Source organism: Canis lupus, chromosome X (assembly GCF_003254725.2).
Source record: "Canis lupus dingo isolate Sandy chromosome X, ASM325472v2, whole genome shotgun sequence".
NCBI classification, from domain to species: domain Eukaryota; kingdom Metazoa; phylum Chordata; class Mammalia; order Carnivora; family Canidae; genus Canis; species Canis lupus.
In genome coordinates this window covers 38,472,892-38,544,980 of record NC_064281.1, presented here as the reverse complement: position 1 = coordinate 38,544,980, position 72,089 = coordinate 38,472,892, and the positions used below count along the sequence as shown (strand labels likewise).

Here is a 72,089-nt window from a genome sequence, read left to right as displayed (position 1 = left end):
AGAGAATAGATAAAGAGAGTTACCTAATCTATTTTGTGAGGTATAAGAAAAATTATAGATTAATCTCACATCTAATTGTGAATTTAAAAATTCTAAATAAAAGAATGCAATTTAACTGCAACTTTGCATAAAAAAATAATACCGGGATCCCTGGGTGGCGCAGAGGTTTGGCGCCTGTCTTTGGCCCAGGGCGCGATCCTGGAGACCCGGGATCGAATCCCACGTCGGGCTCCCGGTGCATGGAGCCTGCTTCTCCCTCTGCCTGTGTCTCTGCCTCTCTCTCTCTCTCTCTCTCTGTGACTATCATAAATAAATAAAAATTAAAAAAAATAATAATAATACCTTATGATTAGGTAAGGTTTATGTCAGGAATGCAAGGATTTTTTAAAATCAGAAAATTTTATCAACAGCCTTCATCACATTCATAACATAGTGAATTACAATAACTATATGTTCACATTAGTAGACAGAAAAGGCACCTGGTAAAATTTAACACTAATTCAGGATTAAAATTTGCAGCAAACTGAGAATAGAAGGGAATGATTCTAACTTGGAAAAAAACCTAGAGCAAACTTCCTGTTTAATGGTAAAATATAAGAAGCATTAACTTTTTAAACATGCCTACTATAACCATATCTATCCCAAAATGTATTAATGTTATTAAAAAAGAAAAAAACCAAAATTGGAGTCATTTGCCCCCCAGGACAGCAAACCAATACTTAATCAAGTATTCAGTAATCAAGTAATCAGTTTCAACTTTTTCCCAGGAATGTGACCTTGTAATAGTCAATCTGCAATTTCCTGGTCAGTGCAAGGGAGGTCATTTGCATGATGAAAACTCTGCTGTCCACCCACCCCTCTCCACCACCACCCCACCCCCACCCCGGCAAAAGAAGACATTCTAGCTTGAAACAGTCCTGCCTTTTCTTTTGCTAATAACTTCTTGCCCCAAACTCCTTCCAATAAAAACCTCTATTTTGTACAACTCCTGGGAGTGTCTCTATTCCTGATTCATTTCATAAAGCCAATCAGATCTTCAAATTTACTCAGGAGAATTTTAGTTTTTAACAGTACCCTAACCAATGAAATAAGAAAGGGAAAGTAATTACGAAGCATAGATTGCCAAAGGAAAGACATAGTGCTGTTGTTGTTAGTGATTTCTCTAGATATAAAATCTAAGGAAGTTGATAGAATTAGTAAGAAAGCTTAGCAACATTACTGAATGCAAGATTGATATATAAAACAATGGTAATATTCCTAAACCCAATAATCAATTATAAAGTGCAGTTGTGTAAAATATAGCATTTATAATAGAAAAAATTATAAGAAAAAAATACTAAACATTATTAAAAGACAAAAAAGGAAACTCATGTTAAATCTTCAAAAATTCTATAATTCCAGTTTTTTAAGATAACAATTCTACTACAAATACCATTGTTTGTCAATTATAAACAGATTTTTTAAAAGCATCTCTGAGATTGGGATATGTCTTACAACCAATGGTTTCTTCTATCTCTTCCCCCAGGATGGATTGTGATATAGTTGTCATTGCTTGAGCATGGGTAAAGTTTTGCTCATAGCTGTTCATATTCTTGTCACTTCAATTGAGTTATGTGCATTTTTGGACTACATGTGTTGAGTTTAATGGCTGTTTAAAATGACTTAAAATGGTAATGTTATGATTTAGCATTAAAATGAAAATTTATTGTGTGTGCAGAAAGGCACAGAAACAGAGCACAGGGAATAAATTTGATATCAAGAAAGCAAATCTCTTTTATTAGAAGAATGACTGAAATTGCATATTTTCTTGCAGAGAACAGTCAAGGACCTAAGAAAAGAAGATACTCACAAGTAGGTGAAGCTGAATTATGTTTTGGTACTGTGACTGGGAACAACATTTCAAAGACAGCAGCAGATGGACTATTCTTATAAGAAATGCTGCATTACCAATGTCCTTCATGGCACAGAGGCTATTATTATGTGGAAAAAACACAGATATTGAAATTTTAAAGTGATTCAGAGAAGTCAGACTCTGAATGTGAAGAAGTATTAGGGATATTTCAACCAATTCATTTATATTTTCATTTTAATGGACACACAAGAAAAAGTATGATAATATATATCTAAATAAGTCTAAAGGACCTTTTTCAATAAGTATAAAATAAAAAACCTAAGTGATAAGAAAAGATTATGTCATAGCTTAATGGGCAGCAATTTTTCTTTCCTACTGGCACATAAAATAATGATGTGTCTTACAATCTATGGCATTACAGAATAGATGAGGTCTAAAAATGCGATGCAAATCCAAACACAAACTAAACATGAATTTTCTTGGAACTTGACGATCTAATTCTAAAACTCATATAAACGAATAGAGGTACAAGATGGATGTTTCCAGGGACAGATCACAGAGGGCTTTGCAGCTTAGGATAAGAAACTTAGACATTTTCTTCTTTTTCTTTTTTAAGATTTTGTATATTTATTTGAGAGAGAGAGAATGAGAGCACAAGAAGCAGGGGAGGGGAGGAGAAGGGGGAGAAGAAGCAGACTCTCAGCTGAGCAGGAAGTCCAATGACATGGGGCTCAATCCCAGGACCCTAATACCATGACCTGAGCTCAAGGCAGCTGCTTAACCAACTGAGCCACCCAGGTGCTCCCTAGACATTTTGTCTAAGTGCGATGAGGACTGATTGTTGCTTTTTAAGCAAGTTAGTGCTCATTTACAGTTTTAAAAAATTACAATAAAAAGAATAAATCATCCCACCTGCAATATGAAGAAATTTTATTCAATACCCCCAAATCTCTTGAAGAATAAGGAAGTAAGATTTGCCTTACCAAATATTAAGGCTTAATTTAAAGCTACAGTAAAATAAACCAGTGTAGTGATAGTTCATAGATAGATTGATTGAACATAGTGAAAATTTTAGAAATAGACCCAAACAATTATGGAAATTTGATATATAGCAGAGGTAGCATTAAAAATCAACAGTAAGGGGCACCTGGGCGGCTCAGTTGGTTAAGCATCCGACTCTTGATCTCAGCTCAGGTCTTCATCCCAGGGTCGTGAGTTCAAGACCTGTGTTGGGCTCCACAGTGTGGAGCCTACTTTAAAAAAAAAAAAAAAAAAAAAGAAGAAGAAAAAGAAATCAACAGTGAATGGCTGGCCTAATCCTGGGGTGACTGGGACAAATGGAAACAAAAAAACTATTTGATATTTAAAGAAAGGAATTTCAGGTGAATTAAAAGGTTAAATGTGAGAAGAAAACCTTTAAACCTTCAAAAGAAAATGTACAGTTTCTTCAACAAGACATAAAGTAAATACAAACCACCAAAGAAAAGATCAATGAATTTGACCACATTAAATTTAAAAAAAAAAAGAAAACTATTAAGAAAGGACCCATGAACAAAATGAAAAAAAGAAGCTGGGACCCTGGGTGGCTCAGCAGTTAAGCGCCTGCCTTTGGCCCAGGGTGCAATCCTGGAGTCCCGGGATCGAGTCCCACATCAGGCTTCCTCCAGGAGTCCTGCTTCTCCTTCTGCCTGTGTCTCTGCCTGTCTCTCTCTCTGTCTTAAATAAATAAATAAATAAATAAATAAATAAATAAATAAATAAATAAAATCTTTAAAAATATATATATATTACATTTAAAAAAAGCCAAAGACTAAGAAAATGTTATTTACAATCTATATAACTGACTGAAGATCAATATACAGGTACATAAATAATTCCTATAAACCCAAGGAATATAAAAGTTAAAGAGAACAATAGGCCTTTCATAGATGAGGAAACCTGAATGATCAATAAACACAGGAAAGGGTATAAAAAGATGCTTAATATGTAAAACAAAATAAAATATTATATTTATAACCATGAAGTTGAAGAAAGTTACACAATCTGACAACACCAAGAAAGGTCATGATAAAATAGGCATTCTCATCCGTATAAAACTGTGAGTACAACCACTTTGGCAATTTCTAGTGAAGTTAAATATGCACATGCTCTGACCTTACAAATTCCTTTCACTGATGGGAACCTAAGAAGTCTTCATTCACGTAGACAAGGGGAAATACACAAGGATTTACATTTCTCATATTAGCTAAAACTGGAAACCTCATTTAACTTATCACTGTCTCCCTTCATTACCTTTGATATACCACTTTGCATATATGCAAAGTGTATATAGAACCTTACATTACACCTTTTGTGTACATTACAGGCCTTTGTGTTATTGTTGTCATATATCTTACTTCTGCATGTTATAAACAACACTCTATTTCAACTTTTGCTTTAAACAGTCAGTTATCTTTTAAAGTTATTTAAATAATAAGAAAATAGCCTTTCATGTTTACCACCGTGATGGGCAGAATAATGGCCCCCGAAAGATATCCATGTCCTAATCCGCAGAACCTGTGAATATGCTACTTTACATTTCAAAAGGGACTTTGCAGGTATGATTAAGGATAAGGACTTTGAGATGAAGAAATTATCATGAATTTTTTTAAGATTTTATTTATTTATTCATGAGAGACAGAGAGAGAGAGAGAAGCAGAGACATAGGCAGAGGCAGAAGGAGGCTCCCTACCAGGAGCCCCATGTGGGACTCAATCCAGGACTCCAGGATCACACCCTGGGCCATAGGCGGGCGCCAAACCACTGAGCCACCCGGGCGTCCCTTATCATGGATTATTAAGGCTCAATCTAATCACATGAGTCTTACAAGTGGGAGAGGGAAGTGAAATAGTGAGTCAGAGACACAGCGTTATGAGAAGAATTCTTAAATATATGGGCTATGCACAAGTACCAGAGAACTCTAAAAGCTAAAAGTAGCCCTACACTTAAAATCAGCAAAGACACCGATTCTTCCCTAGAGCCTCGAGGAAGAACACAGTCCTGCCAATATCTTGGTTTTAGCTCAGTGAGACATGTCAGACTTCTGATATTCAGAAGCTATAAAATAATACATTTCTGTTGTCTTAAGCTGCGAAGTTTGTAATAATTTGTTACAGCAACAATGGAAAACTAATACACCTCAACCAATATATATATATCACTTATGGTGTTCTCCATTCTTTTATATAGATCCAAGTTTCCATCTATTATCATTTCCCATTGGCCCAGAGGACTTTCTTTAACATTTTTTGTAGTGCAGACCTGCTGGTGGTAAATTCTTTCAGGTTTTGTATGTTCAAAAAAGTCTTTATTTTTTCTTAGTTTTTAACAGATATTCTCACTGGATATAATATTCCAGTACTTTAAAGATGTTCCTCCACTGTCTTCTATCTAATATCTTTTTTCCCCGGAAGACAAATAGGAGAAAATATTTGTGATTTTGGATTACATAAAAATTTCTTACATACAGCACCAAAAGCACAAACCTAAAAATAAGAAAAAGTTGATATATTTCATCAAAATTAAGAATTTCTCTTCTTCAAAAGCCACTATTACAAGAATGAAAGGACAAGCCATAGACTGGGAGAAAGTATTTGGAAATCACATATTCAAAAAAGGACTTGTATTCTGAGTATATAACGTACTCTCAAGAATAAGGGGACAAACAACTCAATAAAAGAATAGGTAAAAGGTTTGAAGAGATACTTCATCAAAAAAATAAACAGATGGAAAAGAAACACAGGAGAAGATGTACAAAATCATTAGTCATGAGAGAAGTGCAAGTTAAACCATAATGAGATATCTCTGTACATGGGACATCTGGGCCGCTCAGTGGATGAGCATCTGCCCTCAGCTCAGGGTGTGATCCCGGGGTCGTGGGATCGAGTCCTGCATTGGGGTCCCTGCAGGGAGCCTGCTTCTTCCCCTGCCTATGTCTCTGCCTCTCTCTTTGTGTCTCTCATGAATAAATAAATAAAATCTTTTTCAAAAAGATATCTCTGTACACAGAGTATAATGTCTAAAATGCAAAAGAATGAAAGAAGAAAGGAAAGAAAATCTGACCATACTAAGTGTTGACAAGGGTGAGGAACATCTGCAATTCTCATACACTGCTGAGGGGAGTATTAAATTATACCTTGGAAATAGTTTGGCAATTACTTACAAAATTAAATCTACGTCTACCGTATGACTCAGTAGCACCATTTTAGGCATTCACCCAAGAGAAACAAAGCTATGTCCACATAAAGACTTGTACATAGGAGCTCTATTCTAAAAACCAAAAGCTAATAACAACCCAATTATCCATGAATATGTATGTATACAGATAAAGAAATCATAGTATATCCATACAATGGGATACTAGTTAGCAATAAAAATAAATGAGCTACAACCAACAACATGAATGAGACTTAAAATCATTGTGCTGAGTGAAAGAAGCTAGACAAAAAAAAGCACATACTGTATAATTCCAATTATATAAAATTCCAGAAAATGCAAAGTAATTAATAGTGATATCAAGCAGATCAATGATTGGCTGCAGCTTGGGACAAGGAGAGAGAGAGGCAGATAACAAAGGAGCATAGGGAAACTTTCAGGAATGATAGATTTGTTGATTATTGCTTGTCATGATACACTGATGGTTTCTTTCTTTCCTTTTTTTTTTAAGATTATATTTATTTATTTGACAAAGAGAGAGAACACAAGCAGGGAGAGCAGCAGGCAGAGGGAAAAGAGGAAGCAGGCTCCCTGCTGAGCAAGCAGCTTATGTGGAGCCCCATCCCAGGACCCCGATCATAACCTGAGCCAAAGGCAGACACTTAACCCACCGAGCCACCCACGCTCCCTTATACTGATGGTTTCATGGTGCATATTCATATTAAAACTCATCAGTTCTGTACACAAAATATATGCAATCTACTACATTTCAATTATATCCCAATAAGACTGTTAACAACAAACAAAAACCAAACAAAGATACCATTTTAAGCCCATCGGTTTGGCAAAAATAAATATCAAGTATTGGTGAGAATTTGGGAAAAAAGACCAACCAATATATTTCTCACAGTTCTGGAGTCTGTTAAGTCCAAGATTTGGTGACTACTGAAAACTCACTTTTGGGTTCATAGATGCTTTCTAGCTGCGTCTTCAAATAGTGGAAGGGGTAAGGGAGCTCTCCCAGGTCCCTTTTAATAAGAAAAGGGGCACTGATTCCATTAATGAGGGTTTTGCCCTCATGACCTCATCACCTACCAAAGGGCCCACCTCCTATTACCATCACTTTGGATTAGAACTTAGCATATGAATTTCGGTTGGGGTTGGGGGAGGAGACCAAAAAATTCAGTCTATAGCAAATAGCATAGGTTGTACATCAGTAAACATATATGAAGGAAAGTTATTTAATGATGGGAACAAGGACATATACCAAAATCAAGGTGGTGCTTCTACTCTGAGTGGGAGGAGGCAGGATTAGGTAGGTGGGTTATTTATTGCTACATAACAAACTTAATGGCTTCATTAAGTGTGTAATGATATGTAATGATACACATTTAGGGGCATCTGAGTGGCTCAGCCTCTTGAGATTCTGCCTTTGGCTCGGGTCATGATCTCAGGGTCCTGTGATTGAGCCCCACGTTGGACTCCCTGCTCCACGGCAGAGTCTGCTTCTCCCTCTCCCCTCTGCTCTTCCCTCTGCTTGTGCTCAGGCTCTCTTTCTCTCTCTGTTTCTCAAATAAATAAAATATTCTTTTAAAAATGCTATACACCTATTATCTCATGGTTTCTGTGGATCAGAAGTCTGGTCGTGCGGGCAGCCCAGGTGGCTCAGTGGTTTAGTGCTACATTCGGCCCAGGGCCTGATCCTGGAGACCCGGGATCGAGTCCCATGTCGGGCTCCCTGCATGGAGCCTGCTTGTGTCTCTGCCTCTCTCTGTCTCTCAGGAATAAATAAATAAAATCTTAAAAAAAAAAAAAGAAAAAGAAGTCTGGTCATGGCTTAGCGGGGCCCTCTGTTCAGGGTCTTACAAGCTACAGTCAAGGTGTTGACAAGGGTCTTAATTGAGGTTTGACTATGGAAGCATTCCCTTCTACACTCACATGGTGTTGGAATTCCTTGGGACTATAGGATTCATGGCAGCTTGCTTCTTCAAAGCGGCAGTGGGAGAAAAAGACTTGTGTAGAGAGTCGGCTAGCAAGATGGAGTTATATAACGTAAGGTAACCACAGGAGCGGCATCCCATCATGTTTGCCATATTCTATTAGTTCGGAAGCAGATCACAGGTCCCACCCACTCTTAAGGGCAGGGGCACCCACAGGATTTGGGGATCATGGAGGCCCATCCTAGAATCTATGTGTCATAACTGGCTGAGAAACAGAGGTCTTAATCCCTATTTGCAAAGATTTACTCCTCTTATTTAAAAAACACACACACGAAGGAAATTGAGCAGCAACGTATACTGTACAATGCGAAGCAACATAATCAAATCTCATAAAAATGAAAAAGTAGGAAGGTGTCTAATAGAAAATATAAACCTTTTATGTAGGTTAATAAAAAAACAGTCTTATATCATAAACTACTGCTATGTAGGAAGTGATCTTTTACAAAGGTAGATGGTTTCATTTAATTTTGTGATATAGTTTATTAATAACATGTGAGACATCTCTGCTTATGTTTTTCAGCCTCTAATCCCTTGAGGACAGGGGCCGTGTCTGTTTTGTTTTGTTTTTCATTGCTATATTGTTAAATTAAGCCATCTTTCAGTAGGTGAGCTTATAGAGCAACTTTTATTTTGGATGGGTTTCTAGAATTCTTTTCAGGCTCTTGACTCCCCAGTCTTGCAGCTGCTGTCCGGGTTGTGGTTATGGCTGTGTGTACATTTATACATACATTGGCATAAAGTGTAGAATCCATTTTATACGAATGTTGTCATTGTATTGGAGTTTTAATTTCATTTTTCCTTTGGGTAGGAATGAAATTCTTATCCTAATAAGCAAAGTGTTACTATTGCCTTCTCAGGAGCCAGATACAACATTCCTTTAATTTGTTTACAATCTTAAATTCACGGTGACAAAATGGATCTTTGTATTTTCTATGTTTATTACATCTGTTGTCACTATGCAGTCTGTGTTTTTTGAAAACACCAAACATCTTGTTGTGTTAAAAGCAAAGCAGCATGATATACAATGTCAGTTCTGATTTGAAATTCTATTGTTTTTCGACTTTTCTTCATTAGTATGTTAATATAGATTTTTTTGGAGAAGAGACAATTTTTCCCTGTGCATATTTAATTCCAAAGCATCTTTTTCTAAAGATTTTATTTTTAAGTAATCTCACCACCCCAACATGGGGCTCGAAATCACAACCCCAAGACCAAGAGTCACATGCTCTACCTACTGAGCCAGCCAGGCACCTCCATATTTGCAGTATTTCTTATATAAATTGGATCAGACAGAGAAATATACAAAGCATCAAACCACATTCTAAATAGAATATAGCTCCACTGCCAAAAAGGGAAACAATTACTTAATAAGTTTCTAAGTCTCTGACAAAGGAAGAAATTTGTGTGTTGGAACTGCTATTAGTACAGTGGCCTATACTGCATTAAAGGAGGGCCAGCACCTACTATATTCCCTCTTATTGGGAAGGCTGCTGTTAAAGATAATATTCGCTCCCAGTCTAATAGTCTGTCACCACAAAAACTGTTTCACAAACATGTAGTCACTTAACACATCACTATGGAGGGCCTACTTCCTGAAGAAGTTTATAACCTAGCAAGTAGAGGATGTATATAAATAATAGGCAACATAATAACAGCTGCAGGAGAGATAGAAATAAGAAGTGAGGTGTGGCACCTGGCTGGTTCAGTCCTTAGAGCACATGACTTTTGATCTCATGATTGTGAGTTCAAGCCCCACGTTGGGGCTACTTAAAAATAAGATTATTAAAAAAAAAAAAAAGAAAAGAAAGAAACAAGAAGGGTACCATTAAAGTTCAGAAGACAAGTAATGATAGTCATCATGTATTTATCGAGTATTATTCGTGTGCCATGTACCTTCCAATGGTGATTACCAATACAAATACTCTGATACTAAGACTCACAGATATGAGTCGGATAATTACTAGGTACCAGGCACTGTTCTAAGCATAGTACATGTATAGGGGACCACAATATGCCTCCCTGAAAATATGACACTTTGGCATAAGAATTATTTTGAGCAGAAGACAATTGAGAAAGAGCAGATGCCAAAAGCCAGCTCTCTGCCCTCTGCTCCATTTGCCTAAAAGCAGATCCCGACTCTTAATCACTTGCAAAGGAAACTCTTAGCTCAGAGACTGCTCTGAGAGGAATCTATGTAAGAAACCCACCAGGAACAACCATTATGTTTCATTAGTTTCTCCTATTTATTTACCTTCCCACAGTTTGCTGCCCTCAGAGACTTACAACTCTTTTCCTGTGTCTTGTCGCTTCTCTACAAATCACTGTTCTTTGTTAAGATGCTATGTAAGCCCATGTTCTAACTACCCCTTTGAGTTACTCATCTCTGAGGTGTTTTTTTCCTCCCCTACACATGGAAGCTGGCGAACTCTTGATGCTCAAGACAAAGCTGTGTAGTAGCTATAATCAATCACATTTTATGGAAGAAAACACTGAGGCTCAGAAAATTTCAGGACCTCACCCCTGGTCGTATAGCTAAGTAAGCTAAAAGAAATTACGGTTAAACCCAGGTTTGTCTGAATATAAAATCTATGTTCTCTGAAGTGGCTTCATGTCTTGTCTTTGCATTGCCAGAGACTCACTATATCAGTTACCTACTGCTGGGAAGCAAGTCACCCAAAGCTTAGTGAATTAAGACAACAATGATTTATTATTTCTCCTGATTCAGTGGGTTGGCTGACCAACTCTTCTGTTGGTGTGGCCTGAGTTACTTATGCTGCTGGAGGCTCTAGTGGAGCTGTGATATGCAAGATGGCCTCATTTCCATGTTGGGCCCTTGATGCAGGCTGTGGACCGGAGCCCCAGCACTCACCTCCGTGTGGCGTTTCATCCAGGCTTCTCCACAGCTTGATAATTTATGGGCTGCTCTGATAGGATGGGGGTAGGGGGCACCAAATGCGGAGCATCCAAACTGGGTGGGGGCTGGTGGTGCAGGCAGTGAAAGAATTCACCCAAGGTAGAACAAAAGAGATAGAAGTTTAGTGAATGCACTGCAAGGGAGCCGCACGCAGGACAGCAAAGGAGAGACTGTCTGCCATGAGGTGATGGTGAGGGGCCACGATTATGGAGCAGAGTGAGGGAGTATGGGGACCTACAGAATTTTCCCTTTTTTGGTAATCTTAGGAACTGTACCTGGTTGTAATTGGCCCCCTAAGGCTTATATTTCGCTTAATGAGCCTGTTTGCTTTCAGCTCGATGGCCATTGTTGGCCCTTTTGCCTTGTTTTTGCTGAAGCTCTTTTTTTTTTTTTTTAAGATTTTAATTATTTATTCATGAGAGACACAGAGAAAGAGGCAGAGACATAGGCAGAGGGATAAGCAGGCTCCCCGTGGGAAGCCCAATATGGGACTCGATCCCAGGACCCCGAGATCACAACCTGAGCCAAAGGCAGATGCTCAACCACTGAGCCACCCAGGCATCTCATATACTGCTGAAGCTCTTTGCCTAAAAACAGCCTCTACATGATTCAGCACAGGAGTTATCAGGGTTCCAAGAGAGTAAGCTTCAATGTACAAGGGCTTCTGCTTGTGTCACATTTGTTGATGTCCAGTTGGTCAATGCGAGTCACACAATCAAACCTAGAGTAAATGTGAGAGGAGATTATACTAGGTCCCCAATACCAGGAGGTGTGATTCACTGGGGGCCATTCATCTAACAACCTTACCACATTTATCATATGACTTTCAAAAATCCACTGAGGGCCACCTGGGTGGCTCAGTGGTTGAGCATCTGCCTTTGGCTCAGGGTGTGATCTTGGAGTCCTGGGATTGAGTCTCTCATAGGGTTCCCTGTAAGGAGCCTGCTTCTCCCTCTGCCTCTGTCTCTGCCTCTCTCTGTGTCTCTCACAAATAAATAAATAAAATCTTTTAAAAAATCTACTGAAACTTGGGTTTTTCATCTATAAAAGGAGGAGATACAACTGAGTTAACTCTGAGGTCCTGCTATTACTTGGGGCTGGGAAATGGAAGGCATAGCTACACACTACCAGCTTTCTTTCTGCAACTCAGCTCCATGATTTCTTTGATGCAGGCAGACCAGGTCTGAGGACCCACGGGGATTCCCACAGGACCAGCCAAGAGGATCCTTAGCTTCATGCAGGATGGAAATCAAACACAACTCAGCAGGAAGTGAGAGCAGAGTTCATTGAAGATGTAAAGAGAGCAGATACAGATGGAGTATCTGGGAGACTCAGCAAGGAAAAGGAGAACGAGTCTTGTCTTTGCTTGGGGGCCTGGAGTTTTTACTGAGGATGGTGGTCTGGTGGACGTGTCTTCTCAGGCATTGTGGTCTGATGGACGTGTCCTCTCATGCATCCAGAACTGGTTGAACAAGGACCAGTGCTCAGGTGTCCTCTGTAAATGACGCATTCCCTGGAGCCAAAGGTCTTGGCATCAAGGTGTTTGGGGTCAGTGGCACTGCCTGGTCACTCCTTAGATATTATCTATTGTGCTAGAAGGCTCCAGGCTAAATCATTAACTCCTCAACCTTTACAAAGAGGATGTACATTAAGACCTGTGTAAGGCAGGGGTTCATGAACAGAAGCAGGAAAAGGAGCAAAGGGGAAAAAACCAGCTTTTTTTCATGAGATCCCTTCAGTTTCCCTGTATCACCTTGACATGCTGGCCACTAATTTCCTCTTTTCCCTCAAAGAAGACCTTCCTAAGCCTTCTCAACAGTCTCCCTGAACATCTTTTTATGATGTATCATCTACTTTAACTACGGCAGAAAAAAAAAGAAGTAAAGGAAAATGAAAAAAATATAAATTGAAACACTATAGTACTGTGCTTCCAAAGTGTGCATTGTAGATCACCAAGGATCCCTGGAGAATAACAGGATGGTGGGACTGCAGGGTATCTGAGGATATAATGTTGGCTTCAGAAGAAAAAGCAATGAAGGGGTGCCTGGGTGGCTCAGTTCATTAAGCATCTGACTCTTGATTTTGGCTCAGGTCAGGATCTCAGAGACATGAGATCAGGCTCCAGGCTCATGGAGCCTACTTGAGATTCTCTCTCTCTCTCTCCCTCTCCTTCTACCCCTCCTCCCATCATGGGCTAGTGCACTCTCTCTCTCAACAGAAATAGAAGAAGAAGAAAGAAGAAGAAGAAGAGGAAGAAGAAGAAGAGGAAGAAGAAGAAGAAGAAGAAGAAGAAGAAGAAGAAGAAGAAAAGAAGAAGAAGAAGAAGAAGAAGAAGAAGAAGAAGAAGAAGAAGAGGAGAAGGAGAAGAAGAAGAAAAAGCAATGAAACAATGTCATTCATCCACCTTTGTCATACTTGAAATACAAGATTATCATTTTCACAGAGGCCTTTTTCATTTTTTTAAATGAGTATCACCTTTTTATTGTAGCTGAGGAGTGGAGGCATGGTGAGTGGGGAAGATCCTTGAGGAGATACTGCTACAAAAAGTTATCTTGGGGATCCCTGGGTGGCTTAGCGGTTTAGCGCCTGCCTTTGGCCCAGGGTGCGATCCTGGAGACCAGGGATCGAGTCCCACGTCGGGCTCCCGGCATGGAGCCTGCTTCTCCCTCTGCCTGTGTCTCTGCCTCTCTCTCTCTCTCTCTCTCTCTCTCTGTCTCTCATGAATAAATAAATAAAATCTTTTTTAAAAAAAAGTTATCTTGCCAGCAATGGTCGGGGTACCATGTTGACTTGACAATTGTTCACATTGCGAGGGGCTATTAGATGAAGCAATGGAAAACTGCAAACCTTAACACAAGGAGCAGGTAGCCAAAGGGTCTAAGTCCTTTTAATGTGCTCATAACGTGTTCATTCTCTCAGCAATCAGGGGTGTGTGCCCAGCCTGCCTTCTACCCCTCAGCCTTGGCTGCAGGCATGCTTCCTCTCAGTTTCTAAAGTTGTGTACCTTTGGTTAAACATATTCTGCAGGCACCATTCCATTTTAGTGGCTTCATCGATGCTAACATTAAGTTAACCATGTTCTTGGCCTTGGCTAATATTATCTCACATTGTTTCCAGGCTGTTGAGCACATTGGTTAAATTTGCATCTTTTCACGGTTACCGTCCTGTGGTTATATCAGATGCACAATTCACATAAATGGGTCAATGACTCACAAGTGGTTCATTGAAAAGCGGTGATGAAAATGCTCATAATCAACAGGCTCCAGTTTAATTTTTCCCGTGAATCTGGAAGTGCTCGGACAAGCGAATCTGCTAGCCATGATTTCTAACAAATAGTTGAAAAGGAACAGCTCGAATGAAATTATATGAAATATAATGAAAAATATCCAAGGATCAGATTTTATTGGACCTGTGATCTATTTAAAAGCCTCCAAGGCGTAGTCTATTATGTAATTTTGTTAACTAGTGGGACGAAGACATTGAAAATGCTGTCATTTTCAAATCAAACAGAGTGACCTCCCCAGTAAATGCTTCCCATTACGTGAATTATTAATTTTATATCTAAAGACAGAGAAGAGACAAACCTAAAGAGGCATGATTCAAAGTTGTCCTCATGGCCAACACACACGTAAATCACATCACTTCTGGAGGCTTGGAAAAGCAAACTCAAAATTAGTGCTATATATTCTACTCGAAGAAAAAGCAGATCTGCTACTGGCAAAAATAATATCACGCACTAGGTTGATATTTTGCTTTACAGTGAGGTGAAATCACTGAAGTGCCAAGTATGACTCAGCGCTTAGCAAATATGTCGCACATATATGAAAAGGAAGGGCTGGATGGCAGATTGTTTGGATTATAACTGAGATGTCATGCTACAGGGAGGAGAGCTGTTTTGTTCACTCATGGTTATTTGATGAACCACGATGTAGCCTGACAGAGTGAGATGTGTACCTGGAACAGGTTCAACTCGAGGCCAATTCACCCCCTCCCATATTGCCAGAAAATAATCCCTGGGAAACAAGAGAACAACCTGAGTCTGTGTGTTGCAAGAAAAGCGAAAACTCTGCATGTAATTAAATCATGTGTTGGGTTCTTTTGGTTTGGTTTTGGTTTTGTTTTTCAGCATCATGTGTGAAAAAATGAGCAGTAATAGAAAATTAGAAGCCTGCTTTTTTTATACTGAAGTATGCTCTCTGGTGAGGGGGAAAGGTGCCCACATGAGTTTTGGACTATAAATATAATTACCAAGAAAAGGTCTTTAACACTCTGATAGTGTCAGCAAAGACTGTTTCTGTGACTTCGAATGGCTTGTTCACATAGTGTACCTCTGTCAAATAATCAAGGTCTTGAACAGACCGAACTTGTCACTCGAGGGCCTGTGTTTAATCATTCTACAACTGCTTACTTAGTGCCAGCAATGTGCTAGATGGATGGCCAGCCAAAAAACCTCTCTTAAATTCCCAGCCTTTGAGTAACACAGCATACAGATGAGCTAACCTACATTTCTAAAGTGGTCAGTGTAAATTTTTTTCTTCAAATTGTAAACCCAAGAATATAATTTCTCTGTATACCAATAATAGATAAAACATGGCTCAGTGGTCGGCAGGATTTACAAAGCCATAATAGAGTAAACACATCATTGATGTAGGCAAAATGACAGTGTAACTGTATTGAGAAAATGGCCATCCTGGGAAGGGAGGTATGAAAGAGGTTAATCCTCTTCTAGACAGAGAAGTTGATAGGCCCTGAAACTATAAAATTAAGAATATTTGGAGATCTTAAGGTGAATATCCAAATAATCAGTTAAAAGAATGGGAAGTTGTTGCCATGAGAAGAAAAGGTACAGCACAGGGAATGTAGTCAATGGTACTGGAGTAGCATTGAGTGGTGACAGATGGCAGCTACCCTTGTGGGGAGCACAGCATGAGGTATGGAGATGTTGGATCACTATGTTGTACACCTGAAACTAATATAACTGTGATTCAATGAGACTCAAATTAAATACATTTTTAAAAAATCAACTTACATTTTAAAAGATTTTATTTATTTATTTATTCATTCATTCATTCATTCATTCATTCATTCATGAGAGACACACAGAGAGAGGCAGGCAGAGGCATAAGCAGGCTTCCTGCCAGGAGCCCCATGCAGGACATGATCCTGGGAACCCAGGATCACGCTCTGAGCTGAAGGCAGATGCTCAACCACTGAGCCACCCAAGCATCCCTAAATTATATTCGTTTTAAAAAGAAAGTTTTTGCCTCTGAAGATATGGGCTTGTGGGCTTGGGAGACTGCTGTTCTTTGCAACAATCACTATTAAATTATAGGCACATGTAACTTTGCTTAAAAAATTTTTTTAAAGTTATGTCATGGAAAATTTGGAAAACAGAAAATAATAAATAAGAAAAAATCCCATATAATCATTTCACCTAGTCATTTAAATGCCATACATTTGCTTCAGAATGGCTTTATAACAACCTTAAAATTGCATTAAAATGGCTCTTTAAAATCAGTGGATTAGTATGCTTAGCTTTTTCATTTTTCAATAAAAAGAATGCTACCTTACAGGGTTCTTTCTCAAAGCTATGATCAAGATACACATGCTCTACTGACTAAGCCAGCCAGGTGCCCCACCTTACATATATCTTTTTGCAAAAAGAATCATAAATCTGCCCCTCCAGCAAAGTAGAATACCTGTTAAAAACAAGCTCCATGGGGCACCTGGCTGGCACCCAACTCTTGATCTCGGGGTCATGAGTTCAAGCCCCACGTAGGGCATAGAGCTTATTAAAAAAAAAAAAAAAAAACACTGCTAACTACCCTCTCAAATCAAAGTACAGCATAATTGCACTAAGTCAGATTTTTTTAATGCTTGCAATGATTTTTAAAATTCATCCAATGCTAGAATAATTGAATACGAGAGGATGGAAATGAACTCTACTAATTGCACCTTGTAGTATTGAGGGATCAGCTTTTTCTCCAAGATGACTTTTTCAACTGTGATAATAAACCCACAAAGCTCACCTCCCTCCCCCCCTCCCACCTCCATTTGTGAAATGTTTGGATGCATTTATGTGACTAAAGACTCTGAGGTTATAGCAGTCTTTAGGCAAATGTCCTTCTTAATATTTGTTCTTCCAACTGCAGGTAACAATAGCTGAAACACACACACACACACACACACACACACACACGCATGCGCACACACGCACTCCAATTTGGAAAAGGGTTCAAATCCAGAGAAAGTGAATAGGCTACCTGCCTGAGGGGGGGCAACATCTCATTTAGCTCCTGGCCATGGAGACAACTCCAGGTGATTATGGCACAGCAGATTGCTGGAAAGACTGGTCTTTTTTATTTGTTCTGTCTTGTATGTTTGTTTTTAGTGGTCTGATGTTCTGGATGTTTCTCCAGTGAATGTAAGGTCTCAGAAGTTTTGCAAGAAATATACTCTCAAAGCCCCCTCAAAGAACAGATCCAATTTTGCCATTCCGTGAACTGTCAGAATGTGCTAGATATTCTGGAGTGAGAAATGTTATTTTGAAACCTGCTTATGGGTAGGAAGATACACATTGGGGAATGGGGCTGTTGGCAGCCTTCCTGTCTCCTGACATACTCAGGGCTGGCTGAGCTGACCACGTGTTTCCTTCTAGTCCCCTGAGGAAGTGTGTTGAGTTATAGAAAAACTAGCCAGAAAAGATAAAGCCACAGAAGGAATTTTCCTGGGAACCACTAACAAACTTTGGATTGCCTCTGATTAGCCAGATGCTGCAATGAATTTTGTATATGACTTTAAGCATTTGTATCTGATTGAGGGTTATTTCCTTTACCATCTCCGACCCACTTGAACAATTGTCTCATCTGAATACTTTTTAATTGTAGCATGTTTACTGATCTGAGTTCTACTTTTTCTCGTTTTTCAAATTATTGGATGTCATTACTAACTTTGTGTTATTGTCTTTCTTTGAAAAATGAATGATTTCTCTCTTGCTCTGGGATTTCTTTCTTTCTTTCTTTTTTTCTTTCTTTCTTTCTTTCTTTTTTTTTTTTGTACATTCTTTTATTGGAGTTCACTTTGCCAGCATATAGCATAACACCCAGTGCTCATCCCGTCCAGTGCCCCCCTCAGTGCCCATCACCCAGTCACCCCATCCCCCTGCCCATCTCCCCTTCCACTACCCCTTGTTCGTTTCCCAGAGTTAGGAGTCTCTCATGTTCTGTTACCCTCTCTGATATTTCCCACCCATTTTCTCTCCTTTCGCTCTGGGATTTCTGGTTATGATAAGAGACAATGGCTTCTGAATCTCCTTTTTCTGGTCATGGGCCATCAGAATCCTACTTTTTTGGAAGAGGGTATGAGGCAGTGAGAATTTAATTTCTCTAGCAATGCTATCTACTCCTGACAGAACCAGGGAAATTGAGCTTTGTTTTGTATTTCACTTGTTTCCCTGGGCAATTAACTTTCTTCAACCACCGTTCTCCTCCTATGAGATTATTTTATTTTCTATCCTAGAACATTGTAACTTGAAAAAGAGCACGATAATATTATTAGCAATGCTGTGTGCTGTTTACAAGCATCATTATTTTAATATATTCATTAGGGGTAAAAATAATCAGTATAATTTGACATCCTGTCCTTTGCATAAAAGAAAAACTTAATTCACATTTTTGAATGAATAAATTAAGTAGCTAAATTATTCTTTATTCAATTTGAACTTGTATAAATAGCTCATTGACTAGAGAGTGGGTAGCTTGCTATTCATGTCTACTTTGTCCCTTCGCCCTCCCCATATGTAGGTTTCTACCTTAGGTAATGGGTCCCTTGGTGTTAGTAATTTAAGAATGTCACAAGATTTGGATTTTTTTGCTTAGATAATACATTTACGATGGTCAAACTTAAAAACAATGTAAAAAGGTATGCCGAATAAGAAGTCTTAATCCACATAATCTACCTTCTCGGTTCCTTCCTCACCCTCATCCACTTTTGTTAGTGTTGAAGGCAGCAAAATATACCACCCCAAAATATGCCTCTTTGGCATAAGGATTATTTTGAGCTGATTATTTTTGAGAAGCTGCACACACAGGAGAATCTCTGAAAGCAGAGTAGAATTTATCCTTTCATAAGGGAAATTTAAATTTATAAAGGAAATCTCCATTTGTAAGAAAGTCTTTCCCCCTCTTCTGTTACCAGCAAGAGAAAGATGACTCTTAAATCACTAGAAACTCAATGAGGGGAAGCATCTAACTTAAATCTACATAACAAATTTACCCTTGTTTACTGTGTTTTTCCTGATAATCCTCCATAACTGGCCTCCCCAGCCCACACCATCTTTCTTTTGTCTTCAAAAGACATCCTGTATGATATAGATGTGTGATTTTTCTTCCTTTGGATGGTATTGCCAAAATTAATTGTAAAGAGCTCTATTGAATTGGCTTAAAGAAAAAGAACCACTTATATAAATTAAGTACTCCTAAAACTCTCAAAAATATGGAAACTAACTCAAATGTTTTTAAGTTCATGTGATAAAGGATAAGCTTCAGTGAGTAAAAGCTAGCTTAAGTTTGTTCGTTTTATTAAAATAGGCATGTCTTCAGAGTTATCAGCATTTAATATAATGCAGACATACAACTTTTTTCCTACCTGGATTTACTAATCAAAGAAGATACATTCAAGTTCCCCCTGTTAGAGAATTGGTTAACAAGAAAAAAAAATTTGAAGTAATGGTTAGCTCTTCAATGTCTCATGAAATTTTCATGAGTAATCTAAATATAATTGTTAAGAACAAGTAAATTAAATGGAAGTAGGATAAAAGTTTATAAATGAACTTTTCAATGATAATTATGTTTTACTGTATGTCTACTTAAAATAGATTCAAAAATCTTTTTGATAACTTGAAAACTTAAGAGTATACTAAGCTAAGTTAAATGATTAATATTCACTGGATATCTAGATCATTTTCAAGTAAGGTAAAAAAAATTTTTCTTTAAAGATTTTATTTATTTATTTACTTATTTATTTTAGGAAGAGAGAGCATGAGAAAGAGGGGGGAGGGGGAGAGGAGAGGAGAGGGGGAGGGAGAGGGACTAGTAGACTCTGTGCTGAGTGCAGAGCTCAACCCAGGGCTGGATCCCATGACCCTAAGATCATGACTTGAGCTGAAACCAAGAGTAGGATGCTTAACCAACTGAGCCACCCAGGTGCCCCTCAAATAAGATAAAATATTGAGGTGTTAACGATTGAACACAGGTTTATCTATTTTTGGCTTTTTATTACAGAGGAACTCATGATATTTGGGTTGATCAGTAAACATGTCTTGTGACACATTGAAAAATTTACTATGAGGAAGAAAATGCTTCTAGAAATTATGGAAACTATTTATAAATTTGCCAATCTAAAGAATGCTGGTGTAACAGATGGTTCACAAGCACTTATTTCTTAGTTTTTACTAAAAATCACAGTTTCGAAGGGTTAAGAATTCTTTTTTTTTTTTTAAGATTTTATTTATTTATTCACGAGAGATACAGAGAGAGAGAGAGGCAGAGACACAGGCCGAGGGAGAAGCAGGCTCCATGCAGGGAACCCAACGTGGGACTCAATCCTGGGTCTCCAGGATCAAGCCCAGGGCTGAAGGCGGCGCTAAACCGCTGAGCCACCGGGCTGCCCTCGAAGGGTTAAGAATTCTAATTAATAAAAAAAAAAAAAGAATTCTAATTAATATATGTAATTAGATCTACTAGAAATAAAAAGGGAAAACAACTGTATATGTAAGGAAAGTAAATGTGTTTTTGGTAAAATAAGGTATAAGGAGTAGAGATGCATTTTTGTTAAGAGAAAAGAAAGTAATTTTGTCCTAAAGTAAAATGACTGGCTGTTTCAGAATACAAAAGGGAAGAATAAAGGACAAACTAAGTGAATATAGAAATTTGAGAATTGGGGGATGCCTGGGTCGTTCAGCGGTTAAGCATCTGCCTTTTGCTCAGGGCGTGATCCTGGAGTCCCGGAATCAAGTCCCACATCCGGCTCCTCGTGGGGACCCTGCCTCTCTCTCTGCCTGTCTCTGCCTCTCTCTGTGTGTGTCTCATGAATAAATAAATAAAATCTTTAAAACAATTTTTTTGAGAATTGGGAGAGAGGGAATCTTGTGCAGTCAAGTTTTCTTGGACCATAGGTCTGTTCTTGATAAGACATTGTGAAAGGTTTCTCTTTACCTTTCAGGTAATCTGCCTAGAAAGCAAAGATTTTTCTGTCTTATCAAAATAATTTCTTGTACTTCATGTTGCCTTTATCTTTAGGCCTTTGATTACTTAAGGAAACTGAGTCTTCTTAGTATTAAAAGAACTAAATTTTGTTCAAAACTATGTAACCTTCTGTTTTTGCCTTTGACATTTTTTTATTGCCACTTTGGTAAAATAGATAATTAAGTATTGTTTCATAGTGATCCGTGATCCTATTCAGTCAAATGACCAAACTTGTTGATGTTCTTGACAAGCTTCTCCAAATCAAATTATTATTATTTTTTTAAAGATCGCGGGACTCCAGGATCGCGCCCTGAGCCAAAGGCAGGCGCCAAACCGCTGAGCCACCCAAGGATCCCTTCCAAATCAAATTCTAAGAGAAGTCTTTGACCTTAACTTTGTGATTTTCCATGGGATTCTTGGAATATGTCAAAAGGGTTTGTGCTTTCACCTTATAAAAAGAGATTTTAAACTAATTAGGCTGATTCGTTATGTTAAATTATATAAGAAGTATTGTCAAATAATGTAATATTATTAATGTAAGTTTTCCAGAAACTGTGTGAAATTCCTAAAAATTTAATGTGTCCTTGTATAACATCATGTTGCAATTCTAGTTATTATTTTAATATGTCAGAGGAATGGCCAGATTTCCTTTTCAATTGCATTATAATGGACTCTCATCAGCTCTTTTGCCATAGCCATTTTTAATGGCTTTTGTCATTTACAGATAGTTACTGTTTTACTCTGATGCTTTTGTAAAAGTGCTCATCTTCAAAGAGATTCCTTGGAAAGAACTCTGACGAGTATACGTTTCTTTTTTTTTTTTTTTAATTTTTATTTATTTATGATAGTCACAGAGAGAGAAAGAGAGAGAGGCAGAGACATAGGCAGAGGGAGAAGCAGGCTCCATGCACCGGGAGCCTGATGTGGGATTCGATCCCGGGTCTCCAGGATCGCGCCCTGGGCCAAAGGCAGGCGCCAAACCGCTGCGCCACCCGGGGATCCCGAGTATAGGTTTCTAATAAGTTTTAGTTCATACACTTGACCTGGGTGAGAATTCACAGAACTTTAATGGAGAAACTGATGTATTCATAAAATTGCTAAGAAAATGTGAAGATCAATAAGAATCATTACATGGAGCTGAATGAACTGATGAAGATTATAACTTTTATGACTTTTTGTTTGAAATATTGCTGATTATTTGAGGTTCTACTTTTTTCAGATTTGAGGAAACCTCTCTTAAACTATCTATAACTTACAGCAATTTGATAAGTTATAACTTTGCAAACAGAATTCAAATATTTATCATTTTCTCCCAACCTTATATTTACAGAATTATGAAGTTCTTATCGAGTATTCTTATTTTCATAAATTCAATAAGAACATGTTCTCCTTGTAACAGGACACAATTGGAAACATGGGTTATATTACCAAGGCTTTGTTGGAATGCTATTATTTGAGAATGATGTGCATAGATGCAGATATGACCAAATAGCTTTAAGGCACTAAGGTTTACTTTATTTTTTCACAGATTTTATTTATTTTTTTAATTTAAAAATTTTTTAAGATTTATTTATTTATTAGAAAGAGAGATAATATACAGGGGGTGGGGCAAAGGAAGAGGGAGAAGGAGAGAAACAGACTCTGAGCTCAGCAGGGAGCCCATGTGGAGGTAGATCCCATGACCCTGAGATCATGACCTGAGCTGAAATCAAGAGTCAGATGCTTAACTGACTTAGCCACCCAGGTGCCCCCTCACAGATTTTATTTTTAAGTAATTTCCACATACAACCTGGGACTCAAACTCACAACCCCGAGATCAAGAGTCACATGCTCTACTGACTGAACCAGCCAGGTCCCCCTAAGGTTGACTTTATAGAGCCAATAAAGTTTCTTTTTTTTTTTAAGATTTTATTTATTGATTCATGAAATACACACACAGAGAGAGGCAGAGACATAGGCAGAGGGAGAAACAGGCTCCCTATGGGGAGCCTGATGCAGGACTCGATTCCAGGACCCCAGAATCATAACTGAGTCAAAGGCAGACACTCAACCAGTGAGCTACCCAGGCATCCTGTCAATAAAGTTTCTTAAAAAAAACAGCCTGGTACCTTGCTTACAGGGTTGCCAATAGCTTTACCAGGTGAATAAGGAAAGATTACTTCCTGGAAGGCCCAGGAACCTCAGGATATTTGGGGGGCCTTAAGAACTAAGGATATAAATTTTAGAGAAAGCACCACAATAGTTCGTGTTTAAATAATCTTCATGCCTGTTACTCTGTAGGCCACTCAGAAAGTTCATCAGGACACATAATGACATCCCCAGAGACATTCAAACTGGAAATCAGGAAAAATTTGTCAGGCTGTCACTGCCTGCCCTTGCTCCATTTAAAGATGCTGTGAACCCAACATCTAGTAATCTTCTTGACTGCCCTCTGGATTCCAAAACTGAGTTTGTAGTTGGTCCTAGCCATTAACCTTTGTTTTGCTTTTGTTTTCACAGAAATGCTTCTTATTAGATACCCAATTCCTTGCACCATGTAGGCCTCACTCTGGTACCCCACAAGCATCATTGCTTCCCAAAATGAGACACAATTCTTTGACTTATTCTCAGGACCAGGAGTCTGGTTCACTGAGCTATGGAACCACGTGTCAACTCAGGTTCGGAATTATGAAACTTCACGGGGAACTTTTAGAAGTAAGAATGAAAGGGGCAGAATATGCTACCCTAAAATATCCCTCTTGACATAAGGATTATTTTGAGCTGAGTATTTTTGAGAGAACACAGGAGAATCTCTGAAAACAGAGTGGATTTTACCCTTTCGTCATCCTTTTCTTGGTACAGAGAGGGAGACACCCTTACAAATGGAGATTTGTACATTTGTACATCCTATATGTCCATTTGTAAGGGTGTCTCCCTCTCTGTACCAAGAAAAGGATGACTAAATCACAAGAAACTCAATGGAAAAGGCATCGACTTAAATCTGCCTAGCAGCCTCACCCTCCTTTACCTGACCTCCCCACTCCCCAACACCTTTATTTTGTCTTTAAGTGAAGATGTATTTAAGGTGATGGTTTGGGCTACTTTACAAAATATTACTATTTCCCTGGGTCTCTCCCTTGTATATATGGTATATATCTTATTAAACTTCTGTTTGTTTTTCTCCTGTTAATCTGTGTTTTATTACTGGGAGTCTTAGCCAGGAATCTAGAAGGATAAAGAGAAAATGATTGTTCCCCCCCTACAGTTTCATGTGTATTTTTCCAGGGTCTCTGTCTACAGATAACAAGGTTGTTAACACAAAAGGTGGCATTCTGAGCAGGGACTTGAACAGAACTCGTACACTTACATTCACAGCAGCATAGCTCACAGTAGCCAAATGGTGGAAACAACCCAAGTATCCATCAACTGATGAATGGATAAACAAATCATATATCCACACAATGAAATATTATTTAGCCACACAAAGAAATGGACTTCTGATACATGCTACAATGTGGATAAACCTTGAAAACATTATGCTGCACTTAGCAATGAGTGCAGTAAGCCAAATACAAAAGGTCAAATATTATCCAACTCCCCTTATGAAGTACCCAGGATAGACAAATTCATAGAGAGTTTACTAGGGACTGGGAAGAAGGAGAGGGAGAGGGAGAAGCAGACTCCCTGATGTGCAGAGAGCAAGATTTGGGGCTTGATCCCAGGACCCTGAGATCATAACCTGAGCTTAAGCCAGACACTTAATGGACTGAGCCACTCAGGTACCCCAGTTTGGCTATTTCTTATAAAGGCAAGCTTACATTTATACAATTATATGACCCACCAACTCCACTCCTAGGTATTTACCCAAAAGAAATGTAAACATATGGTCACACGGGGCTTGATCCCACGACCCTGAGATCATGACCTGAGCCAAAATCAAGAGTCAGTTGCTTAACCAACTCAGCCACCCAGGTGCCCCTTAACAACATATTCTAAGGAACTTTCCAAATCAGGACATAGAGCACTTCCTCCTTATTTTTATATTTACTTAGTCAGTACAACCGTGATTATATGGATATACTACAGTTTATTAAACAGTCTGCTAACACTGGACACTTGGTTTGTTTCCAATATTTTGCTATTCCAGACAGTGCCACAGTGAATAACCTTGTACATTCACATGAGGGTATCACGTGAACATATCCAGTGTTTTGTCACACTTAACTGATTGTAGTTGATCTTTTTAATTTTCTTTTGTAGTTAATCTATTAAGTAAGAATTGCTATGTTCAGTTATTAGGATCGAGGTTGAGGGTTTTTCATGTGTTTCAGGTCCATTTGTGTTTCTGTGAATCTCCTATATATCTACTGATGTTCTATCAAGGTGGTTTGTCTTCTTTAATCTATCTTCTTAAGGAACTTTTATATATTAGGGAGATTAGTCCTTCACCTTCAACAAGAATTGCAAATCTTACCCTCAGTTTATAATTTGTCTTTGCTTATTTTTTTATGTTAAAGTTTTCATTTTTATGTAGTCACATTTATCAATCTTTTGAATCATTCATAAAAGGCCATCACTGCTGGTAAGTTAAAAATGAATTTTCCCATGTTTTCTTCAGTTGTTTTTGTTATTTCAATTTCTCCATCTAGATATTGGAGCCATTTGGAGTTCATCCTGGTACATGTTGCAAGTGACACATCCAACTGTATCTTTTTCCAGATGTCAGATATCCGCCTTGGTTGTTCCAACAACAGTTTTTTAATAAAGTTCATATTTATCTGATTTGAGAATCCGCCTTTATCATATTCTCAATCTGGTATATATTGTTTTTATTTCTAGACTTTATACTCTGGTCCCTTTATCTGTCCATACACCAGTATCACGGTTTTAATGAGTACCTTTTTAAAAAATTGTATTTGCATATGCAGTCAGGCTGGTCCTCTCTCCCTGCTCTCCTGCTTTAGAGCTTTCCTATCTTTTTCCACCCAGTACTCTTCTACCACTGCCTTTTAAACTAGTTCAGCCTAACATGGGGAGAAATGCCAAAGGGCCAAAATCAATTCTGCAATGTAACTCATTCCAGTTTATCAAGTCTATGCATTTTTAGCAGAAATTGAATAAATCACTTGCCGTAAAATCATAAATACAATTTGGCATACAATTTTTTTCACTTAAGCACTTTCCTGTTATTATAGTCTTTTTAAACATAGCATTCCTTAATTTCCATAACTATTCATTTACTGTTGGACACTTTCCATTTTCCCCTATTGTTTCTACTCCTTTTCATTATGAAAACCAAACCAAACCAAAACAACAACCATGTAATGAATATCTTTAAGCATATGAGCTCTTTATGCAATCTTTGGCACTGATTTTGAAGTGGGATTATTGAGGCAAAAGACACGGGCATCTTTAAGACTGTGAACACACATTACTAAAATTTGTAACTGTTTACACACTGACAAGCTTATGTGTGCAATATCAACTTCACCACACTTTGCTCATCAGCAATTGATTATCTCAGGCCTCTGAAAGTTCATGTCAACATTTTAAGTCACGTAAATGTGGGGGGAGTGGGTTCCACTGTGTTGGGGTTAAGGTGAAATAATACCATTTACAAAATAAATTTTGCAAAAGGTTTCTCCCTCTTGAAATGCTTATATAACCTTCTGAGGGTTAGATTTATTCACATAATGGCCTAGGTGTCTTCTAGGTGTTAAGGACTATAAGTCCCCCACCCACCCTGCAAAAAACACTTCCGGAGCTTCAAATTATGCACATCTGTAAGGGTGGATGCAGGTGAGGGTGGCACTGATCAAGTCCTAGCGGCTTAAACCAACAGTAATAGTTTTGAAGTAAAATGATCAGGAAGGTTAAGTGACCCTTGAACAATGTGGGGGTTACAAGTACCAACCCTCAACACAGTCGAAAACCTCTGTATAACCTGACTCCCCCAAAACTAATAGCCTAGTGTTGACCAGAAGCCTTACCAATAACATAAGCAGTTAACACGTATTTTATATATTATATGTACCATATACTGTATTCTTAGTATAAAGTGAGCTAGAGAAAAGAAAATATTATTAAGAAAACCATAAGGGGGCACCTGGGTGACTCAGTGGTCAAGTGTCTGCCCTCGGCTGGGGTTGTGATCGCCAAGTCCTGGGATTGAGTCCTGCATCGGGCTCCCCATAGGGAGCCTGCTTCCCCCTCTGTCTATGTCTCTGCCTCTATCTCTCTGTATCTCTCATGAATAAATAAATAAAATCTTAAAAAAAAGAAAACTATAAGGAAGAGAAAATACATTTATACTACTGCCCCATATTTATCAGAACAAGTATCTGTGTATAAGTGAACCCATGTGACTCAAACCTGTGTTGTTCAAGGGTCAACTGTAATGGCTTAGCCTTGCCACTGAACAGGAAGAAGAGGTAAAGGTGCTCAATTCCAGATACTGAGAAAGCTTGAGCAGAGAGAGCAGCAAAGCTCTTCAACTGAATCCCACACCAAGAAGACTGCTTTATCTACAAATCCTGTTTAGCGTTCAAGGTTGAACTTTAAAAGCTAAGGGCTGAAGTTCTTGCTTCTGTGTTTATGACTCTCCATCCCCCAACTCCAGTCCCTTGGTGATAGCAAAGTTCTTTCCACCGGGGTCTAGATTTCAAAGCCAAGCTAGTCTAAATGGGACTTCTATCACTCAAACTTCTGGCAACTTCTTTGGGATCCCAAGACACACAGAGTGGGTAGTGGCTGAGGAACTGTATTAGTTTGCTCAGGCTGCCATAACAAAATACCACTGACTGGTTGGCTTAAACAACAGAAATTTATTTTCCCACAGTTTTAGAGGCTGAAAGTCCAAGATCAAGGTGGTGTCAGGCTTGGTTTCTGGTGAAAGCTCTTTTCCTGGCTTGTATATGGCTGCCTTGGTTGTGGTGGTGGTGGTGGTGATGGTGGTGGTGGGTACTCTATCTGGTGTTTCTTTTCCTTCTTATAAGGACACCAGTCCTATTGAATTAGGGTCCCACCCTTAGGGGCACATCCTTTAAAAGCCCTATCTCCAAATATAGTCACATTAGATATTAGGATTTCAACATATGAATTTGGCGACTCTTAATTCAGTCTCTTGCTGGAACCTTAGGAGGGCAGCTTGTAGATCTAAAATTCTCACTAATATTGATAGTTTGGATAGGAATGTGGAAAAAAACAGAATTGACTATGGGATATTACATATAGAATTGAGAGTTGGAAGAAAGTTTAGAAACCTAATACTTAGTTTGTAAAGAAGGCCCAAAAAGCTTAGAAGACACGTCTAAGTTAAATTTAAGATTTAATCCATTATACTCCCAGTAGATTATTGATTATACATGTCAGGCCTATGCCCTTTACATTTCTTTCCTTGCACTAATTACAATCTGTGTTTAGCTGTTTTACTTTCTTGCTGTAAATCCGTGAAGACCAAGATCTGATCCATCTTGTTGACTGATCTATCCCTGATAGTACCTAGCACATTGCCTAGCACTTTGTAAGAGCTTAATAAATATTTAGTGAATGAATAAATGACTGACAATAAAAGCTAACCTTTAATGAATATTCATGATGGACCATGCATCAAGCCCTCTACATGCTTGATTTCATTATCTTATTTTCATAATAATTTCACAATAAATAATCTTTCTAATTTTTTTTATAGGAGGAACCTGAAGCTTAGGAAGGCTGAAACCATTTTCCAAAGATGACACTAGGAAGGACAGAACTGGAATTTGAACCCAAATCCGGGTGACCCTGAAGTTCATCTAAATGTTTAATTGAAATGCTAAACTGCTACAAATTCATAAGGAGCATAAAGAAGGGAGGAAATGGAGTAAAAACTGTAAGTTACTTTTTAGATATATCTTTTTTTTAAGATTTTATTTATTCATGAAAGACATAGAGAGGGAAGCAGAGACATAGGCAGAGGGAGAAGCAGGCTCCCCATGGGGAACCTGATGTGGGACTCCAACTCAGGACCCCAAGATCACGCCCTGAGCCGAAGGCAGACATTCAATCTCTGAGCCACCCAGGCATCCCACTTTTTAGATGTATCTTAATATATGTCTGTATGTTGTTGGCATAAAAGGGAGACATTGCTTTCGGAGAGAGCAAGAGCATGGATCAAGTCAGGAAGGTTGGAAAAAGCAACATGTATTCAGAAAACAAGTTCAGTGGACTTAGAAGAGGAGGAAAGTTGGAGCAAGGAGTAGTTGGAGGCCAGATTGCTAACTTAGGTCCAAAATGTAAAGGGTCCTGGAGGCCAGCGGTCAGCAAACTACAACCTCAAGCCAAATTGACCCCAAGAGTCTGTGAGCTGAGAAAGATTTTTACATTTTAATTTAATTTAATTTTTTTTTTTAAAGGAAGCTCTAGGCCCAACATGGGGCTTGAACTCATGATCCTGAGATCAAGAGTCTCATGCTCTACCGACTAAACCAGACAGGTACCCTTGATTTTTACATTTTTAAAGGATTCTTTAAAAAGTAAAAAAAAAAAAAAAAAAAACATATGTGACAAAGATGATACATGACTAGCAAGGCCTAAAATATTTACCAACTGGCCCTTTGCAGAAAAAATTTGCCCACACCTGAAGTATGCCTTGAGAAGTTTAGACTTTATCTTTTTATGGGCAGTTGTTACAAGTATATAAGTAGAGAAGGCATATAGTCAGCTGCAGGTTTTAGAAGGGAAGATCTAAAGACAGATTGGATTGGTGTGGGATTGGGAGAGGAAGAAAACACAGGAAGAAGCCAGTTGAGAGGCCATTGCAATGCTCTAAAGAACATCAAGATGAGGATAGATGCCAAAGCGTGGGTGGTATAAGTACAGAACAAATAACTGCTTAACTGTGGGAGAAAAGTGAAGTGAAAAGGAGAGTGACTTTGAATTTGTTGTAGATACCCCTTTGGGTAGCTTCAAAGATAGTGTGATTTATTTATTTATTTATTTATTTATTTATTTATTTATTTATTTAAAGATTTTATTTATTTATTCATGAGAGACACAGGCAGAGACATAGGCAGAGGGAGAAACAGGTTCCCTGCAGGGGGCCCAATGCAGGATTCGATCCCAGGACCCCAGGATCATGACCTGAGCCGAAGGCAGACGCTCAACTACTGAGCCACCCAGGCGTCCCAAGATAGTGTGTTTTAGACTAGCCAAATATCTAGATCATTCCAAAATGTAGATATCTTCCAAGGGAGTGACAGTTGTAGCCAACGGGGGAGATTAGCTTGCCCAGGGTATGCGAAGTGTTCTGTTCATTGTTTTGCCTGCTTTTTGTTTTTCTCAGTATTGACTACATTGTTTTTAATAAATAAGGTTTCCAAAGACAATGAGGAAAGGTGATCAGGAAGGGTTTCTTTACAGCTTCATTATAGATTAAATAGAAAATGTTCTCGATTTCAAATCAATTACTAATGAACTTTTGGAACACTACCCATTGAAAAGCTGGGGACTCCTCCGATTATGTTTTGGTATAGCTGTAGATAGGATATCAAGTGTTCAAAATGAAAATGTTTATTATTGCCAGATTTTAAAAAAATACTCTTTAAAACAAGAATTTTTTTTTTTAAATCACCCTCTCGAACCCATCAGGAGAATCGTAGCACTTTTTAAAGTCTGTGTATATAACTCACACATTAGACCATTTGTCATTGTGCCAACAAAATGACAGCTTTTTTGCTAGTGGGAAGAAAAAACTCACACTAGAAAAATATATCCTACAAGCAACTTTCCTAAGGTAATGGCAAGAGTATATGTCACTACAAGAAGGAAGGAAGGAGCATTAAGAAGCTCCTTCTCAGCCCCCAGGACCTTTGGAGAAAAAAAGATTGCCTCTTAATTTACTTCTGGATATACTTTGGACACATTTTGGATACAAAAGCCTACTCTTTGGAATCTTAAGGGCAGTGTTTTGTTTCCATTTTCTCCCTAATTTCTCCATAACCATTTGCTTTTTTTTTTTTTTTAATCTTTTTAAGATTTATTTATTTTGAGGCGTGGAAAGGGGCAGAGGGAGAGGGAGAGAGAACCCCAAACAGATTCCATGCTCAGCTTGGAGCCTGATGCAGAACTCAATCTCATGACCTGGAGATCATGACCTGAGCCAAAACCAAGAGTCCGATGCTTAACCGACTGCACCCCCCAGGTGTACCCATAACTGTTTGATTCTAAACACATTGCTTTAACAGAAAAGTGGCTTCTTTCTGTAGTTGACAGATATTGCTAGAACTATGTCAAAGTGTCATTTGGACACCACTGGTCCAGTCAATGCTCCGTTTTGCTCTTCCCATTTGTGATTTTCCTTTGTTTTTTCCATCTTCTTTCAGTGGCTCATTTGCTATGTCTCTATTTGTTAGCACCTCATTAGGAGAGGGAGCACATGAACTCAGCAGATCTGTTAAGTCTCGGAAAAATCTTCCAGAGAGAACATCTGAAGAAAGGAAGAAAGCCTTAAAGTTGTTTTCTTTCTGAAAGGTGGAACCTTCTGCAAAGTAACTGTTTTTGAAGGCTAACATCTCCAGCTAACATCTCCAGCTTGCAATTGAATTTTGGGAGCCACGGGCTGAGGAGCTTTGGCAAATCAACCCTTGCATTTAAAGCATCAGGATTCGAAAAACTCAGTGCAATTATGCAAGTCAATATTTTAAGTGAGGCAACTGTACTGGAGGGAGAAATTTCCTTCTTTCCCTGTAGGCTGCTTCTAGCTGGTTTAGGAGTTGAATTCATAGGAGACAGGTGAACAGGAGGTTAAGAAAAAAAGTTTTATTACATGTGCATGGAAGTCCAATAATGAAATTGAGACCCTAAGAAATGACCAAGGCTGGCAGTTTTGATATATTTTAGACAGAGACAAGAAATTCCTGAGGAATTGACAGGACAAAGAAAATAGGGGTTTGGGAGCTTTAGTTAGTAAGGAATTCTGAACAGAATTTGGGCTGAGTGAGGTAGTAGATTAGGAAAAAAAAATAAATAACAAGGCTCATTTCTCCAGCTTTCTCCACTTTAAAGTTCCTATCTCTGGTGATAAGGACGTCTTTTTACTTAGTACAGGGAGGGCATTTTTCACACGGGAAATTTATTTCCTGCTTTCAGTGGGGGACAAAGGAGGATCTGAGTGTACTTGTACCAGGTTGTTTCCTGGGTTGATTCAATTCAAAATAATCAATATGCCAGCGCAGTACATTTGGGGGCAGCTTGCCCTGCGCTCCTACACAACCTGTACCTGAATTCCTTGTTTTTCCATTAAAACAAGTGCAGAGAGGGCTTTTTTTAATTGTACAGCAAATGCAGGTGGTCCTGCAAGTTCGAAACAGGTTTAGGGACCGGTTTATATGAACCTGAGTTAGCTGCTTGGTAATCAACACGGCTTTCGAATCTGGTGGGGCTTCTGGGTGAAGAGCCTGACCTCGTTCCTCTGTCAGACTTAAATAATAAAAATGATGCTAAAAAAAAAAAATTATGTCCTCTTGAACATCGTGTCAGGTCAGTCCCTAGGCCTTTCTCTACTTCCCTTGGGTTCCTGGCAGGAAACATGTGGAGAGGGAGCGGATAAACAGGTTCCCGTTCCCAGCAGCAGCACGTTACAAAAATTTTCCATCTGTTGTCGTGCCCTTGCCTCCGTACAAAAAGTGCGGTTTGAAACACGGTTTCTCTTATCTCCCTTTAAAAGCCTTTTTTCTCAGGCGCTTGCATTCTGGTACAGTGTTGAGCATGCCAAGCTGCTTTTCGCTTTATATCATCATGTGACGCCGCCTCTCCTCCAGCCTTGAGGCTCTTTAAAACAGAATCACAAAATATAGTTACTGAGATTCTAGGAGCGATGGGGGTGGGGTGAGAAGCGAGGACTGCGGAGGGCAACGGACTACACTTCCCACAAGCCCTCGCGCGGCAGCTCCCCTCCCTCCCCCACGCTTCCCACCCGGAGGCTTGCGCTTGCGCGGAAAATCCTGCGCTGAGAGGAGGGGCGGGGACGACACAACGCGCCTGAAAGGGGAGGAGGAAAGAAAGAGACCATAGACTTTCACCTGGGCCTAGAAGGTCTCTTAAAGTAGTGGGGAGAGGAGGGCGGGTGGGGACCACCTTCAGAGCAGGCCGCCGGCGGTATCATGGCGACCCGGAACCCCCCTCCCCAAGGTGAGCGGCCGGGGCCCGAAGTAGTATCTCGGACGTGGCTCACAGCTCTCGACCTTGCCCCCGGGGGCGCCTCTTCTTCCCCTGCCCCAGGGATCCAGGGGCTCTTTTTTGGACGCACCCCTTTAGAACTAGACGCCCTCCTCTTACGGCTGAACTCTGGCGGAGAGCGACCCCCGACCCCAACACAGCCCTGCTTCCTGCCTTACCTTCCCCTCTGGCCCTTCGTTTCCATCTTCAGACGTGCTTTTTGGCATTTCTGATGAATTACTGAAGTAATTTCATCTTGCCAGGCCCCTAACCGCTTCTGTCAGTGGAGGACCCCCTCTTTGTCCCACTGATGAAAATGGATCTCTAGCTCGGGCCCTGACCCGACTGAGATTTGGGGGCGACCGTTTATGCCGTGAAAGTCTGACCTGGCCTTACTGCCATTTGGGGAGGCGACCCCTCACTTCTGTGTAACTCTGACGTGGCTCTGGCTCCGGCCTCTAGGCCGGTCCCTGGGCCTTTGGAAGGGAGATGCTAGGCCCTTTTACTCTTGAGGCCCTAGTCTCAGGTGTGGGGTTTAACAACCTAAGGTTTCCATCTGGGCATTTTTAGCTGTAAGAAAGTAACAGTTAATGACAGATTTTTTAAAAAATGTAAGGACCTTTCTGACTTTTGGTTAACTCTAAATTTATTTTTTCCATTTTGTATTTTGAAGAGTATGAAAGCGATGACGAGTCTTATGAAGTGTTGGATTTAACTGAGTATGCAAGAAGACACCATTGGTGGAATCGAGTGTTTGGCCACAGTTCCGGACCTATGGTTGAAAAATACTCGGTAGCCACCCAGATTGTAATGGGTGGAGTGACTGGCTGGTGAGAACATCTTTTTCATTAGATTTCATTGGCAGCCTTACTGCTGCCCTTCCGTAAACAGGCCAGTTACTGAGCGCATTCAGTGGTTTTACACTGTTAATCCCAGAAGAGCTCTACCTTGAGGCTCTTCTCTGTGATATGATTGGTGTGATCTACAGTCTGGAGACAGTGGTTTTGGTGATTGGCTTCCCCACGCCCACCACTTGTTCCCCTGGTCCCTCTCCCTTCCTTTGATTCTTTACGTACTTTCCACCTTCTCACATTTAGCAAATGTAGTGTATCTGATTCAGTGAGAGTGGGTAAAAAGGAAGATCCATCTGAGGGCTAATTATATGTAAATAATTTTTACTTGTGCAATGCTAACAACTGGAAAGACCTTTGAGGACTCCCACAGTAGAATTGGTCTCTAGGATTGAGAGCTCTGTAGAAAGCCGTGTAAAATTCTCAATGAAAATTATTGTGAATCAAATGGTTCTGTTGATTTTTGTGGACTAATTTGGATTATTATAATACTTTGAAGAAGAGTTGGAATTGAAGGACCAATTGCTTACTCTGTAATAATATTGTGGAATGCATTAAGGAGAAGCAGTTAAGCATTAACCTAACTAACCAATTAATGTTTTGGGCTGCATGATGACATGATTGCTACTGTAGATCAAGTTGTTATTCTTGGAATAAAAGATTAGCCAAATAACAAGGGTCAAACAAGTATGGCCCTTTATCTTGAAAATGTTCATGATCGTGGAGAATTTTTGACGTTTGTGGGAGTGCTTAGCTTGTGAGTAATCATTTTTCTCCCTTAGTTCTAGGTTAAATTTATCTTACATTAAATATTTACATATTTAAACTTGATAAGCATTAAGCTTTTTGATTTGTGTTTTATATGTACCTTAGAACAAGGTTCATTCCTTTATGCCTTTTTGTAAATGCTATTTTATGGTAGAAACATGCATTGTGAAGATTCTGTGATGCAAAGGTACAGTATTTCTTCATGATGTGTGCTTATTAATGCTGCTTATGAAAAGACCTGCAAAAAAAAAAAAAAAAAAAAAAAAAAAAAAAAAAAAAAAAAAAAAAAAGAAAAGACCTGCAACTAGAAGAGAGATGCCTGGTCAGGGCCCTGGTTATTCAGTTGATCCTCCACAGATAGTTTGTACCTTGATCCTCCATAATGGAGTCTGGTGCTCTGCTCACATAAGCTCACACGTTGGTGCCATGGCTGATTGGTTAATGGGAGTCTGGGCCTAAAGCCCCATCTTAAAAGACACTAAAAGAATAATTAAGCGATAGAATTATCACATTGTGTGCATTCTCCTTGTAGGCCAGACTTGGTGAGAAGCCCCATAATTGGCAGAAGTTTGCTTGGAAAGCCTAGAGACAGAGCAGGGGAAGTTAGTAGTTTAATTTTGATGGCTCATGCTGTTAAGCAAAGGATAGACATGCTTGTGAGACATGGTCTCTGGGATGTACTTGTGACTTGGCTGCTGCTCCCCCCCCCCATCAGAGCCTTTGTTGCTGACTTCCCTACTGGCAGCTGTGGTCTTTATAGTAATACGTATGTTTGGGTTACAGCCAGGTGTCGTCGGCTCAGGAGCTGTGTAATAGGACTCCAATATTACACGGGTGGTTTGTTGCAATGACTTTAGACTCAGTGCAGTAAATTTCTGCAATTTTCTTAAGGTAGAAAACTGATGTACTATCGTGGCATGTGTTAAGGAGGAATGGTTAATAGGCATTAACCTAACCAGTTAACATTGCAGACTCTGAACTCTGTAATAATATTGTGGAATGCATTAAGGAGAAGCATATCAGGTTCAGGATATGCATGGGAGGCTAAAGAGATTATATGCAGCTGTAGGTAGTTACAGGTTTTTGATGATAAGACATATCAGGACAGATGATTGCTAGGAGAGATGGGAGGTGTGAAGACTAGCTAGAGGACCCTTAGTGTGGTCTGGAAGCAAATTAATGATGTCCTTGAGAATGGAAAGAAGAATCAAAGAATGTTTTGGAAATAGAATATATAGAATTGGCAATCAGTTGGACCCCAAAGGTGATGAAGAAGGCAGAGTCTGAGATGAACTTGAGGGGGCAAACCTAGAGAATGGTGCTGTCACTTACATTGGGGACCTTAGCAACAGTTGATTTGGTTGGAAAGATGATTTTTGCCTTTGGGGCATTTTGAATATGTCATCCTGTGTGCCTGAGAAGTCCATGGAAATGTAAATTTTCCATTTATGAAGGTGTATTAGTTTCCTAGGGCTATCATAATAAAGTGCCACAACTAGGTGGCTTAAGACAAAAGATTTATTCTCATGGGTCTGGAGGCCAGAAATCGGAAAGGTGTCAGCCCAGTTAGTTCCTTCTTGGAGGCTCAGAGGGAAAAATCTGCTCCTTGCTTCTCTTCCTAGCTTCTGGTGGTTGGCAGCAAACCCTGGCATTCCTTGGCTTGTAGACATATCACTCCAATCTCTGCCTGTGCCATCACATGGCTGTCTTCCTTCTGTGTGTCTCTGTGACGTATTAGATTAAGTCATACTGGATTTAAGGCCCACCCTATTGCAGTATGGCCTCATCCTAACTAATTACATCCTCAGGGACCCTTATTCCAAATAAAGGCACATGCTGAGATTCTGGGAAGGACATGAATTGGGGGTTGGCGTGCACTGTTCAATTCAGTACAGGAGGCTACAGTTAGAAATCTGGGATTCTTTTGCACAATATGAATCTGGAATAGTTAAGGGAATATGAGCTCACTGAAAGAATCACAAAAGAAGTATGGACTGACGTTCTTACAGGATAGATGAAACAAAATGGGTTTAATTAGAGATAGATATAGGTAAGGAAGCAATGAGAAATGTGGGCTTAAATGTCATGAAGGTGGAACTTCAGCTGGACCTCAAAGGGTATAAAAGCTTCAGATGGGCAGAATTAGGTAGAAACCCCTAGAAGCAGGAAGATTAATAGCTTGAGCAGTGTGATAACCTGTTTGGAAACTAATGGGATTGGAGCAGAAGGTTTAGTTACAGTAGGGATTGGCCAGGTGTATGGAGCATCTTGACTGCATTAAGAAAAAAAAAATCACTTTTATTATGGAGAATTTTAACTTAAACAAATGTAGAAGGAAGAGTATAATGAGGCCCTGAGTACTCAACATTATTTCAGTAGCCAATCTTTTTTCCTATAAATTCCCCTCCTCCAGGATCCCTGGGTGGCTCAGCAATTTAGTGCCTGCCTTCGGTCCAGGGAGTGATCCTGGAGTCCCGGGATCGAGTCCTGCATCAGGCTCCCTCCATGGAGCCTGCTTCTCCCTCTGCCTATGTCTCTGCCTCTCTCTCTCTCTCTCTCTCTCTCTCTCTCTCCCATGAATAAATAAATAAAATCTTTAAAAAAATTCCCCTCCTCTTCTCTCCATCCCTCATTTTGAAGCATCTCACAGTTTAGATTGTGCTTTTTTTTTTTTTTTTAAGTAAGCTCTAGGCCCAACATGGAGCTTGAATTTATGATGCTGCTAATAAGATCAAGTAAGATCAAGAGTTACATGTTCTACTGACAGCCAGTCAGGCATGCTAGATGATTGTGCATTTTTTTTAAAGATTTTATTTATGTATTTGGACAGAGTGAGAGTCAGAGAGCACAAGCAGGGGGAACTGCAGAGGGAGAGGGAGAAGCTGACTCCCAGCCCTGGGGTCATGACCTGAGCCGAAAGGCAGAGGCAGATGCTTCACGGACTAAGCTGCCCACTTTTTTTTTTTTTTAAAGATTTTATTTATTTATTCATGAGAGAGAGAGAGGCTGAGACGCAGGCAGAGGGAGAAGCAGGCTCCATGCAGGGAGCCTGACATGGGACTCAATTCCAGGTCTCCAGGATCACACCCTGTGCTGAAGGCGGCGCTAAACCGCTGAGCCACCTGGGCTGCCCTAAGCCGCCCACTTTTGATTTGCCTTTAAAACAAGAGAAACTCAGGGTTTCTGAGTGGATAAGAGATATGATCAAAAGAATTGGGAAGAAATTAAGATTTTATTTAGAAAGCAATGAAAAGAAGAGAGAGAGTTTAGTACATCATTGGTTGTTCTCATTTTTGTCATTTCTTTCATTAAAGGTGTGCAGGATTTTTGTTCCAGAAAGTTGGAAAGCTTGCAGCGACTGCAGTAGGTGGTGGTTTTCTTCTTCTTCAGGTATGTCGGAGCCTTAGGTCCTTGCCTCTGCTTACATGTGTATCCCCTGGGAACTGAGAAAGTCAGGTTTAGCCATGCATTCCTGTCTATTTTAATAGAAGATGAGATTTTTCTTTTCGATATCAGTTTATGGAAAAACTAAAGTGAATTTTGAAAGCTGACATCTGTCATGAAAGACAAGTTTCAATATGTCTACATTTTGTAAACCTAGTTTGATCCCAGTAAAAAAAGACAACTATTAAAGTTTGAAGTACCTCATTTTTTTATTACATATCCAAATTTCCCTTAAAACATCCCTTCAGCAAAATAAACATTTCATCCCTAATACAACCTTTTCATCCTAACCGTTTTAAACTTATATTTAAAATTCATACAATATATAAAATTCAAAAGGTCTCTTTCTTTTCCCCATTTCCTAGCCATGCAGTTTTCCTTCCCAGAGGAAATTGCTGTTAGCAATTTCTTTCTCTTTTTTTTTTTTTTGAAGATTTTATTTATTTATTCATGAAAGACACACACAGAGAGAGAGAGAGAGGCAGAGACATAGGCAGAGGGAGAAGCAGGCTCCATGCAGGAAGCCCGACATGGAACTCCATCCCAGATCTTCAGTATCACACCCTCGGCCGAAGACGCCACTAAACCACTGAGCCACCCGGGCTGCCCACTCTTAGCAATTTCTAACATGGTTTTTTTACAACTAGGGAACTATAATAATATAAAAAGTGGAAAATTGGGTTTAAAAAAAATCATCCATAATCCTATTTCTGAGGCAGGGGGATTTGAAACTTTAGTTTTGTTCATGTTCCTCTAAGTATAAGGTTTAAAAATGCTTCGTGGTTACAGGATGTTTATCAGGATATTGTCTGGCATTCATGTCTGTTTGGCATATATTTTTCCAAAAATATCATTCCCTGAAGATCAAACACAGTAAATCCCAAAATTGAAAATCTCTGGGAATGAATGTTAGCAGCAATATTGAAGTTACAGAGAACGGTCTGTCCTACCAGATTTTTTAAATGATTGATGTTCATAGCAACCAAAATTAGACTTCAGCACCAAAGCCATTGATCATGTAATAACCGGTGTCATTGCCTGAAGTACAAAGGGACTGGGTTCATATGTGTTAAGCACAGATTTTTGAGTTGTTTACCAAACAGCTTTTTAAAAAACATATTTTCTTTCTGTTGGTGGCATTATGAGGGGTCATTGCCTACTGCTTATGGTAAGAGGTAAAAAGGAAAGTGGTTAATATCAAATTTAGGCCTTTGGATGAACATGGCAGCCTTTGTACAAAAGACAATTATATTGAAGCTGCTTTTGATTTGTGTTTATATAGAATGAAGAACATATTTAATTCTGTAGCTATTTTGAAAACTCAAGTTTGTCATTTCTGTTTAGTGGGAAAGGGTACTGGATTGGAGCAGTTTCCAAAAATACTCATTGAATGAAGACAATTACTACATTTCAGTCCACTCCGTTAGTTTTGCAGAAGTCCATTTCGATCTGCTTAATACACACCATTCAGATTCACATTTTGCCATTGCCACCTTCTCCTTTGCTGTACCTGGTCTCCACATTCTTTGAAGTCACTAATCAGAAGAATATGGGACCTATCTGCCTTAAACCAGCCCCTCCCCCCACCACCGCCTCCCCAAATATGACTTACCTTGAAAATCTACTAGAGGGAAACTAACAGGAAATAAGTAACACATGGCTTTCAGGCTAATTGCCCATTGTTCTTTAGGCTCACTACCATATTTTTGTTACCCTTACTTTAAAGATAAAAATGTATTTACTTAGAACTTAAAGCTTTTCTAGTAACTCAGTGTTAAGTGTTTTCCAGTAGATATTTAGCACACTGCCATCTTAAAATAGACAGTGGAATATAAGTCTTTAAAATTTTGTTTTTATTTTTATTTTTTATTTTTTGGAGTTGTATATGCCCCTAATTCAAAGGGTCAAATACATGTACAGGGCTTATTATAGGTTAGAGTAATCCTCTGCCTCCCTCATTATCACCTTCCCCATTTTCTACCTCCCTTGAGGCAACTATGTGAACTCTTAGCTGATTCTCAAGATATTTATTTACTTTTTCCTAAACAAGTTAATTGGCTATTTCTTGATCTTTCCGTTTGGAGTAATAACTGTTGGCTTTGTGTTTTGGACTATGAGACCTTATCATTTATTGAACTTTTCTTGCCCACTGCCCATCCCTCACATTTGCATGCTTTATGTTCCTCTGTCCCCTCCCATTCCGTGTCACCGGAGTATTGTTACTTCATAATGGTGTTAGGTCATAACCTGGAGTTCACTGAGCTTGATTCTGTGAATTTATATGTCTAACCATGTTTGGGAAGGCTTTGACCATTATTTCTGTAAAGATTTGTTTCTTCCTATTCTTTTTCTCTTTTCTTGCTGAATATGACCCTGCTTATGTGTATGTTAGGCTTTTTGATAATGTCCTGAGGTTTTGTTCACTTATTTTTTCAATTTTTTTTCAAAGTGTATAATTTTAAGTGATCTAGTTTTGAGTTCACAGATTCTTTTTTCCGTCATCTACCTTTTGACATTAAGCCTTTTCCAAAAATTTTATTTCAACTACTGTATTTTCTAATGCCAGAATTTTCATTTGGTTCTTTTTATATTTTCTAGATCTCTGGTGAGATTACTTGTGTTTTCATCGATTACAAGTGGAATTTCCTTTTCCTTTTGAGCATAGTTGTAATAGCTGTTTTAAAGTCCCTATAATTCCAACAACTGGGTCATCTTAACGTTGGCATCTGTTGATTTTCTTTTTAGACTAGGCCACATTTTCCTGTTTTATCCTATATCAAGTAAGTTTGGATTTTATCCTGGGCATTGGGAATGTTATGTTGTGGAAACTCTGGATACTGTCTTTCTCCTCTAAAGAGTGTTGATATATTGATTTTCTCAGGCAATTAACTTGGTTAGACTCAAATTGTAAGCTCTGTTTCACCTTTGGTGGGTAGCAGCTTAAATATCAGTTTATTTCTTTTAGCCTCGGCCAGAATGCATGGCTCTGCCCCATGAATGTGTGGTTTAGGACTTGAATAGAGCTTACACATAGAATTTGGGGCTCCCCTTATGTGGCTTTCTCATTTCTGGCAGCTGTTACTGTCATAGACTATGTCATCTGGTTCTTTGGGCCAAAAGATGGCATGTTTTCTATTAAAGTTTTAGCCATCCTACAAGTGCATCCTGCCCTCAGGATAAAACCAGAAAAATGGGCAACTCACTTTACATTGCTCCTTTCTTAAAAGTTTTAACTCCCCTTGAAACCTGCTCACTTTCGTTAATTTTGGAGCCCCTGTGTTTTAGCCAGGGTTTATAGTTGCTACGTACAGGACGGTCCCTAAGGTTCATCATCACCTCCATGCCTGTGACCCAAATTGCTCTGTCAGGGACTGCCAGGAAGAGCTTTCCCTTGCCATTTGGGTCCCTAAGGTTCATCATCACCTCCATGCCTGTGACCCAAATTGCTCTGTCAGGGACTGCCAGGAAGAGCTTTCCCTTGCCATTTGATTTGATCACCATACTGTTTAGCTAAGGCTGGAGTTTGAAGTGATAATAGGTAAATAAACACAGGAAGGAATGCAGATAAATTCTTCTGTGGAGTCATTCATAGTGAGAATGGAACTTAAGATTCTTAGTCGACCTATTTCTATAAAATCAGATACTTTTATTATTTGAAGTATTTTATATGTGATTCAGAGTCAAGTGATGCCTTACAAAGTTAACAAAGAAAGCATAAGCATGATAGAAGAGATTTGTAATGATGTACATGGCTTAATTGTTTACTACTAATGTGATTCTTTACTTTTTGATTTTATTATTAAGAGAGACTAATTTATGGTACTGGCTCCCATACCATGCTTTATTCCTGTTCAGATTTTGTAGTGTCTCGGCTATACCATATGCTTATACCATAGTTAATAAGCATTTAGCTATAGTGTTTTATTAAAAGGACTTATGGCTTGAAACTTGTGTACAGCATATTTCTTTTGTATTCCACTTTTGGAAGCGATTACCAGAAAATATTCTTAATTTAAGTAAAGAGTCAGAGTTAGTAAAGAGCCTTTATCAAGCTACTTTAGATCTGTTTAGTGACCTAATAGCTGATTGGCATCTGATCCCTTGTAATTAAACATCTGTTTAATTAAGAGGTACTTTTTAATTAGCTGTATAATTTGGATTGTCTCTTTGTCTTTCTAGCTAATTCCCAAATTCCAAATGTTCTGATAGAATTATAGCACAGTTATAATACAGTTTTTGGAATCTTCCCATCATGTACTACTATACATTTCCTAACGTAGTGTTCATCACATCTAAGTAATTAATTATGCTTAATATCTTTTTTTCCCTTATGGATGCAGAGTTCTCTGTTGGCTGTAGTTTGGGGGGCCTAGAATAATGCCTGGCACAGAGTAGACACTCAGTATTTGTTAAATGAGTAAATTGTAATATCTTACCTATAAACTTCATAGATTTCTTGAAATCTAAATGTCCATATATTTGGTGATAGATTTGTCAACAACCTAGTTGGTTTAGAATTAACCATTTTTATTATATTTTTGCAGATTGCCAGTCACAGTGGCTATGTGCAGATTGACTGGAAGAGAGTTGAAAAAGATGTAAACAAAGCAAAAAGACAGATTAAGAAACGAGCAAATAAGGCAGCACCTGAAATCAACAATATAATTGAAGAAGTAAGACAGTGTACATTTTTTACTCCTTTTTTCTCTTTTTTCTTTTTCTTTTTTTTTTTTTAAGATTTTATTTATTTATTCATGAGAGACACAGAGAGCGAGAGAGGCTGAGACACAGAGAGAGAAGCAGGCTCCATGCAGGGAGCCCGACGTGGGACACGATCCTGGGTCTCCAGGATCGTGCCCTGAGCTGAAGGCGGCGCTAAACCGCTGAGCCACCTGGGCTGCCCTTCTTTTCTTTTTTAATGAGTAATCTCTATGCCCACTGTGGGGATCGAACTTATGACCCTGAGATCAAGAGTCTCATGCTCTACCAACTGAGCCAGCCAGGCATCCCTGGCTTCTTTTTTCCCTTATGGGTTTCACTTCCCTGAAAAGGTGACTAGTGATTATCTTCTCCTAAAAAGTGAGTGTTTTTGGTCATGTTTAGGGTATTCAATAAAGTTGGGGATCAAGCCACTATTTAAATCAATCAGTGGAGTGGAGTGGAAAAGCAAGCTTAATTAGAGCATGCAACTATTAATCTTGGGGTTGTAAGTTTGAGCCCCACATTGGATGTAAAGATTACTTTTTTAAAATTTTTTTAAAAATTTATTTATTTTATTATTATTATTTTTTTAGTAGTTTATAATATAGTTTCACCTGCCAGTCTCTCTGCCTACTTTCATCTCTATGTAAAAGGTGATAATATTATTTTTCTAGAAGGTTTCCTCCACTTTTACAAATGTATACATGTGTAGACAGCATGTGGTAAAACTAAAACTACATATTTTTTTCATGAGCTGGGATATTTTGAAAATGTATTTTATTAATATATTAGTTTTATTAATGTTTTATGTATATTTTTCTTATCCTCTGTTTAGAATTAAATTGAATACTCCTTGCCTTTGTTTTTGTTCTGTTCTTTTAATACCTCCAATTTGTAATTTTTTTTTCCAATTTGTAATTTTGAAAAATTTCAGACCACTTGAAAAGTTGAAGGACAAATACAGTGAATACCCAAATACCCTTCACCTATTTACCTAATCATTTTATAACATTTGCTTTATCTCTCTGTGTATGTACATGTGATTTACACATTTTCCCCCCAGCATTATCTTCTGAGCATATGTATATTCTCCTATACCACTACAGTTACTCTTATGAATCTACCTCAGATTCACAATCATGCAATAATATTTCCTAATATACAGTCTATATTAAAATTTTTCCCTAAAATACCTTTTATACCTTTTTTCACCCAATTAGGAATTATATATTGGGGCATCTGGCTGGCTTAGTCAGTGGAGCATGCAACTCTTGATTTGGGGATTGTGAGTTCAGGCCCTACATTGGGCATAGAGATTACTTAAAAATAACATTTTTAAGGGATGCCTGGGAGGCTCAGTGGTTGAGCATCTGTCCTTGGCTCAGGGTGTGATCCTGGAGTTCCAGGATCGAGTCCCACATCGGGCTCCTGCATGGAGCTTGCTTCTCTTCCCTCTGCATATGTCTCTGCCTCTCTATGTGTCTCTCATGAATAAATAAATAAAATCTTTAAATAAAATAAAAATTTAAAAAACAAATAAAAAGAATTACATATTGCAATTGGTTGTCATGTCTCTGAAGTCTTTAGTGTTTAGCAGTCCCGTCATCTGTGTTTCGTTTTTGTTTTTGTTTTCCCCCCATCTTTCATAATACTAACATTTTTGAAGCATGTAGGCAGAAGGCCCCACAGTCTGGCTTTGTCTGATTGCTTTTTCATGGTTTTATTTGGGGTAAGCATTTTACCAAGGTGATATTTATTTGATCTTGTACATTTTTTCTTGCCGGCCAAGTGGACTGTTAACAAATATCATTGTGTCTGCTGTGGGAATTTATTAAATCTGTGTTAATAACTTGCTAAGTGGACCATTTATGTCTGCCCTACAGCTTCTTGTTATCTGAGAGATTTTTGCGACTGATATACACATTATCTCAGTAGCTAAGAAGCTTATTGGATCTGGCAGGGGCCCTCTGCTTCTTCAGATCATAATGGACAGCCTTGGCATCTTGTGTGGTGGTTGGCACCTGCAGTAGTAGGTGTACAAGAATCTTTGCCAAATATTTATTGAATTGGGGAAAACAGCTGTGAGAATGTTACTTAGCACCAGATTTAATAAGTAGAGTGTTTTTCTTTAATTTGCATCATTTTTTTTCTTTTTCTTATTATGGCAAAATACACTTAATGGAAAATTGACCATTTTAATTATTTTAAAATGGCACAATTTAGTAGCATTAGGTACTGAATTAACACTTTTGTGCACCTATTACCACTATACTAGAACTTTTTCATCATCCCAAACAGAAACTCAAACCATTAAGCAAACATTCCCACAATTGACCCCTCTCCCCGGACCTTGCTGGCCTCTGTCCTACTTTCTGTCTCCATGAATTTCACTATTCATGTCAGTGAAATCATGCAGTGTTTTTTCTCTTTTCTGTCTTATTTCACTTAGTGTAGCATTTTCAAGGTTCATCCATGTTGTAGCACAATTAAGAGTATTGTTGTTTTAACTTGTGTTTCAGGCAACAGAATTTATCAAACAGAACATTGTGATATCCAGTGGATTTGTGGGAGGCTTTTTGCTAGGCCTTGCATCTTAAGAAGATGAATGTCTATCACAGTGGAGTCACCTATAAGAAGAGAAATGGTGACAACAAGGTGGTTTCTCAATATTACTCACCGCCAGATTATCCAGGGCAGCAAGAAACAACTAGGTGGATAATACCAAACTCAGCTTAATGTTTTGCCATTGAAGTTTGGCAAACTAGTATCTGCTGTAAAAACAAACCCATATGGTATGTGTACAATAGTATTCCTGAGCAAAACATGCCTTTCATGTATTTTTTAAAAATTTGCATTTGTTTTGAAATTAGCCTATAAAATACCACCATTGGATGTAGATCTATAGAGAAAGAAAATGTGTTGGATATATTTTCCAGTGAAATATTATCCTTGTTTTATTTAAATAAAATGTTCTTCATTTTGCTTTATAGTATATTGCCCGTAATTAAAAATTTGTATTATAGCTTCAATATTACGGTTGGCTTTTTTTTTTTTAAAGATATGTTTGCAATAAACTGAAGAACTGTAATGCCCTTTTGTGGAAGAATTTAGAAGTAATAGAATGATTAAAAATATTAAACAGATTTAATACCAGTTTTTAGGTGGTTGTTTTCTGCAATTCTTACTTTGCTTCTATAAGTTTAGTAAGCAGCTTCAAGGAAGGCCTTTCTAAGGAAATACTCATGTCTAAAGCACTCTCTCTCTCTCTCTCTTTTGATATCTATAGTTATAAAAATTTCTTGTGTATAAGCTTCTTTAATTAATTTATTTATCCTGGCAGCCTGGGCAGAACTAATTATTTTGAAGGTACATGTAGCTGGGTCACTGATTGATTTTATTAACCTTAAGTGAACCTCTTTTCTCATTTCTAAAAATCCTAATTATTATTTTGGCCCCTTTTTCATCACAAAGAGGTAAAAATCACTTTAAAATACTTAGTAGTATGGTATGAATTTACTATCTGAAAGACAGTGATTTTCTGTCACTATGAAATTGTAGCTTAAAGAGAATTGTCTGTCTCATCTAATCTGAGATGTAAGTGCTAAGGCTTTCAGGTTTTGGTGACATTATGTTGAACGCTAGGCCAGTTGATTGTTTTTCTAAGCCGCCTCACACTCTCTCAGAGGCTCCTGTGCTCAGAAAAGCTCTCAGTGTTATTTATTTTATTCATAGAATTCTATGTTAGAATTGGAAAAACAGCAAAACAACACATATTGGGGTCTTCATATTTTTAAGACTGCAGGGATCCAGACCATCTCCTTTCCATAGGAAGCCTCCATTATATATTTTGTGTATTGTAAACATGAGGCATTTCATACATTCCGGATTGGTTACAATCTGTGTGCTTTCATTATCACAAGTCTCCTTAGAATTGAACGTGGGGATTGATCTTCAGCTTCTTCCTTTACTCTCATTAGCGCCTCAGATACAGTGCTAAGTAAAACTCAGACTTTCTTAATACGAAGCAATTTTGCTTATAAATACTTGTTTTATCCTTGAGCTTTTCTCTGTTTCATCCTTGCCAAGCCTTCCATTTCTGTGGAATCAGAGGGAAAAATATGCCACGTTAGGTAGAAAACCTTGGCCACACTTCCATGTACCCTATCCTTGTGATGCTTCCATTGACTACAGTGGGGTAGGCAACTGTGGGGAGCTCTAGTAGCTGGCTCAGTCAGTTCATTTTGGAAATATTTACAATGTCTGCTCTGTGCTTGATACACTAGGAAAGTGGGGGCACAAAAATGTCTGCCCTCAAATAGGGGCTCGAATCATCCTCTATAAAAGTTCTATTATAGTATAGGAGAACCTGGCATATGATTAGTGGCAAATAAGTATTAGGGATAGCTACTTTTCAGAGTCCAAACGTGAATGAGAACTGAGAAAGATAGCACTTCATTTTTACCTATACGTTTCCAAGTATATGTTGATACGTTTGAAAATGTTTATATACAAATGCAAAATAATACCCGTGCTCTCCATACTGTCGTTTCTGCGTTAGTGCCCTTTATTCGGCCTCATGTCTGCACCATCTCCCCACAAGGTTATATGCTACTTGAGGCAGTCATTTGTGTTAATCAATCTCTAACTTGTGACACATGCTGTGTAATGCTTTGTGCAAGGTAGGTATTCGGTTAATGTTGTGAATGGGTGAATGAATATGTGGAAAGCGTATTACTGTGCTAGAGTTGGTGTCAACCTATGGGAAGCTTTTTCTGGGTAGCAGTCCAGTAAATCAGAGGCTCCATCAGAAATGACTTGGTGGGGCTTAGTTGGAGTGAAAAGCTGACAGCCTACCTTTGTCTCAGATGGGTATTTAAAATAAATAAATAAAACGGGAATTTTTATGTTTGAGGACATAAAAACAGAGATGTAGTTAAACTTGAGTGTATGGAATACAGGTATTTTGTGGCCTAGGCTTTGGAAAATATAATTCAAGGACATTTTGATTGATCTTTATTTTTTATTTATAATGCTCCCCAAACCTCCCGCCCCCACAAAAAAAAATTATTTTTAATGTGTTTTCTTATTCTCAATATAAATGAAATATGCTCATTATAGAAAAATATATCAGCATAAAGAATATATAGAATGTTCATAATAAAAAAAGAATGTTCATAATATGATGGACTTAGAGAAAATTGTTGTCTGTATTTTGCTACACAGCCTTTAGAGTCTTTTCTACCTATGTGTGAACACATTATATGTATTTTGTATAAAAATTGAGCATAGTTTATGTACTGTTTGATAAATAGCTATTTTCAGTTACATATTATGAATATCTTTTTTATAGTGGTAGGTACATTTATGATGACAAAGATATAAGTGCCCACCCTCATCCCTTTTTATGAGACAATGACTATTAAAAACTCTTTTTATATACATTTTAATGTATTTTTATATTTTAGTGTCTAAGTTTGGCTAGTATATATTGAATGTCCACTCTGAGAGTTAAGAAATCCTGTGCACATCCACTTTCTTTTTTTTTTTTGATAGCTAATATAGTGTTTCTAGTAAATGCCTTTATTACTTTAAATATCACACTTTTTTTCTGTCCTTATTTCCCACCTTCGATAATATTTGCTAACTCCCTGTAATTAAAGATGAGGAAATGGACTTATCTCTTCCCTGCCACCCTCAGGTCTCCTGAGTTTTGTTAAATTATTATTACTTTTAAAAATATTATTACTTTTAATGGAACATTCAAACGACAGAATTTTGTACAATTATTAAGAGAAAGATAGAGCTGTATAAATTGATCTGGACAGATCCACATGTTAGTGATGTAATCAGGTTGCAAACAGTGTGATCCCACTTTTTTGAAAAACTCTTAACCTGTGAGCATAAGTATGTATGCACACGGATCCTCATAGAGGCTGTCCCTGAGAGTTTGGTATATGTATAGGATTCTCATGTTGTATTTTCAACATTTTTATGTCATCTTAAGGCTTTACGATGAGTACATGTTAATTTGTATTTAGCAAAAGGTTTGTTTTAGAACTAGGAATAGGAATGTGATAGGTTTGCTTCATTCACTGAATTTATTTTTTAAGTTGTTTTTGTAAAAATAATGTACATATAGTTAAAGAAGTCAAATAGTATTTGACTACAAATCAGGCTTCTAAAAAAGGAAGCACTTCTCTGCTCTACCTTTTGCCAACTTCGTGGCTCTTTCCCCAGAGAAGTTTCAACTATAGTGGTTGTTTCTTTTGGTATTTACTACAACCACATTTCTTAGACTTTGTATTACGATAAATGACTTGACTCGGACTTCCTACTATGGTAGATGTGGATATAGTTCTAGAACACCTTCCTATTTGCATGCGTGTAGGAGCAACTCCTTACATGACTATAAAGTTTTATACATTGCTATGATGAATATTGTTTACTGGTGAATAAGGACACAACCTCCTATAGGTCCTTTTATAATGGGTTCAGCTGGAATCTACCTTAGCCTGAACCTGCAAAGAGCCCTGGAGCTTCAAGGGCACTGTGGCTGGCTGAATCATGGCCTCCCAAAGATCTTCATATCTGAATCCCCCTGAACCTGTGAGTACATTAGGTTATGTGGCAAAGGAGAATGAAGGTTGCAGTTGTAATCAAAGTTGCTAATCAGCCAATCTCCAAGAGGTTATTCTGTGGTATCCTGGGCCCAATGTTATCACAAGAGTCCTTAGGATAGGAAGAAGCAAAAGAAAGAGTATGAGAAAGAGATGTGCCTATGAAAGAATGATCAGACTGGTGCTATGTTGTGGCTTTGAAGATGGAGAAAAGGGGCCATGAGCCAAGGAATACTGGTGGCCTCTTGAAGCTAGGAAAGGCAAGAACACACATTCTCCCTTATTACCTCCAACAAGGAACATAGGCCTGCCTACACCTTGATTTTAGTTCTTTGGGAGCCATGTTGGACTTTTTATTTCCACAACTGTAAGATAATAAATTTGTGTTGTTTCAAGCCACTGTATGTGTGATCATTTGTTAACAGCAGCAATAGAAAACTAATAGTGGTCCACTGAATTGTCCTCCATTGTAGCAAGGGAGCTGGCTTTTTGTATCCCCATTATCAGCCAGGTACTGGTTGCAGTCTGCCCTTAGGGGTTGGGATGGGTAACCTCTTGGCCAGGGATATACTGCCGCCTAGGCAGTAGGTCTAATGGCCCAATAAAAGGGGTCTAAGCGAGACACCAACAGGCTTCACTACAGTGGGTAAATCTAAGCCAACATTGCATGTACAAAACAATACTTATGTCTACTTGGGGGTGGGAGGGCAGTAAAATGAACGTAGAACTAAAATATTTGGATTTGTGATATCAAGTTCTTGTATTGTTCCAAAACTTTTTTTTTCTTTTAAGATTTTATTTATTAATAAGAGACACAGGAAGAGAGGCAGAGACACAGAGAGAAGAAGCAGGCTCCTCGAGGGAAGCCTGATGTGGGACTCGATCCGGGGACTCTGGGACCCCACCCTGAGCCAAAGGCTGGCCTCAACCACTGAGTCACCCAGGTGTCCCTGTTCCAAAACCTATTGATGAAGCTCATACTTTGTGCATGCATATTAAAGTTGTAAGAGGAATCCCTAGGGGTGCCTGGGTGGCCCAGTTAAGTGTCTGCCTTTGGCTCGGTCAGGATCCCCCGGGTCCTGGGATTGAGCCTCATGACGCAGAGCCTGCTTCTTCCTCTCCCTTTGCCCTTTCTCCTTGTTCGTGCCTACTCTCTCGCACTCTCAAATAAATAAAATCTTTTTTTAAAGCATTTCTTAAATTAATTATTAATTGTGAACAAAGTACATTTCAAACTTACCAGTAAGCAATTCAGTCTAAAGGCAGGAAAAGAAGAAGCATAGAGAAAGTAAACAGGAAGCATAAAATGAGATGGTAAAAGTAAATCTATCAGTAATCATACTTCAAAAGGAAAAATGAACAGAATTTGCAATGTACTTTTAAATGAATATTCTATGTAAAGTCAAGCAGTGGGATTAGAGCCACAGAAAAGGAAATGTTTATAAAACGTCACTGTTCGGTGAAAAAGTCTCCAAGCCTCAAGATGTAATAAAGCCTCTTTTCATTTTCCTTCAAACCCTCCCACCCCCACCCCAATCTGGGACAGACTCAGCACCTACTGTTTCTTACATCTCATGTGTTCTTTCTTGGATTAGTTATATTTTTGGCTGAACTATTTTCTTGAGTAATTCTTACAGGTGTGGGAGGTAAACTTTCCGAGTTCTTGTATGCTTAAAATACCTTTTGATCTCATATACTTTAAGATTGACAATATTTTTCCCTTAGAATTCTGAAGACACTGCTCCATTGTATTCTACTATCTGATGTGTGATGTCAGTCGGCTTTGGAAACTTTCTGAGTAACCTTTTTTGTATTTTTTTCTTTGAAAGCTTTGTAGATTTTTTTCTTCTTCCTTGGAGTTTTGAAGTTTCATAAATTTGTCTCTAAATGTGAGTTTTAAAAAACTGAATTAGAGAGCTTTATTTTTTTAAGATTTTATTTATTCATGAGAGACACACAGAGGCAGAGACATAGGCAGAGAGAGAAGCAGGCTCCCTGTGAAAGTCCCCCCTGATGCAGGACTCCATCCCAGGACCCCAGGATCACACAACCTGCACCAAAAGCAGATGCTCAACTACTAAGCCACCCAGGTGCCTCTAGAGAGCCTTAAAAATCCATGGTAGTGTTCTTTTGCTGTGTGCTGTTGTTGCAGAAAAGATACACATTGCTAATATATAAAAAACAAGGCCAGTACGAGGAGTCTAAACTCACTGCCTAGATTAGGAGATTGAGAGCCCCAAAATAAGTGCTCAGTAAATATGAGAGGGAGGGATTCAGAATCATGGAAAATGAAAGACAATGTTTATCTCTCATTATATTCAGCATTCTTTAGTTTCTTTCATTCTGAAGATTCATGTCTTTTGCTTAAGCAAATTGTACTTTTCAAATAGGCTTTATTTTTTAGAATAATTTTAGATTTACAGAAAAATTGAGTCAATAGCACAGAGTTCCCATATATCTCCCCCAGGCCTCCACAGTTTTCCCTATTATTAACATCTTATGTTACTGTGGTATGTTCAGTACAATTACTGAACCAAGGGTGATACATTATTATTAGCTAAAGACTATATTCAAATCTAGTTTTTACCCAATATCCCACACACACACCGCCCCATCCCCATCCAGAATAGCACATGACATTTTTTGTCAAGATTTCCTTAAGCTTCTCTTGGTGTAACAGTTTTTCAGACTTGGGCTTTGAGGAAGAAGATCACAGAGGTAAAGTGCCATTTTCATCATGTCACCTCAAGGATTCATACTATCAACATGACTTACTGCTGATGGTGCCCCCATCACCTGGCTTGGCTGTTAGTCAGGTTTCTCCACTGTCAAGTTCTTTCCATTACTGCATTGTTGGAAAGGCAGTCACTGTGTTCAGCTCCACACTTAAAGACGGAGGAATTATGCTATGCCTCCTTTAAAGTGGCCTATCTACATGAATTCTTTGAAATTCTGCACAGGAAGGAGGTAAGTGTTTTCTCCTCTGCTTATTAATTTATTTAATCATTTATATCAGTAAAGACTCATGGAAGTTTATTTTATGCCTTGGGCCCTAATGCAATACTACTTCATTTTGTTCTACTTGTTTCAGTTGTGTCCATTGGGGGCTTTTTCTGGGGGCTTCTGTGTTCCTTTGGCATACCCCATCAGTGTGTTTTGCAAATCTTATTATAATAATACTTTTGATTATTTCTTCCCTGGCATCCTGTCTATCCTTTACTTCTGGAACACTGATTAGTTAGATGTTGGAGTTTCTAGATTTTTCCTTCATAACTTTTTAATATTTTCTGTTTGTTTTTTGCTTTATATTCTAGGATAGTTCCTTAATTTTACTTCCAGCCCACCAATTTGGTCTTTCAGGCATATTATTTAGCCTGTTCATTAAAATATGTAGGTTAGGGCAGCCGGGGTGGCGCAGCGGTTTAGCGCCGCCTGCAGCCCGGGGTGTGATCCTGGAGACCTGGGATCGAGTCCCGCGTTGGGCTCCCTGCATGGAGCCTGCTTCTCCCTCTGCCTGTGTCTCTGCCTCTCTCTCGCTCTCTCTGAATAAATAAATAAATCTTTAAAAAAATAAAAATAAAATATGTAGGTTAATAACTAATGTTCATTCATTTCCTAAGAATCCTTTTTTGTATCTCTGCTAGTTTCTTTTTCACTGCAATCTATCCACTTTTTGTATTTTACTTTTCTGTCGTGGGTTGGTTTTTTCTCAAGGATCTAGCAATTCTTAAGCTTAAGTTTGTATTTACAAACAAAAGTATTGCTTTGATTAATATAGATAGCTGGAGTGGATTTTCTTTGTGGCTCTGCAGGTCTGCTTTAGCAGATTCATCTCAAAAGGACAGGTTGGGGGTGCCTGTGTGGCACATTTAGTTAAGCAACCAACTCTTGATTTTGACTCAGGTCATGATCTTAGGGTCATGAAATTGAGCCCTGTGTCAGGCTCCATGCTCAGCTCAAAGTCTACTTGAGATTCTCTGTCTCTGTTCCTCCCCCTCTTGCTCTCTCTCTCTGTCAAATAATTTTTTTTTTTTTAAAGAGGACAGATTGTAGCTGCAAGAGGCCTTCCTTGTAGGTGTGGAGTGGGGTTGGGAGGACAGGGAGTAGTAGGCAAGCACAATTCCATGGAGAACTTACTGGGCAGCTCCAGGGGTGGAGCCTGTTCTCTGTTTTCTAGTCCCTGCCCTTGGCACAGTGCTAATTCTACTTAACTCAGGTTTTCACCTCTTGAGGACCAGTTTCTTCAGAGAACATTCTTAGACTTTTCTGATCAGCATTCTGTTCAGGTGAGGGGGAAGAAAAGGGCCAGTTGAGAGAAATTGTTCCAACTCAAGCCAAATGAAAATCTATAACTCTGGAAGGGCATACTTCCCTGCCCCCTTTTCTCAAGGCTGCTTTGGCAAGAACCCTTCTGATGACTTAATCTGTGGTTTCCTGTCCTCTGACTTCTCTTCTGATCCCATCTGCTTTCAAATGTTTCCAATTTCACATTTTTGTCTGTGAATGGCACCTTTGTTTTCCAGCACTGTTAGGATTTTTTAAAACTTTATTATGGAAATTGCTAAAAATATATAAGAGTAGAGGGAACAATATTAAAAAAAACCCATGTACCCATCACTTAATTTCCAGTTATTAACACATGGCCAATCTTATTTCAGCTATACTCTCCCACTATTATAACCACCCTCTCCCCTGCAATTATTTTGAAATATACCCCAGATATATCATTTTACCAATAAACACTTTCTATGTATCTCTAAAAGATAAAGACCCTTTAAAAAAACTATTACTATTACTGCACAAAAAAATAACAATCCCATAATAGTATGAAATATCCCATCAGTATTCAAATTTTCCCAATGATCTTAAGGGTTTGTTTTTTTTTCTTTTTATTACAGTAAGTATTCTCAAGTCAGTAAACAGGGTCCACACATTCTATCTGGTTGCTGTTAAATTTGTTAATTATCTTAATTTATAGTCTACAGCTCCTTTTTTAAAAAATAATTTATTTGTTGAAGAAACCACATCATTTTCCTAGAACTTCCTATATTTTGATGTTGCTGGTTGCGTTCTTGCTGTGTCATTTAACATGTTCCTTTGGCTCCTGTCTTTCCTGTCAACTGAGTTAAGTAAACAGACATAATTAGATTCAGGTTTAAAAAAAAAAAAAAAAAATTAGATTCAGGTTTGATTTGGTTGCAGGGAGAGCCAAGAACATTTCATAGATGGCGGTGTGTACTTTGCGTTGTATTGCAAGAGGCAACACATAATTTCTGGTTATTTCTTTTTGGGGAACATTAAAAGTGATCGGTGGGTTCAAATAGTGTCAGCCTAAATCAACCATTATAAAACTTCCCATCAGCTTATCACTGGAACATTTTGAGCATCCATTAATAATGACTGCCTAGAACTATGATTTCATTTGGGGTTATAAAATAGTGAGATTCTAAACTGGTCATTTATTTTTTAACAAATCCTTTAAAAGTTGAATTCTTTTAGACACAAAAACACATTTCCTCATCAACTATTGGGTTACTTTGAGATACAGTTAGTTATAGAAAAGGCAGTATGTGAAAATTTGCATGAAATGGATGAAGTTTTCAAAAAACACAATTTACCAAAAATTTATTCAAGAAGATAAAGAGAGGGGATCCCTGGGTGGCTCAGCAGTTTAGCACTGTCTTTGACCCAGGGCGTGATCCTGGAGTCCTGGGATCAAGTCCCGCGTCAGGCTCCCTGCGTGGAGCCTGCTTCTCCCTCTGCCTGTGTCTCTGCCTCTCTCTCTGTCTGTATCTCTCATGAATAAATAAATAATCTTTAAAAAAAAAGAAGATGAAGAGACTCTGAATAAAACCTGAAGATTTTTTTATCTATTAAAGAAATTGAATTTGTAGTTTAAAGCCTCCCATAATGGAAACTTCAGGCCCAGATGGCTTCAATGGTGAATTCCTTCAAACATTTAAATAACACCATTTAATAAATTTAAAAAGTGGAGGTGGTGCCTCTGGCTGGCTCAGTCAGTGGAGCATGAGACTCTTTATCTCGGGGTTATGAGTTTGAGCTCCACGTTGGGTGTAGAGATTACTTAAAAATAAAAAATGATAATAAAGAAATAATGCCATTTTACTCAAACTTCTCCAAGGAACAGAAACAGCAGAAACACTGCCAAATTTATTTTATGAGGGCATCAGAACTTTAATACCAAAATGTAACAAGGACATTACAAGAGGAAAATTAAAAGCTGCTAGCTCCCATGATCATAGACTCCGACATCCTAGAAAAGTATCGCAAATCAAATCCAGCAATATGTAGGAAAGGATAGTATATCATGATCAAATGGGATTCCTTTCAGGAATACAAGATCAGTTTAACATTTGAAGATCAATGTATTTCACCTCATTAATGGAATAAAGAGGGGAAAATCCCATGTTGCATCAGATGCAGAAGCATTTAATGAAATGAAACAATTATTTGTCATAAAAATATAGACTCTCAACAAACTAAGAGGGGAACTTCTTCAATCTGATAAAGGGTATCTACAAAAAGTATATGTCATACTTAATGGTGAAATATTGAAATGGAGAATGAGACCAGAAGTTCATTTTAACCGCTTCTGTTGAACTTCATGTTGGAGGTTCTAGCCAGTGTGTTTGTTGTTCTGCTGGATGAGAAATATCTTTGTGAAACTTAACTTGCATCTTTTTATTACCAAGCAGGTTGAACATTTTTTCATGTTTAAGGACCATTTGCATTTCTTTTTCTTCAAATGTGTGTTCATTTATCTTCCCCATTTTCCTATGGGGCAGATGGCCTCTTATTTCTGTATTTTTAAACAAATACTTCAAGGAAATGAAACCTTTATCTGAGATACAGGTTGCAAATATTTTTTCCCAATTTGCCATTTGTCTTTTTCCATGGTTTATGGTGTTTTTTAGCATGGAGGTTTTTGTTTTTCTGTTTTTAAAATTTTACATGGTCAGATTTAGCAATATTTTTTCCCTAGTTTCTGGATTTTGATTCCTAGTTAGGGAAATATTTTGCATTACTGAGTATAGAAGAGTTTACCTATGATTTCTTTTGGGCATGTATGGTTTAATTTTTTATCTTTAAATCTCTGCTGTATTTGTTTGGGGCATCTGGGTGGCTCAGTCGATTAAGCATCTGCTCTTTGCTTGGATTGTGATCCCAGAGTCCTGGGATCAAGCCCACAGTCAGGCTCCCTGCTCAGGGGTGAGCCTGCTTCTCCCTCTCCCTCTGCTCATATTCTCTCTCACTTTCTCTCTCTCTCGCTCAAACAAATAAATAAATAAAATCTTTAGAAAATAAAAAAAATAAATCTCTGCTGTATTTAGAACTTATCAGATCCCGTTTTATCTTTTTCTGTATAGCTAAGAAGTTTCCCCAACACGATTTATTAATGGTCCATCTTTCCTTCACTGTATTTGAGATACAACCTTTATGATATACCAAATTTCCATATGCAGGTGGACCCACTTCTGGGTATTCTGCTCATTTGCCAATGCCCCCTTTAAGTTTCTGAGGCTTTATAATAAGTTTTTTTTTTTAAAGCAAGTGTTATTGGGGCACCTGGCTGGCTCAGTTGGTAGAGCATGTGACTCTTGATCTTGGGGTTGTGGGTTCAAGCCCCACATTGGGAGTAGAGATTACTGAAAAAATAAAATCTTAATTACTTAAAAATAAAATCTTTTAAAAAAACAAGCATTATTTATTTTTTTTTCAGATGGAAATAGACCAGAATGCTTTATTATTTCAATAGGATGGATTTTTCAAAGCAGCAATGAGGGATCCCTGGGTGGCGCAGCGGTTTGGCGCCTGCCTTTGGCCCAGGGCGCGATCCTGGAGACCCGGGATCGAATCCCACGTCGGGCTCCCGGTGCATGGAGCCTGCTTCTCCCTCTGCCTGTGTCTCTGCCTCTCTCTCTCTCTCTCTCTCTCTCTCTCTGACTATCATAAATAAATAAAAAAAAAATAATAATAATAATAATAATAATAAAAAAAAGCAGCAATGAAATGTGCATACCATAAAGGAAAAAATGATAAATTTACTACATTTGAAAGTAGTGTCATTAAAAAGTTTGGTGGCATAAAAGACATCATTAAAAATATTTAAAATCAAGGATGTGAATATACGTTTGACATATATATAACATACAAATATTCTAAAATATATAAAGAAAGAAAAAAACAAAAAAATAAAATAAAATATATAAAGAACTACAAATTAAAACATAAGAAACAACAGGCAACTCAGTAAATAGGAACCTGGCTGAAGTATAAGAACATGAATCGCACTGAGGGCACTTAATGGGATGAGCACTGAGTGTTATATGTTGGCAAATTGAATTTAAATTTTAAAAAATGTGGGCAGCCCGGGTGGCTCGGTGGTTTAGTGCCGTCTTCAGCCCGGGACCTGATCCTGGGGACCTGGGATTGGGTCCCGTGTTGGGCTCCCTGCATAGAGCCTGCTTTTCCCTCTGCCTGTGTCTCTGCCTCTCTCTCTGTCTCTCTCTCTGTCTCTCATGCATAAGTAAATAAAATCTTTAAAAAATAATAAAAATTAAAAAATAAAATTAAAAAATGTAAAAAACTACACACAAAAAAAGAATTACTAGTACAGGTGCTAATAAAAAGCAAACTGGGTTCTAGTCAGTTTTATTATTAAAATAATAATAATTATTATTAAAAAACCATGAATCACAGAAATGCATGTTAAAACAACTACCCACATCATCTTTCTACCCAGCAGATTTGCAAAAAATTAAGAGTCTGAAAGTAATAAAAATCAATGAGGATGCATGTATTACCAGGAAAGGAGCATGGAATTAGATTTTTTCATACACTGATAGTGGGAATTGGTACAACTATTTTAAGATCAATTTGACAATATGTCACAAAGCTGTGTTCTATGACCCAGGGATTTCACTTCTAGATGGATTCTCCAGTTAACCTATGGCAAAGGCCACAAGGTGACATCTACAAAAATGTTTCATGCATAATAGACTTTTTAGGACAGTTTCAGATTTACAAAAACAATTTGAGAAGATTGTATAGAGAGCTCCAATATACCCTACACCATTTCCCCTGTTATTAATATCCTGTATTAGTGTGACACATTTATCAAAATGAATGAACCAATGCCAATACATTGTTATTAACTCAAGTGCATACTTCATTCAGATCTTAGTTTTGACCTAATGTCATTTTTCCATGTCAGGATACCACAATAGATTTAGTCATCGTGTCTCCTTAGACTCCTCTTGGTGTGACAGTCTCTCAGACTGTGCTTTTTTTTGGTGATCCTGACAGTTTTGAGGAGCACTGGTCAGGTTTATTGCAGAATGCTCCTCTACTGGAAGGAATTTGATGTTTTTCTCATGATCAGACTGGCATTACGAGCTTTTGGGGGAGACCACAGAGGTAAAGTGCCATTTTCATCACATCACATCGTGCCAAGGGTATATATTATCAGTGTGATTTATCACTGTTGATGTTGACCTTCATCACTTGGCTGAGGTAGTGCTTGTCAGATTGTTTCACTGTAAAGGTACTCTTTCCCCCCTTGTTTTCCATATTTCCCCTCTTTGGAAGGAAGTCACCATGTGCAGCACACATGTAAGGAGTAGGGAGTTAGGCTCTACTTCTTTGAGGTCAAGTATCTACATAAATTAGATGAAATAATGCACAAGACATCTGTCTCTTTCCTATTAACCTATTCAATCATTTATCTATATCAGTATGAATTCTTAGATATTTACTTTCTACTTTGGGTCATATAATGTTTTAATTTTAATATCTGACAGGGCAAGCCCTCATCATCTATGTTCTTCAGATGTTTCTTGGCTATTCTTGCTTGTCTTCCCTAAAGTACTTTATAATCAACTCCAGGAAACAAGAATTTGATAATGTTCTTACTGTGATTGTATTAAATATATATACTAACTTAGAATTAATCGATATCACTTATAATGTTAGGTCTGCCTAACTCCAAATAAGATATTATCCATTGTGTCAAGTCAACTTTTGGTCTTTTAGAAGAATTTTGTAATTTTCTTCATATGAGTTTTGAACCTTTCTTGTTCAGTTTATGCCTCGCGTTGTTATTCTTTTAAAAAAGTATAATTTTGGGACTCCTGGGTGGCTCAGTAGTTGAGCGTCTGCCTTTGGCTCAGGTCATGATCCCATGGGATCAAGTCCCACATTGGGCTCCCAGCAAGGAGCCTGCTTCTCCCTCTGCCTGTGTCTCTGCTTCTTTCTGTGTGTGTCTCTCATGAATAAATAAAATCTTTTAAAAAATTAAAATTAAAAAGTACAATTTCTGGGGCACCTGGGTGGCTCAGTCAGTTAAGCATCTGACTCTTGATTTCAGCTCAGGTCATGATCTCAGGGTCATGAGATTGAGCCCCGAGTTAGGTTCCTGTGTTCAGCCGGGAGTCTACTTCTCTCTCCCTCTCCCTCCTTTGTTCTCCTTTCCATCTCTATGAATTTGCTTATTTTAGGTACCTCGTATAGTTGGAATCACACAATATTTGTCCTTCTATTTTTGGTTTATTTTATTAAGCAAAATGTTTTCAAAATCTATGCATGTTGTAGCCTATATCAAAATTTCATTCCTTTTTATGGATGAATAGTGTTCTCTGGCCCATTTTTCATTCCTTTTTATAGCTGAATAGTATTCTCTGATCCATTTTTATCATAAAATATGTTTACCGTTCTTTTACTTGGTGAATAGTACTTTCGGTTTTACCTAAATCGTTACCTGAACTTTTCTCTTTTTTTAGGACATCATCTAACATTGTTGGTTTGTAGTACATGTTGAGTGGGTCAGTATTTCAGTGTAATTAAAGAATTTTTGCAACATAAAACAAGTGAAAAGTTAAGGATGTGGAAGCATTCAGGAAAAAGAGCCTTCTCGATTTAGGAATTTTCAAATATTTATCATGTATCAGATAATTCAGAAAGAAAACATCCTCTCTGTTTCTTTTGGTTGTTAAGCCCAAGGAACATTACTATGTTTTCTTAAGTGAAACCTGAATGCAGGAAAATGAAGTCTATTACTGGTCACAATCCATTAAAACCTGTACATTATATAACAAAGGGTAGTTATTAAATGTAAAGTAATATTTAAAAACAGAACACACCCTATTTGGGAGTGACATGTGTGTGTTGGTTTCATGTGTCCCCAGCACTACTTTCAGTTTGTTTAGCAAATGTCTAAAAACAACTTAAAAAAAAAAAAAGAGCCAGTGATGAGCCTAAATATACTGTTTCTTTGGGGGGTGGGGTAGCAGTAGAGAGTGTTAACTAGTTTAAGGATGATTCTGTGTCACAGGCAAACAGAAAGTATATTAAGGTTAGGGGAGTGATAAGCACACAAAATGAGATGAGGTGGCATAAGATAAAGGCAAATCATTTTGGAATTTCCTTTGTCCTTCATTGTAGAGCGTGGTCTCTCATTGTGCTTAGCAGTGATACCTAATTTTGGTTTTAGGGAAAAGTTATGGGTGTAGGAATGTGCTGTTGCTGTTTGAGACTTAGTGAAGTCCCATAAACTACTTTTAGATGACTGGATCCACTGTTTTAAATTTGCTCTACACATTAGGACATAGAATAGGCTGCCATACTATATGTTGGCAAATTGAATTTAAATAAAACATTTTTTAAAATTAAAAAAAAAAGAATAGGCTGCCAACTTTCAGCATTTCTAAGAAGTCTAAATACAAATTACTGTTTGCAAAAAGTTAGATGCTTCAAAAGTATGTCCTGTAAAAATAATTACATTTTTGTTGTTCCTTATAAAAATAAATATGAGGGCACCTGGTAGCTCAGTGATTGAGCATTTGCCTTTGGCTCAGGTCCTGGGATCAAATCCCACATCAGCTACCCATGGGAAGCCTGCTTCTCCCTCTACCTATCTATGTCTCTGCCTCTCTCTGTGTCTCTCACAAATAAATAAGTAAATAAAATCTTTAAAAAAATAAAATAAAATAAAAATAATATATGTTTACTGTAAATTTAGAAATGGAGAAGAGTATAATGAAAACTAATTCATATATTATTTCCAAGAGATAAGATAATCACAATGAAATTGTCTTGACGTATGTATAAGGTTATTTATTACAGCATTGTTTATAATAGCAGAAGTTTGGAAATAACCCAAGTGTCCATTAATTAGTAATTAAATTAATAAATCATGATATAGACAGTCCCCAACTTACGATGGTTTGACTTACGCTTTTTCAACTTTAAAATGGTGTGAAAATGAAAAAAAAAAGAAAAAAATGGTGTGAAAATGGTATGCTTTCAGTAGAAACTTTACTTTGAATTTTGATCTTCCCTCTGGCTAGTGATATGTGGTACAATAAACTCTCATAATGCTGGGCACTGGCCGTGAGCTAGAGCTCCCAGAGGACAAGCCACACACTGATAACCATTTTGTTTTTCACTTTCACTACAGTAGTCAGTAAAGTATATGAGATATTCAACACTTCATTATAAAATAGGCTTTGCGTTAGATGATTTTGTCCAACTGAGGCTAATATTGATATTCTGAGTATATTAAAGTTTGGCTAGGCTAAGCTATGATGCTTAGTAGGTTAGGTGCATTTTTTCCTTATAGTATTTTCAGCTTACAATGTTTATTTGGGATGTAACTCCATTGTAAGTTGAGGACGATCTGTATAATCACATAGTAGAATACTATTTAGCTATACAAATGCCTTATATACTGAAATTAAAAGTTGAAAGTCTTTATTATTAAATAAGAAAAGCAATGTAAAGAGTAGTGAATACTACCTTTACTGAAAGGAAGAGGTGGGGCTATATGAAATATATTCATATTGGTTTGGGTGTATTTACTTAGGAAAAGGAGAAGATAGGAAATAAGTCAAAGTGTTTAGGGTAGGGGAGGAAATGGGGTTAAAGGAATCACACTGGGAGTACAACTTCTTATTACCCACACTTTTATTTTGGTTTTTTAATCATATGAATGTCTACTCTATTTTTATAAAATTAAACTAATGTAAGCCATAGAGCTGAGATACAGCCTCACATTTGCCTTTCAAATTAAGGAAGTACAATAATGTATTACAGCCAACATTGGGAAAACTTGATTCATCTTTTTGAATGAATGCTTTTATTTTTATCATTTATTTATTTATTTAAGTTTATTTCTTTATTTGAGAGAGAGTGAGAGACAGCACGAGCAGGAGGGGCAGAGGGAGAAGGAGAGGGAGAAAGAATCTCAAGCAGACTCTGCTCCAAGTGCAGAGCCTGACATGGGGATCAACATAGGGCTAAATCTCACAGCCCTGAGTTCAGGACCTGAGCCAAAACCAAGAGTGAGACGCTCAACTGACTGTGCCACCCAGGCACCCTTGAATGCCGTTATTTTTAACAAAGACTGGTGATTGGGTTTGGAACATGGTACCCTAAAATGTGACATCTTAGTGTATCGAATATTTTAAGTTGAAGGAGCTTGAGAACACAGCAGAAGCAGGAAGGTCACACTGACCCTCCACTCCCCACCCCCAAGCAGGTCATAAGACCCCCTCATGTGAGAGGTACCCACTCTATACCTGGAGGAAAGGGGTATCCTTATCTCCAAAGACAAAGGCAACTGAGGGACACCTGGGTGGCTCAGTGGTTGAGTGTCTCCCTTCAGCTCAGGTCGTGATCCCGGTGTCCTAGGATCGAGTCCTGCATCGGAGGGACTCTCACAGGGAGCCTGCTTCTCCCTCTGCCTATGTCTCTACCTCTCTTTCTGTGTCTCTCATGAATAAATAAATAAAAATAAATATGAATCTTAAAAAAAAGGCAACTGAGAAGAATCCTAACAAACAGGCCTAACAAATTTAGCAAGTTTCCAGTTTACCACACTTATGTCGTACCCTCTAACCTATCACATATCTCCATGACTGTCCACTCTTGGTCAAACCTACAAACCAAACCTCAGGTCTAACTGCTTCTTTGGGTCTTCATTCTCTCCTTGTCATGTAAAACTTATGTTAAATGAATCTGTGTGCTTTTCTCCTGTTAATCTATCTTTGTCAGTTTAATTTTCAGATCTAGCCAGGGACCCTAAGAGGGTCAAGGAAAACTTCTTCCTCTCCTACACTGGGGAGTTTCTGATTTATGTAATCAGAGAAACAGATTGTTATCTGCTCATTTTTAGATTGAGAGGAGTAGAGGTGATTTTGTTTTCTATAAAGCAAGAACTGACTGGGAGTTTGGATGAAGCAGAGATAGACTCACTCTGGTAGTAGATTCTTTTGTTAAGAGAAACTGACCAAACATTGAAGAATGGGATCAGCTGGCTGCTAAAGTCAGTGCTAAGCTGCCTGAGGGTAGTAATTTAATTTGTCATCTCTCATCTTGAGTCCAGGTTGCTTGAAAACATATTTTATGTGAGAATATTAAATGAATATTCAGGAAAATATCAGGCAAATAGCACATGAGTAGCAAGTTTCCTGGAGAGACTGAAGAGATTTAGAAGAATCAAGGCATGTAAAACTGTAGAAATAGAATTTTTATAGCTAGAGGTACATATCAAAACAAAATGGAAAACCAAACAAGCAAAAACCCTGTTAGTATTGGTCATTTATTGCTTGAGAAGTGGCAAAAATCAATCAATCGATCAACAAAAGAGGTGCTCTTAATCCGAGAATAAACTACCAATGGTGGGATGTGGGGAGGAGGAACCAAGTCTTAAAGAACTGCTAGAAGGGGTACCTGGGTGGCTCAGGTGGTCAAGTGTCTGCCTTCAGCTTGGGGTCGTGGTCCTAGGGTCCTGGGATCAAGCCCCACATTGGGCTCCTTGCTCAGCTGGGAGCTTGCTTCTCCCTCTCCCTCTGCCTGCTTCTGTTCTCTCTCTGTCTCTCTCAAATGAATAAATAAAATCTTTTTTTTTTTAAAGAACTGCTAGAGATGGGAAGCTACAGGAGCAGAAATAACAAGCAACCACAAATATTCAGATAAATCTGCAAACCTGCTGTCTACATGGGCCATGCTATAAAATAAAAATTGGTCTTTGGATAAAGAACTGGAAGAACTACAAGATCCTAAGTCAATGAAAATTCTGTTTTTCAGAATTTTCTGGGTTTAACGGGGAAGAAAGCAGCACTCTGGTGCACTTTAGGGGAATTTCTGTAAATGGTTGGGAAGTTGCAGCAGCTGACCTCAAAGATCCCTTACGGTTCTAAAACTGATTCCACAGTTGTACTGCTTGTAGAGTTACTTCTTAGACCATATGCTCATAGTAAAATGAAGTGTCACTTTTATTGCATCAGTGAGAAAAAATATCATGAGAACCTAGTAGCTACATGGGATTGACCAATTTATAAGTATCAGAGTAAAGTAGTGGTTCTCAAAATGTGAATCTTCTCAGCATCATGTTTCAGAGATGAATCCATATTGTGTGTTTAGTAATTTGTTCATTGTTGTTGGCCGGCAGTATTCTATTGTACGAATATACCCACAGTTTGTTTGCCTGTTGATAGATAGGGAATATTTCAGGCTTTTGGCTGATGTGTTAAAGCTGCTATGAACATTTCTGTACAGTTCTTTGTTTAGACATATTTTCATCTATCTTGAATAAATATCTAGGAGTAAAATTTCTGTGTCATATGGTAGGTTAGTTTGACTTTATATGAAGCTGCCACATTGTTTTCCAAAGTAGCTACACTATTGTGCATTCCTGTCAGCAATGCACAAGTGTTCCAGTTGCACTGCATCCATGCCAACACCTCAAATTATCAAGTGTTTGAATTTTAGACATTCTAGTAGGGGTATAGTAGTACCTTACTGTGGTTTTGATTTGCATTTCTCTGATGACTTATGATTTTGAGCATCTTTTACTCTGTGTCTGCTTTTTAAAAAGGCACTATGCTAAACTCAAAGACTCTATGGAGTCATCTGACTCCAAAAGTCTTAGGATGACACAGCGACAGCACATTTCACATTGGCATAAATCTCTACAGATCATGATGCTCTTAGGGTCAGTATTGTACCCATGGTTCCTGACATAGGATGGTTTCAGTAAACACTGGCTGAATTGTGGTCTAATGAAAGGCTTAAAGGCAACTGTTAAACATAAGCAAGGGTAAGAAGGGTTTTTCAGCAGGAGATGTATCTGATTAACTTGCATATTTCAAGTCCTCCCATTTTATAGGTGGTGAAACTCCCGGGGCCGGCAGAGGGGGGCTAGTATCTAAGATTTTTGGAAAAAAATGTTCATGATAATAACAGAATCCTTGAAACTAAAAGATTTGAAAAAGACTCCTGTGTAAAGCAGTTCTTTAAAAATACAAGGCATGCTCTCTCCTGGACATAGTTTCTTCAGTTACCTAATGGGACAGTGAATGAATTTGAGTCCTCTTTCAGCTAGAGTCAATGCTCACTATTTTGATCTTCCCATGACAATTAGGTAGGTTGTTCATGTGATTAGAATACTTAGCTTTAACAACATGGTTTTGGAGCAAAAGAATATCCCTGTTAGTGCTGACAGCGAGATATGCTCCTTTTATCTCTATTTAAGATAATAAAGTGAAATGAACCTCTTGATTTTCTGTGATAGTAAAATATGCATGAAATCTTTTCCCCCAACAATTTATTATGAACATTTTTCCAACACACAGAAAAGCTGAAACAATGTTATGATGAACACTCAGATATCTACCACCTAGATTCTATAATTAAAATTTTATGATGCTTATTTTATCACATGTCTATCCACCTATTGCTTGATCCATCATATTTTTAAAACATATTTCAAAATAAATGACAGATACCAGTACACTTTCCCTTAAAATTAGCTTATAAAATTATTTTTTCAGAATGGATTCTCTGAGTATACATATGTACTGCTGCATACACTTGCCTGTTTTCTGAAAATAAGAGGCACTAGTGTTATTTCCTGGAATAGCTAATTGTAGCTATCAGCCTTTAGGATGGTGGCTCTCGACCAGGCTTGATTTTGCCCTACAGGGGCTATTTGACAATTTCTGGGGACAGTTTTGGTTGTCATGACTAGGGTGTGTTAGTGGCATCTAGTGGGTAGAGGCCGGATGCTGCTGAACATCCTAAGATACATGGAGAGACCCCCTCACAGCAAAGAATCACCCAGCCCAACATGTCAGTAGTATTGAAGTTGAGAAATTCTGTGCCAGGAAATGGTAAACTTCTCTCTATTCTGGGTAACTTGTCTTTGTTACCCAGAAACAAATTGGAGTGTAAAATTCTTTCAATATACTATAAGAGAGCTCAGTAAAACTAGAATAAACAAGGTCTTGGAGTGTTTGTTGTTTGTTTGTTTGTTTTAGCTGTCTTTGTTTTGCTTGTGCAGTTATTTTATTGAAGTAGCTTGTGCTCATCATTTAATTTCTTCTGTAATTCATTTTTCTCCTGTAGTCTAGAATAATCAAGCATTTTTCTTGCAAAGTGGTCTGACATCTGCAGAATAAAGGGACAAAGAACTCAGCATTTTCCAGACACACAAACCTCCTCCAGAATGAACAAGCCATCTGAGGAGTTAGGGAAGAAAGGGGCACGTGGTATAGGAACAGGGGTCTAAACGAGACACACAGATTGATCTGTTTTTATAGTTTTCATGTACACCATCATCTCCTTAACCCCAATGGCATCTCAATTAAGGTCATCTGAACAGAGTTTGCCCTGAATTCCTCATGTCTATTTTCTATGCTAAGGACATACTCAAGAAGAATAAAAATGGGACAGCCCGGTGGCTCGGTGGTTTAGCGCCGCCTTCAGCCCGGGGCCTGATCCTGGAGACCCAGGATCGGGTCCCACGTCGGGCTCCCTACATGGAGCCTGCTTCCCCCTCTGCCTGTGTCTCTCTGCATCTCTCTCTCTCTGAGTCTCTCATAAATTAAAAAAAAATTTTTTTTAATCTAAAAAAAAAAGAAGAATAAAAATGGAAGGAAAGCGAAGGGTTGAAAGACAAAAGCAAAAATGTAAAAATCTTACCCAGTAGCAATTATTTGTTCATGGTAATTCTCAATGCATGTTTGCCTCTGAACCAGTTAGCCTCTGAACAAGTAAATGTTCTTTTTGCATATTCACACCAACTTCACCCTCATCCTCTGTCATTAGCTGAACGCCCGAACTACTACTGTGGAGAGAAAGAGTGCAAATCCTTATCATTTCTCCTGATGCTGGAAAAATAGAATACTGTAGTTGAAAATCTCCACCTTCAAATTGTGCTCCCTCCAAGCATTGCAAATGCAGCCTGAGTCACCAGACTGATTTTGGTACATTTACGGGAACGTTGTGGGTTTGTATGTTTCTTTTTCCTTGAAAGTATTTATTTACTAATTAAAACATAATTTTAAATAATTTTTCATCAATTAAAAAAATTCTCATATACTAAGAATTTACTGGATGCAGGAGGATGCACAGTGCAAATGGGTCTCTATCCAACTTGCATCCTCCCTTGGTGCCCCAAACAACCATTGTTGCTGGATGTTTGTGCATCATTCCAGACACATTATATGCCTATCCAAGCATGTACTCAGAGAATCTCCATGCTCTATTGAATTCAAACGGAAGTTTCTGTACACACTGTCCTGTACGATGGTTTCTATTTTAAATGAGGTATAACATATACACAGTAAAGACCACAAGTCTTAAGTATAAACTCAGTGTATTTTTATATATGTATACATCTGTGAAACCAGTCAAGGTAGAGAATGTTAACCGCATCTGAGAGGTTCCATGATACTGAGAGAAACCAAGAATCTTCAATGTAAATGAGACCTCCTCCCATGAAAGCTTTGGAGTGGCAATAATTTTTTTTCAAAGTAAGAAATTTCTACATACACCTTTGCCCCTTTGCCAAGCCAGTCATATGTGAATTCCTGGGTGTTTAACACCTATTATAGATATATTCTTAATTTTTTTAAGTATAAATAGTAGGACTGAAATCCCACTATTTATTCTGGATTCAAGGTAGTCTGGAATATGCTGGCAATTTTGAGAGAGGCAGAGTTCTTTGAAAAGTACATTCTAGGGTTACCTGGGTGGCTCAGTTGGTTAAGCGTCTGCCTTCAGCTCAGGTCATGATCCCACGGTTCTGGGACTGAGCCCCCATTCGAGCTCCCTGCTCATCAGGGAGCCTGCTTCTCCCTCTCCCTCTGCTACTCCCCCTCCTTGTGCTCTCTCACTCTCTCTCTCAAATAAATGAATAAAATGTTAAAAAAAAAAGAAAATTCTAATTTTGGCTCTAGCACCTACCTAATGGCTTTGTAATTATGGGCAAGTTCTCAAACTCTATAAGACTCAGTTTCCTCCTCTGTGTAAATAGTTATGCTTACTTGGCAAGGCAGTTGGGTGAACTGCAAATCATAAATGCTCAGTGCTGGGCACATGGTAGCTGTGATCAGAAGGAAGGATTGTAGGATTGATCAAGGGTAGAATATTGGAAACAATGTCTTTAGAACCATAGCAGAGAAGATTTTGGTTTGGTGATAACTAAGTAGAAAACTTTTTTTTTGAAGGCAAAGTCTTTTTAAAAATTTTTTAAAGATTTTATTTATTTATTTGTGAGAGAGCATGAGAGAGCACAAGCAGAAGAAGCAGCAGAGGGAGAATCAGGCTCGCCACTGAGCAGGGAGCCCCATGTGGGGCTCGATCCCAGGACCGCAGGATCACAACCTGAGCTGAAGGCAGACGCTTAACCGACTGAGCCACCCAGGCACCCTGTAAACTTATCTTCTTGTACAGAGTTTGAAATTCTCTTGAATCAACAAAGCAATATGAATACACTTAGGGAATTTACTAATCTCTTTGGGGGAAATCTGCCTGGAGGTGGCATGGTTATGGTGCTCTAATTCAAAAAACCTTTCAGGATCCTTCCTGTTCCCCACACATCTCCTTTCCCCTAAAGTGCCATTGTTTGAGGGTGGTGACATCAAAATAAAGGATTGTCTCTTAAAGGCTCGACTGGCTGCCCAGATCAGGCTGCCCAGGTCGGTTTCAGCCGTGAGGATCCAGAACCTGAACTTTGTTAGCAGTCGCAGTACTGATTGTACTCGGAGGGAGCTGCCCCGTGTTTAAAAGAGACAGAATGCCAATTTATTTATTTTTCAGCCTCGAATGATACTCTGCTTTATTTGTCATAAGACTCATGTGTCTTAGCCAGAGTAACTGTCTTCCCATTGAAGGAATTTGGGAGGATGAAGGGCTTGTTATAAAAAGAGGGGGGTCAGAGTGGAATCAGGAGAGGTGTGGTGACCAGTCTCAATGGCTTGTTTATCCTGGCCGTGTGTGTTTCTTCTGAGACAGTGTTGGAAGAACACAGTCCACTTCTGAGTTTCTGGGCTTCCTTTTCTAGTCTGGAACCTGACTATGCCCATCTTGGGGTCACACTTTTACCATACAGGTACAATTCAATAGCTTTCATTTCCATTTAATGTATTACAATCACATTTGGTCTTTTTCCTTTCTGAGATTGTAACCAGGACACAGAGACACGTCTTGGGATGTGTGTGTGTGTGTGTGTGTGTGTGTGTGCGCGTTAGGGGATGGACGGAGGCCCTTATTAAGAAAAATAAAATGAGGGACACCTGGGTGGCTCAGTGGTTGAGTGTCTACCTTTGGCTCAGGGCGTGATCCTGGGGTCCCGGGATCGAGTCCCCACATTGGGTGCCCCACAGGGAGCCTGCTTCTCCCTCTGCCTGTGTCTCTGCCTCTCTCTGTGTGTCTCTCATGAATAAATAAAATCTTAAAAGAAAACAAACCCAAAGAGCTCCTTCTCTCTGCTCTCTGCCTCATGAGCATAAGAGAAGAGAGCTGTCTGCAAACCCGAAGCGGGCTCTCATCAGACCCAAATCTGCCCACACCATGATCTTGGACTTCCCAGCCTCCAGAACTGTGCAAAATGAATGTCTATCTACCCCACCCAGTCTCTGGTACTTTGTTCAGCGGCCCGAACTAAGACACAGAATTGCAAATTTTATAGAAATGTCTGACTATATGAACACATAGCTGCGATCCCTCTCCCAGGCCTTGGAAAATGCCCCTGCGATGAGGGGCCCTGAAGCTTCACAGGAAAATCATGCCTGCCAGGTCAGAGGAGTCCCATCTGTGACAATCCTGTCATATCCCTCCCATAAGTGGCCTATTGCATTTCCAAGTGGATTTTGCTAGCTCTCTCTCAGATGTCAATTGTATTTTCAAGGCTCCCCACATGAGTGTTAAAGAAGAAGCCAAATGTGTTGGCTAAATAATGAATATTTTAAATTCATACTTTACCCAGTCCAATGATCATTTACTCTTTCTCCCTCTTTTCCATTCTTATTTTCTATATTGTGTGTATATAATATACACAATACTTGCTGTGCCTGGTAGGAGGGTTGTGGGGAGGGAAGGAGGATGGGGATGTGAGCTCTCTAAAAGAGGCAGAGGAGATTACAGATGCTATGCGAAGACATCACTGCCTCTCTGAAAATGCCTGTGCCTTCAAGGAGCTGCCGGAGGGGACAGGCTACCTACAGCCTAGCAATCCTTAATTATCCCCGGAAGACTTTCTGAATTATCATCCAGAGGTGGGTACCATTACAGGGAATGAAAAGCTGGATGCTCATCCTCTCTTGTAGAAGATAGGTAAAAAAAAAAAAATGGTCTTAAGCAGCAGCAAGAAATTGGGGTTAGATATCAGGGAAAACGATTTATTTTGAGAGCATGGACTATTACGACAATTAGGGATTTGTCTTTCTTGTAGTTCTTAGTAAGTAGATCATCAAATTCTCATCTTTCTGAGGCCATGAATGCACAGGCTTATTTCATATTAGGAGACTAAGCAAATTCAGTGATCAAGATTTCTTCCAATGGAAATGACATTCAGTATGGGTTTACCTTGTTTAGAGCAAATCCAATCATCTACGTTCAATTTATTCAAAAAAAAAAAAAGATAAGGGGTAGGGAACAGAGGAAGAAAAGACTTTTAAAGGTAATAAATAACTCCTCACAAGCTTAGTTTACATAATAAGGTGTCCTTCTAGTATGTTTAAACCAGGGGTCAGTAAACTATAGCCCATGGACAAAATCTAGCCTGCTGTCTGGTGTGTGTGTGTGTGTGTGTGTGCGTGTGCGTGTGTATGTGTATGTACTTTAAGCAAGAAAAATCCGGGCACCTGAGTGGCTCAGTGGTTGAGTGTCTGCCTTTGGCTCAGGTCATGATCCGGGGGTCCTGGGATCAAGTCCTGCATCAAGCTTCTCAAAGGGAGCCTGCTTCTCTCTCTGCCTCTGTCTCTGCCTCTCTCTCTGTGTCTCTCATGAATAAATAAATAAAATCTTT

At 38.5% G+C, this 72,089-nt stretch overlaps 1 protein-coding gene across 1 annotated transcript; it reads left to right on the top strand.

Moving 5' to 3' along the window:
- Positions 1-33,163: 33,163 nt before the first annotated feature.
- FUNDC1 (FUN14 domain containing 1) lies at positions 33,164-46,295 on the top strand. Its single transcript, XM_025468791.3, has 5 exons — positions 33,164-33,351; positions 34,052-34,208; positions 38,312-38,387; positions 42,986-43,114; positions 45,662-46,295. The coding sequence occupies exons 1-5, from the start codon at positions 33,324-33,326 to the stop codon at positions 45,737-45,739; spliced, it is 468 nt and encodes a 155-aa protein (XP_025324576.1). The 5' UTR covers positions 33,164-33,323; the 3' UTR covers positions 45,740-46,295.
- Positions 46,296-72,089: the final 25,794 nt, after the last annotated feature.

Excerpts from the sequence above, each read along its gene's own strand:
- FUNDC1 (XM_025468791.3), top strand. The coding sequence starts at position 33,324 with ATGGCGACCCGGAACCCCCCTCCCCAAG. Across the intron at positions 33,352-34,051 it reads CCGGAACCCCCCTCCCCAAG|AGTATGAAAGCGATGACGAG; the intron begins GTGAGCGGCCGG and ends TGTATTTTGAAG. Across the intron at positions 38,388-42,985 it reads GTGGTTTTCTTCTTCTTCAG|ATTGCCAGTCACAGTGGCTA; the intron begins GTATGTCGGAGC and ends ATATTTTTGCAG.